The sequence below is a fragment of the Calidris pugnax genome, unplaced genomic scaffold (genome assembly GCF_001431845.1).
Source record: "Calidris pugnax isolate Ruff unplaced genomic scaffold, ASM143184v1 scaffold44, whole genome shotgun sequence".
NCBI lineage: Eukaryota > Metazoa > Chordata > Aves > Charadriiformes > Scolopacidae > Calidris > Calidris pugnax.
The window spans coordinates 42,152,905-42,224,993 of record NW_015094506.1 but is presented as its reverse complement, the minus strand read 5'-3'; the positions used below and the strand labels follow the sequence as shown (position 1 = coordinate 42,224,993).

At 40.2% G+C, this 72,089-nt stretch overlaps 1 protein-coding gene across 1 annotated transcript; it reads right to left on the bottom strand.

The window, feature by feature from the left end:
• Window positions 1-38,807: 38,807 nt before the first annotated feature.
• Window positions 38,808-68,661, bottom strand: CERK (ceramide kinase; the record flags this gene model as incomplete). The annotated part of the gene is made up of 12 exons (XM_014963358.1): window positions 38,808-41,577; window positions 42,521-42,729; window positions 44,994-45,196; window positions 48,997-49,067; window positions 50,243-50,348; window positions 51,145-51,297; window positions 53,011-53,085; window positions 62,118-62,263; window positions 64,954-65,017; window positions 65,553-65,678; window positions 67,214-67,336; window positions 68,523-68,661. Coding segments are annotated over 12 exons (1,515 nt in total), but the record flags the coding sequence as incomplete, so codon positions are not given.
• Between the last annotated feature and the right edge of the window lie 3,428 nt (window positions 68,662-72,089).

Below are 72,089 nucleotides of genomic sequence, written 5' to 3'. Positions count from 1 at the left end.
ATTAGAACAGCTAAAATATTATTGTTATCCATAAAACCAAACAAGCCAGGTCTTTCAGTGTGTAAATCATTTTCAATCATTTTTGCTCTCTCAGTGGGTGACAGGGAGGGCTGAGGCTTTCAGGACCTCGTCTTCCTTCCACATGTCAGACCTGAAAGACCTAGGCAAGTCACATAACATTTCTGTGGCTCTGCCCTCGTTAGACATAGATGCTTATTTCTGAAAACACATTTAACTTGGCTTATGCTGAACTTTGCCTGCAGCCCCCTCATGCATCGCAGGGGCTCAGCACAACCACTGACCACAGCCAGAGAGTCTCCAAGTGGAGATGTCTGAGTTGCCACTGCAGCATTTTCATCAGACCAAGCTGTAACACACCAATTTTATTACTGTCTCTCATGTGCATTGTGCCTGTCTATGAAGGGAAAAAATAAGCGACTGATTTTGTGCTCCAAGCATGCCCATTGGCAGGTCTCACCTGGCCTCTGGACATCTCCTGTCCCTGGGTGCTCCTCCAGCCTCTGAACACACCAGAGCCCTCCAGGACCCTCCAGAGCTGATTGTTCCTGCAAAAAGACTGGTTTTAGTTTACAGTTTTCTCTGGTCTACCCTGATTATCATGTCTATCACCACGGCATCTGAATGCCTTCCAGAAAGACAGAGCACGATAAAGTCGATGTCCATCTTCCATGGGTTTCACTGTCTCTCCCCCTCTCTTTCATCTATACCATTTCACTTTATATTTCCAGCAAGATCACTCCTTTCCTGGAGGCTGTGCTATAGTTTTCTAAAAGCTTTCCCCCCTCACAGATCCTAGGCAACCTCTCTTTCCCCGGTCCCCATCATCTGTACTGCCTTCTATGAAAAGCTGATAAAAATATGCAAGTCAAAATCCAGCAGAAATCTCCTCGAGTAGTTTTGGAGTGAGAAGAACCATCTACACAGTACCCACAGCTGAGTGAGAGTAGAAATTAGCCATCCCGTCATTTAAAAGTTTGAAGGGCAAAACTTCAAGTCAGAAACTTGAAACTGTGAAACGACGAGTGTTTCACAAAAGCGGCTGTTACCAACGGAGAGGTGAGATGAGGGAGGGAGGGAGGGAGGAAGGAGCGAGGGAGAGCGTGTGGGCTGGGAGCTGAGCAGAGCACAGGCACTTCTGCCAAAGAGCTGCCTGAGTGATGTGTTTGCAGTCTCATAATTAACACCTAGCAGGTTTTAAGCTGATAGTAGGCGCTTGTATTGATTAGGACATTTTGCTAATTCTGTGTCTGTGTCAGCTATCTCTCTCAGGAAAAATAGGATAAAACATTTACCAAAAGTGTAAAATGAATGTTCCTGAATGCTCTGAAACTTTGCAGCCACCACTATGTCTGGAGCAGTGTTGAGAGCAATAGCTACAGCCATCACACGCTGTTTGCGGTGACTTGGGGTGTCCTCCCTAGATCATCCGGCTGCCTCCACAGAGGAGCACGAATCTGTAAGGGAAAGGGGATCTTGTGTAGTCTCCGTGGGGCCCATATGAATTTTCTGCAGACCTTTGGGCTTTTTCTGTGGCACTGAATACCTATGTTTGAGCCACTGGATCAAGCCACTAAATTTTATTTGACCCATGACATCCTTGATGGTAAGGAAGGGGTTTTCTTTACATCCTGTCCAACAGCACTTGCAGGACAGAGAGACATTGACATGAAGTTCTCAGGCACCCCAGACAGCTCACCAGTGCCCTAACCTTATTCATCTCCCAACGCTTGACTTGTCTTCCCTCACACTCGTGACTTTGCATCTCTCCATCAATAAGACACCAGTGTTTGGAATACAGTTACAAGCAAAATAGGCCAAGGAAACCAATCCTTAAAAGCTAAAAGCAATTAATTATGGGTTAAAACAAGGATATAAAATTAACTTTTCCATGGAGAAATTGCATTCTGAATTTATGGGCAAGACATTGATGTCAGTGAGACTAAGACACATTCATAACTTGCTAAATTACACATCTTAGTTCACATATTTTCATTAACCAAATGACATTCTGCACGTTTTATTTCACTTGAAGTGGGATTCATTTTTTAAATACTAAAGGAGGTGTAAACTTTCCCCCTTCCCTTCCCTTCCCTTCCCTTCCCTTCCCTTCCCTCTCTTTTCTGCCAATGGAGAGCAGGCCTGCCTGAAAATCAGGTGCTCAGGCTGAACATTCAAAATGGGTTTTCAAAATCTTGAATTACTTTGTAAAAGTTAATACCTATTAGTGTATCTCCGGTGGAACCCTTTAAGAACCAGAGGCCTGATTAAAGAGGGAGTGAGGTTAGTAATGCTTCTGTAGCATGTCAGGAGCAGGTATCATGGTCAGGCCCAATAATATGGCCTTCTGCATTAGAAATGCAGTTATAGCTAATGATGAATTTGAGAAATTGTAATAATTATCTAGCTCAATTTATCTGTTCTAACCTCAGTCAGCGACCAAAGTAGTAATTGCTGTTGTTCCTAGTCGAATGATGGAGGTTGCTCTGCTCTAATTCCAACCAGCATCATAATAACCAAGAGATAATAATGACAGAGAATTATAGACTTTGATCAAATGTTGTCAGACTGGGCTGAGGCATCACACAATTGCACTATATACATAACACATGTTGGAAATGAAGAAAAAAAAAAAAGAAGCAGACATTCTAAACAAAATCAATTATTAATTGGCTGCCTGCATTTGCCCTTAATGTGTGAACCAATTTGAGGCAATTCTGCTTAAGTAACACTGTGGTAGCTTTAATTTAGATGTCATAGCAAAATGTGTACTATGAATGTTTGTCTAACCCTGTCCAGCATATTTCAGTTACATAGAAAGGAATTAAGTTGCCATTTTTCATTCCTTTGTTATTTACTTTGGTAATAATACTTTTTAAATTTTAAAATGACACCAGTGACGTGGGTAAAACTTCTAGGTCCCTTTGCAATTACAACTATGAAGGCCAAGAAATGTATAATGTTTCCTTATAGAGCAGGATTTTTAGCAGAGCATTTATAGCATAATAAAGGTTTCATTTTTTCTTTTTTGGCTGTGTAATTGACTTAGCTCCTTATGGTCTTTGGCAAACATGACATTAATTAAATTTACAGATCATACTAAATTGTAAGGTGTTGCAAAACCCAGGATAGATGGCAAAATAATAAAAAGGGGCCTGCAGAATTTAGAGATATAAGTAGGCAATAAAATGAGATTCAGTCTGAAAAAAAAGTAGGCAGAGAACAATGAAAGCAAAATACAGAAACTGTACAGCAATAAGCTACATGGAAAGCAGCAGTGAAATTAAAGACTGTAAAAAACCCAGGGTGTTGGTTATGAGTTTATAAACTGCAGTTGTCACCTGGCTGTAAATGCCAGCTCCATAAGTAGGTAGTTTGAGAGGAGAACCATATCCATCCTGTGATGTACTGGTACAAATCTAAACTGAGCACCAATACATTGATAATGGGCAGTTGTAATTCAACCAAAGATCCATTCCATTAGTTGTATTAGTCTTTATTGCCACATATATTGCTGCAGTGCCTTAAATATGCTGAATATAAACACTCCTCTTTTTGAAGTAGCTGGCTACATAAAATAGGTACAAGAAATGATAATTGGGAACCAGGAAGGTCACCACAAATGAAGACCACATAAAAAAAATGAGAAGAAATACACAACAGTACAAGACTAGTAGAAAGTTTCATATAAGTGGTATGTGCTGCTGTAAATGAGAATGTATGCAAAGACAAAGGTGCCAGTCTCATAGCCCAGCATGAGAAAACGTAGCAGGTAAACATCTCCAATGACAGTAGGAAGAGTGAACATGAATTCCCCAAGGGGAATACTTGACCAATTTGATAGCCTTCTGTGACACAATGGCAGTTAGATGAGGGGAGAGCAGTGAATATTGTCTACCTGGGCTTCAGTGAACTCCAAGTTGAACATGAGCCAGCAATATGCCCTCACTACTAAGAAGGCTAAAGGTATCCCAGGCTGCATTTGGCAAAGTATCACCAGAAGGTTGAGGGAGGTGATCCTTCTGCGTTATTCAACACTGGTAAGGCCCCAGCTGGAGTCATGTGTCCAGTTCTGGGCTCCCTGGTACATACAGGAGAGAGTTCAATGAAAGGCATGAAGATGATGAAGGGACTGGCGCATCTCTCCTATGTAGAAAGGCTGAGAGAGCTGGGACTGTTCAGCCTGGAGAAGAGAAGGCTCAGGGGGATCTTACCAACATATATAAACACCTGAAGAGAGGGTGCAAAGAGCATGGCGCTAGGCTCTTCTCAGTGGTGCCCAGTGACAGCACCAGAAGCAATGGGCACAAACTCAAACACAGGTTCCCTCTGAACATCAGAAAACACTTTTTCGCTGTGAGGCTGACTGAGCACTGGAACAGGCTGCCCAGCGAGGTTGTGAGTCTCCATCCTTGGAGATACTTGAAAGCTGTTTGGCCATGGGCCTGGGCAACCAATTCTAAGTGGCCCTGCTTGAGTAGGGCCTTGGACCAGATGATCTTAAGAAGTCACTTCCAACCTCAGCCATTCTGTGGTTCTGTGACAGGAGGATGAGAGGATGTGCCCAGCACAGTACTTAATCTGTGACAGGTAATATTTGGTGGTCATACATAAACTGCTGTTGATATAACTTCAATATTCGGTCACAGGAGATGACCCCTTTTTCAGCTGATTTTAAGATATTTCAGTTAAAACTTCCATTAAAAAAGATTAGTTTGTATGTGTGTTTTGAATTTAAAATTTTAAATCACAAAAATCAGCCAGAACAACATGATTTTTCTTATCCAAGATATGATAAACACAAATCAGTGAAAAGGAAGTCCTACATTATTTGAAGCAACCACCCAAGCAATTTTTAAGGATTATTCAAGCAATCTCAGATACATTCTCAATACATATAGAAAAGCAGGATCCATTCAGAATAATATATTTTGCTGCTGTAACATTTTTTTTCATATACAGATAAGTATCACACCCATAAATGCCTGAAAATAGTTTTCTTTAAACCTGTGCATATCCAGTTTCACCAAGCAGTTCAGTCCTCTGCTAAACTTTATCCAAGCTGCATTCCATATCTATTAAAGGAAGATTGCAATATATCCATCTTTGGGGGAAAAAAAATAGTTTTTATTTTCTACACTGCGCTGTAAATTGTCGTCAGTAAATTTATTCTGCTGATTGCAACTGCGGTACTGCTGCGTTTTTCATTCTGTATCCAAAGGACTTCGTGCCTCCAGCCTGGATTTGCTGTATCTGGGGAGATGGTCGGTGGCCAGCCAGAGAACCTACTTCCACAGATGTTGTCTGCCTTCTCAGCCTCAGTAGATTCTGCAGTTCGTGCTGCCGTTTTCCAGCAGTGGGCTTTGCTCTGGAGATCCTTGTTGGCTTTACCTGCTCTTGGCCCAGCTCTGCCTCCTTCCTCCAAACCCATCCGGTGCCGGTGCCGGTGCTGAGCGCTGCTGGACACCAGCGGGCTGGTGTACCCGGTGCCAAGAGCCTCCCTGAGCTGCTCCCCAACTTCTGCTTTACATGCTGAGCAGCCCTCAGGGAGCACCAAAGCCTCAGCAATGTCATCGTTTCTTAAATAGCAGCCATTTATTTCTCACTTTTCTTGCTGCCTGATATTTTAAAAAGCAGGAATGAGGAGAGCTATAGAGTTTTATAGTGTTAACTAAATTGAAAGACAGATTGATTTACCTTTTCTACAATACAATGTTTTAGTCTTTTCAGATCAGAATAAATTTCCCTCTTATAAACTCTTTTAGGATGTCAAGCTTGAGTAGCGTAGGTTCGCCTTCTTCAAAAAATTTAGTTATTGAAATGATCATCTCTTTGCACTGTCTGGCATATATCATTAAATTGTTTATGAATAGTAGAAACGTATAAATAGACCTAATACCCAAAAGTCTTTGGATTCCCTCACAAAATATAACTGCAGAATATACCAGAAAATAAAGGAAGTTTTACAGCAAAATGTGTGTACAGCGGGAAAACACTTCAGTAAAATCTCAGGCACCCTCAGAACAGAAATCTCTAAACACACAAAATCACGCCTGGATTTACACTTATTTAGGAAAAAGATATTCACTGAGTTTCCATTTAATTTAGAGTGGAGATGTAATTTTTATTTGATGGAAAAGGAAAAAAAAACCAACAAAAACTACAAAGAAAGTCAACTTCTTAAAAAATTCTCATCCCTGTTACAGTAGTGGGACCTGTGCAGCATTGAGTGGCTCGGTGCTGTGCCAAGAAGAGGTAACCAGGACCCTGGTGCGAGGCAAGGTCCCACCAGTAGACGCTTCTGAGTGCTGTCACAACTTGGGCAACCAGAAGAGCTGGTGCTGGGCTGGGTGGATGCCAGGATATGTTACACCTCCCCACACCTGTGTGCCCATCAGCCCCTTTTCCAAGTTTAACAGACCTGATAGGGAGTTTTTGTTTATTTGGAGAGATTTCTAAGATAGTCTCATGGAAAGCAGTATTTGCAAGCTACCTGAGAAGAGAAGGGCAGAGCAGTGCCGGGGGTGTTCAAGGCAGCGCTTCTCCCGCTGGAACCAGGCGAAAGGCCTTTAATTGGGGTGAAATATATTCCAAACTCAGGTCTCACCAAAGGACATGCATCTTCTCACGGCAGCACCATCGCTCAGATGTACGTATCAAACCTGACTGCCGAAAGCCCTCCTTGGAGATTTGTCTGACTTAAGCCTCCCAGTGAACCTGCTGGGTTTTGTTCGTTCCCGGTTTCTATAAATGAAAGCACTGCTCTTGCAATCGAAGACGTGCGGGTGTCAGACAGTGTGTCTCATCTCTGCGGGGGGAACAGCCATACAAGAACAATCCTTAAGCATTTGTGGAAATTATGTACATACATCATCCTTGAGCCAGTGGGAGAAAACACCTCAGCTTCCTCCTTCATGCAATCACTCATACTAATGCTTCCCGAGGCTGATGTTCGCTGTAATTATTATTAAGGCATCACCAGCATAAGAACAATTGAAAAGTGGACACGACCCTTCAAATGAAGACAGGTTTGAGATACTGCAGCACATTATGCAACCAATTTTCACAGAATTAAGAAGAAAACCAAAAGTTTAGGATTTTTTTTTTGCTACGAGATTGAACAGTACCACAACGTAAATCTTTGTTTTTCATGAGTAGCCTGGAGCAAAATAACAGATTGGACAAAGTGTGGATCTTCCCTGTGTTTTGGTACATCACTGAGTTTTAATCGCTTCACCCAGGTTGTTAAAGCCAGCTCTCAGAATAAATATTAGATCACCATTATTAGCAGATAACTTTATTTTTCAGAATTAGATTCTACATGGGTGAACGGAGAACAGCAGGAGGAGAAGGCAGTCATTTTTACAGATGTCATTTTTGGAATATACCTGCTGACACTTCAATAGAGGTTTGAGGCAGTGCAGGCTTAATTTAAAGAAACAGCAAGTTAAACTCCCCTTTGAGGCTGGAAGTGGATTTGTTCATTTCATTAAGCAGCAGAGCCTGTTTGACAAGTAAGTGAAGTCTGTCTGCAGTATCAACTAATCAGGATTATCACGTTCCTGGGGAGAAGATCCAGGCTGAGCTGAAAGCTATTTTCCTGGTGTTTGCGTCTGCGTCCACTTAAAGACATATGTTAGGTAATAGGCTGGACCTGTGAGACAACCCCATGGATGACAATAATGAGAAGTACTTCACTGCTTTGCCACGTCAGACCCAGCGTAGGAATTACAGTTTTCTAAATCTCAGTAGTTACCCCGCAGGGCAAAGTATAACCGGAGTCACACTACGCTGCTGTTAAACACACCGGTGGCACACGGCAGGTCAGGGTTTAACAGGGACAAAAGGCATGAGGACAATAGCTCTGCAGCGGGGACAGATGCTGCCCTTGAAGCAGTCTCCAAGGGTAATGGATTAGCCACCGTCAGCCACCTTGCACCCTGCCTGTGCTCCTGTGATTCTCTGTAAGAGAGTCAGAGGGCAGCCTGCCAAGCAAGGAAGATTCTGCTTCTCATGTCATGCTTTCTTGGAGAGGATGGCCAAACCCACAGTGGCTTCTTCGGCCATCCTCTGGCCGCTAGTGGCTAAGTCATGACCTTAAAGCCAGCATGGGCTCGAGGACGTGGAGGAGGATGGTTGGCAAAGCCTTGTGAAGCCTTTTCCTGTGCTGCACGGCACCACCAGCCATGCTGGGTGCCAGAGACACGGACTGCTCCATGCTTTGGGTAGTCCGTGTGTATTTAAGTCTAGCTCTCGCTGCTGTGGGGGACATCACCACCTCTTCTGCAGGGTTTGACAGTGCTTCTAACCCACAGCAGCTGCCTTTCTGCAGCACAGAGAAGTTACTTTCTGAAGACACTAAGCTACCAGTAAAGCACAGCCTGGACTATCCAGGCTTTATTCCAGCCCCCATGACTTCGAGGGGGCTCTTGGCTCCAGCACTTTGCTCTTCCAGCTCAGAGCAGCCCTGCTCATTAGCAGTGACAACATTATCTGTCAAGCATTTTTGCATCTATCTCTCAGAGCAACTGCGATTCCAAAAGGAACTACTGTTTAAATTTGTGTTAGCTTCATGTTAGCTGCTGGGAGGTGAAAGCCTACGGGCAATCTGGTTCTACCCCATCTTTCTTGATCACTTCCGCAAACTCAGTGAAAGAGTAAATTTCCATTAAAATGTATGGTATTGCACCACCCACTGATGCTGATTTCTCCCAGCAACTTGGCCTGCTGTGTAGGTTTGAAATATATGGTGTGTTTGATGAGGGCTGGGTCTTGTTCCTTGCCAGCAGCTCCAGACTCCCATGGACTGCCACAGGAAGCTCACCAGCCCCGGGGTCATTGGCGCTGCGCGCACCGGCGGGGAGCTGCACACCCGCCAAACAGCAATGACATCGGCCCTTCTCTGCACATGTGTCAATGACTGCCGCCAGCACGGCCCCCTGACAGAACCTGGGAAACAGACCTTTATTGCGAAAACTGGCACGAATTGAGACCCCTTGTTCTCTAGCGTGTTCGTTCCTTGGACTCATGGCAGTACTAAACACTGGGACTCAACCACAGAGTATCTTTGAGGGCTGTTAGGAATCCGGTAGCCAGATTTATTCCAAAAAATATGCTGAGATAAAAAGAAAACAGAGTTAGGAATCTTTTTTTTGGTGTCTTTATCTGCAAAAGGTGCATACGAAAGCCACCTCTCAGAAGTGGAGGAAGAGCAGTCAAGTATTCAAATTAAAATGCACAGCCACGCAAGCAGAGCTAATTACAGGAGAGCTCCTGGCCATTCCAGGTTACACAGGGAGCCCCGTAAGTAAAGCATCCACTTGGCTAAACACAACCTGAACCTTTTGAAGAGAAGTAGAAGTGACTTTAATGAAAACTAAGGAGAAAAAAGTAACAGCGGGGGAACGAAGAGTATAGAGTTTTCTTAACTAGGTAGAGTTGAGAAGTTATGATGAATTACAGTCTAATTCATTTCCTTAATTAATGGTCATTATTTTCATAGAATCATAGAATGGTTAGAATTGGAAAGGACCTTAGAGATCATCTAGTTCCAACCCCCCTGCCCTGGGCAGGGACACCTCCCACTAGAGCAGGTTGGTCAAAGCCCCATCCAGCCTGGCCTTAAATAACTCCAGGGATGGGGCATCCACAGCTTCTCTGGACAACCTGTTCCAGTGCTTCACCACCCTCACTGTAAGAAATTTCTTCCTAATATCTAATCTAAATCTCCCCTCTTCCAATTTAAAACCATTACCTCTTGTCCTGTCACTACACTTCCTGACAAAGGGTCCCTCTCCGGCTCTCCTGTAGGCTCCCTTCAGATATTGGAAGGCTGCTATGATGTCTCCCCGGAACCTTCTCTTCTCCAAGCTGAACAACCCCAGCTCTCTCAGCCTGTCTTCACAGGGGAGGTGCTCCATCCTTGTGATCATCTTCGTGGCCCTCCGCTGGACCCGTTCCAACAGGTCCATGTCCTTCCTGTGTTGAGGACTCCAAAGCTGGACACAGTACTCCAGGTGGGATCTCACGAGCGCAGAGTAGAGGGGTAGAATCACCTCCCGGTGGACACACATTTTCTGAGTGTCCATCTTGGTGGATCATGAGGCTTTTCTCCAAAGCTATTTTTTTTGTGGTAAAGATTAAGATGTAAGCAGTGTTGGATAGAATACAAATTGCATATTAGACAGAATCTTCATATCAAAGCAGTTTCTTCGTAGTTCTCACCTATAGATACACCTTTTCCACAACTTGTCGGGTAAAACAATATTCAGGTTTCTTTAATTCCAACCTTGCACAAAATGCAAGGGGTCAAAACTCACAGACTTTTCAGAGGAGGATATTTCCTTCTATTCTGAGTTTTTTTAACACTTTAGATGTTTCATTTTAGTTGTCATTGATGCACTTTTCTAGAGGAGTTGTTCACTGATGACCATGGTGCTGGTGCTCATCCACCCAGCATACGTTTATGAAAACATTGCTGTGAACTGCTAGCTAATAGCTAAGATTCAGTGAAATTTGGGGATCTGGAACTGAAGCACGAAGGTGCTGACAGAAGGTCTCTTCCTCCCAGGAGATGGGGAAAGGACATTCATTCCCACCCCTTGGGCCCTCCCCAGCTCTTGTCACTGCCAGCCACAACTTACCCCAGCAGCAGCACAGACGTGTTGTGTGTGCAGGAGTATCACGTGCTGCACCACAGACATCTTTCTCTGGAGAAAGATGGACAGAGGAAATATGACAGACAGATAGCCATCAAATTGCTTCATGCGCTGCAGGAAGGTTTTTGGATTTGACGCTGCTGTAAGATATAAGACCTGATACAGAAAAAAAACCCCAAAGGTATTAAAATGTACTGTCTGTGAACACCCCCATCAGACTGAATAACTGGAGAGTTTACAGACAGCACAAGGAAGCTGGAATTTTGCCAAAGTAAATTCACTCAAATATGACATGAAGAATTTCCACAGGAGGAAAAAACGCTTCAATATCTTCCATCTGTAGAAATGGCTAAATTTTTATCCCATTCAAATTAGCCAACCCAAGTATCAAGGAACACCAGATCCTGCCAGAATCCACCCATTCCCTGCATCACTTAGGAAAAATAGTGTGTGTTGCATTGCTCTTACTTCCAGCACAACACCAAGAGCTGTCTGCAGCCTCCTGCCTGTGATTGATACTCATTGAGGAGGAGTCTCGTCAATGAGTTTCTTCTGGCATTTAGAAGTATTCAAAGAAACACCAGGAGAAAGGCCTCCAGGCAAATCCCATTCAGAAGTAGCCCATGTCGGGCCATTCAGGTGTTTGTCTTCTCATGTGCAGGTTCTGGCAGCTTGTAAGTAAGTATGATCCATGCGTGACAGTCAAGCGAAGGGAGGAGTCGTAGCTGGGTCTGTTTTGTAACATACCTTGAAGACATGGCCTCTGTGAACCTCCTCTTTGGCTTACAAGTTATGGTCCCATATCAATATTTTGCCTCTCTCCTTTCCAAAAAAGAAAACCTATAAAATAAAATAAAGCATGGCTTATTTTTCTCCATTTGAAAGAATTAAAAAATACAATAATTTCCTTTTCCTCTTTAAACTCGTCCTTACCTTCCACCTTAGAAGCTCTTGGGTATCTTTTGCCCAGATGCTTCCCGCAGCAGTCTGGTGCACCATGGTCTGAATGCAAGCATCAAAACAGAGATGAAAGATTCATCTGCTCTAATTAGACCGTCTCCCGAAATTGCAGTCCCTGTTCTCTTTCTCACAGAAGCAGCAGGGATCACGATGTGATCTGCAGCCTGCTCCCGTAGAGTAACACACGGCTAATTTAAGGGACTGCTGAAGAAAGCTTCAGCCTTCCTCTGTGACCTGCTTCATTCCAATGAAGAAGAGCTTGGGTAAAGGGGGGAAGGTTACTACATTAACACAGACCGGTAGCTCTAAGTGAGCTGGAATTGCAGGCAGTCTTTTAGATTTTCGGGTGTCAATCAGCAGCCAGATGGAAACCAGAGACCAGGAAATGAATATTGAGGAGAGTAAAATTTTGCTGAAAAGGTCAGAGGTGGAAATATCCTCAAGTGAAAGTACAGTAGGAAGAGGCAATAAGGCAATGTCTTTCAAAAGTTGGATTCTATCACACTATTCATAAAAAGATATCATCTACGGTTTTCATATATTTTTTCCTCACATGCTTGTTCATATTTTTTTATCTTACCGTACTGAATGAGGGGAGAAGACGGATATGATACCAGCTGTGCTTAAAGCACGTCAAATATGCTGCTCACCTGAGGTGAAAAAAACAGCTGTCCTTTTTGTGAGAATTTAGGGAGTCCATGTGATCCTGTGATAGGTATATGACAATGATTTTGTATTTGTTTAGCCCTGTGGAGCCCAGGTTCTGCATAACTTTGTTCTGATTATTATTTTATTACACTATTATTGCAATCATCACCATTATTATTAATAACTACACAGAATCATCCCAGGTTATTTTCATCCTGACTGCCATAAACCATCTTGAAGTTCATAGGGTATTGGTGTGACTCATTATTAGCAAAATTAAGTTCTTTTCCAAAATTTGGACCTGAAACTGTATTTCTTTTTTTCCATGCAGAATTTTTCATACAGAATTTTCTACCAAAACATTATGAGTACCATCTATGGAGTCCTTACACATTTTGTTATGCAGAACGAGCTCCTACCACGCAGGGACACCGAATGTTCCAACGGAACCAACAGACAGCATCTTGCCTGTGACACCTGACTGTCATGCTGTCGTGAAAAATATTTGCATGGTACTATGAATACATTTATGCACGGTTTATTTTAGGAGCTAGGATGACAAACCCACGTTCCTCTTTTACACTCTAAAATGAGCAGCTCTGTGCTTTAAGAAAACAAAGAGAGGAACACATCCTAATATCCCATATAGCGCTCCTTCTGTTTTATAAGCAAAATGTGTTTATTTTTCTTCGCAGTTCTATGGACCCCAGGAAAATCTTTTAACCTTCCAGTTCTTTACAGCATTGCACATTAAAGCTGTCAGAAACCAAACTAATTAAACCAAAAAGCTGCTCACTTCTCTTTCTGTATAAGGTTTAAAAAAATAAAATAAAATTACTGGTGAAATTAGGGCACTGAGCAGAATATAAAACTATGTGCAGCCTAGAAACATTATGAATATGAAATCTTTGTTGTACAAATTATAGCTTGCACGCAGGCCTGGGTACCAACCTACCTAGGAAAATGATGACAAATTATGAAAAACTTTAAGAAGAATAAAATGCCTAATATAAGGGCTATAGCGGATGATTCCTGGAGAAAGACTGTAAGAGCTAAATGTTTTAAGATGCCCCACACGGTGTCCAAAACTGCTATAACTGTTTACATGCACTTGAAAGGTACAAACAACGAGGCATTAGGGAGATTGTTTAGAGCACTTCTCGGGGGTATAATTGCATATAAAGGTAGGAAACTGAGCAAATGGAGATTTGAGTTGACTATCCAGCCAAAATTTTAACAAGGACGTCTAATAGACTGTGAAATAGCTTCCCAAGAACAGTGTTAGAAGTCACGTCTCCAAAATGATTTAGAAGCAGACTGGAGACACCACGTGATGACATAACGGACAGTGAATATAGGAGCGGCTCGCAGTGTAATTCCAGTGTTTGGTTTGTGTAATCCCTCTGGTTGTGCCTGATTTGGACCCCCCCTCTCACTGCTGCAGGCACAGGTCCCACCACCAGCCCTGCACAACACCCCGCACTGCTGGCCAGAGAAGATGGCTCTGTCGCTGAAGTACTAGGTAATTGAGTGGAACATATGTAAGGTCAACCTGGGCACCTCACCCAAGGCTGAGTGGTGGCTGCACAGTCCTCATACTGCCAAGTAGAGCCGTGCCTGAGAGGTGTGGAGGATCTGTCCCCACTCCACCTCACCAGTTACTCCATCACTGATAAACATCTGCCAGACGCAAGCTGCTCTGCTGTGGCTTCTGGTTTCTTCTTATGAACTCCCCCACCTCATAACGTGGTTACATATGCACAAAACAAACAAATCTCAGAAAATCAGTATAAGAAGGTCAATTTAAAGTTTTCCATTCATTCTCTGTGTTAATACTTCCTATGCGCCATTCCTGCAAATAGGCTGCTACATAGAAGGTTTTTCAGGGGAAATGTGATGTAATGTATGTGATGAAATATCACGTGGAATACTCATTACAGAAATGAAAGTTTGTCTTTTTGAATGCCCCAAGGATTTGATTATGCTTATTCTTAGATAATATTTTTTCCCTAGAAGTCCTTTGCATTGCAACACACAGAACAGAGGGGAAAAAATTTGGAGATGGCACACTTTCCTCTATCAGTTAAACAGGGCATCTGCTGAAACAGTGGTATTAGCAGCAGTAGTAATAGTACAAACACATCTTTGAAATAAATGGAAATGATGGATCTATGGTTAAAACACAGAGTAGGGACATCAGGAGACAGATTCCTTGTTTCCTCACAGGTTATCCGGTAAGGTTTTGGGCTGTTTCTCTCCAGTTTCTACTTCCCTCCAGTTTTGTGTCTTTCGTCTCTAAAATGGAGGTAGTAATACACATTTGCTATATTAGAGTGACACAAATCTGCAGCAATTTCACAATCCTTTAAAACCCTCTGGCAATAGGGACCTCAGTAGCAGAGGCTGAAGAGAGGAGCCCGCGCTGTTTGTTAGTACCAGTATGATGCTGGACCTGGCAAATCTTGCTGGGAAGTAAATTTTCATCCTTGAAAGCAGCAGGATACTCCTGGCAAGAGGTGTTTAAGTGACAGAAATTTGACCTGGCTGAGTTAGCTGACATACAGCTAAAAAAAAAAGAAAATTAACAACAAAAAAAAGTGTACTAAGTACTCAGTCTTAAAACCTTAGATAACTTTTTTCATACAAGGTAGTTGTCTCCTTTCACACTAATTCTTAAACACATTAAAAACCTGATGTGCCAAATTTGAAGCAAAACAGCCAAATAAATCAGTGGCAGCAGTTGTGAAAAGCAGGTGGTATGACTGGTTTTTGTTATGAACCTGCAACCACAAGGCCCGATGATTTCTGTCTTAAAATAGAAATACAAACCCCCCTTCCAATTCGCTGATAAGAATGAACTTCCTCCCCACCCAGCCAGCTGGAAAATGTGAAGGAATGCTGAGACCTTCTCTACAGACGATCAATACTTGATTCCACTTGATAAATATGCCTAGACATGGGAAATAATTGCCTAAGCTCTACAGTGCCGTTATGTATTTGAAAAACTAGCTATAGGAAATGTAAACCAGTGGGAGAACAAATTAGGGAGTACATTACCATGAAAAGCAGTATGTTCACATAGATAAAGCAAGGGCTGGGCTCTATGACATGTGCAAAAAGTCCAGAGGAAAGACTGCTAGATATTGCATACTCACATTCTACACATTTAGTTATTTAATATCATAACAGGTTAGTAATCTCATTACCTGAAGTTAAAAACCTAGATGTATTCTGTATGCATTTAACACTCAAAGTACAAGCTATTACAAAAAAATAATTTCTCCCATTTCACCCTGACCATCACTGGGAATCTGCATCAGCCAACAGGTAAAAAAAGTCTGTATGTATTATCTTCCTCCCCTCCGCAGTGGAAGCACATACTCACAGGGTAAACAAATAATCAATACAACAACTAAAGTCTCTTAGTGTGATTTGGGGCAGGGATAGTGTTGTCCAGCCTCATTAAGTCCTGACCCAGTGTCATGGTTTCGTACTTCAAACCAGGACACGCCATGAAACACTTTTGGCACTGCTGTGATGACTAGTTAATAGTTACTCAAACCCTGCCTGCCCACTGAGGCTATTAGCAACAATTAACAAAGCGGCTGTAGGAAGAAAGTGGGTGTTTGTAGAAATCCATCTCATTTGGGTTTTTTGCTGAGTGCTCTGGGATGGCTCTGCTGAGGGGGCAGAGAGAGCACTGGCACAGCCCCAGTTCTGCACCCTACAAGGTCAGCATCACAGAGAGAATGAGACCTGGTGATGTTGGACCTAGGGGAGGAGAACCTCCTGCTCAGCTGGTTTTGATCAATCTGCCCATCATTGGCCTCTGCTGAGTTTTGTATTTGCCGCCTCTCCCAGTCCTTTGAGACTCAATCAACAGAGCTCACACACAAACCTCTGAGCGATGATACACAGCAGCGCATTTTGGGATGGAGTGTTAAGTTACAGTGATAAGTTATATTTTAATTTATCATACACCTTTGACCACATTATCTGCTTCTCAAACCCAATTTATTTCAACAGTCTCCAAATAGGAACATCTCTCTACAGCTATATTTCCTCTTTTTCATTTCAGACATGGAGTTTCTCTTCAAATGACACCTGTGTGAGCTATTGGAAAGGTAAAAATCAGTGCTACTACAGTGACAAATTTTCTTTGTCTAGAAATGTCAGAACTTTAATGCCCCATATATACTATATTGGGTATGACTAGAAATGGAGACCTTTATGCCAATGGAAAGTAAAAATTTACAGTCTCCCGGGTCTAGAAGGCTTTGAGATATCTGACCATTAAAGCATGAACTATTTTTAAGCATATAAAACCTTGTTTTGAAACGTTACGGCTACTCTGGGCACAAAATATCTGGACTAATAATCATGAAAGCTCTTGGCTCTTGAAATGGAAAGATATGAAATATATACCTTCTAGACTACCAGAATCTCTCCAAAACTTTTTAAGTAGGTTATTTCAATTTTGCTTTCTCATTTGTAGTTTGTTTCTCTGTAATAAGCTCACGGACTGACTTAGTTCTCACAACAACAGCAACAAAACTGAGGAGGAACCTCCTGATTTTTGCCTGCAGCACATAAATAAGAGAAGATGCTCTGATGTTGCTTCCCCAGACAGCACAAAATTGCTGACCTGCTCTTCTAGACTTCCCGAATTATCATTTCACATAAAGAGGAACAAATAACAGCCCATAACGCTCTCAAATTCAATTTCAATTTTTGCACTGTGAGTATGGTATGGAGCAGGTTTATTAGGAAGAAGGAATGAAGGTAAGGGAATAGTGACTCTCCATCAGCACCAGCATGTGTGTCTCTTTCCCAGTTAGATGATGGTAGATTTGTACTCGCAAAAACTCACACAAAACAAGGCAAACATACTCTGAAGACCTGCGTGCCTCAATGCTTTCCAGAATTCATTAGTAAGCACTAACAGTAGATAGCAGTTGGGACAAGTGGAAAATATTTCACAATGGTGTACGTTAGTTAGAACCACAGATGAATCAACCAACAGGTGAGGCATTGTTGTTTTTTTCCCAATAATATGCCAGTGTCTCACTACTAACCTCCATATAAGTGTACAGCCATTTCCTGTTCTCATGTTCTTACTCCACATCAGGAATATCTTTGAAATATGGGGTGTTTCCTCTTCTTCACAGAGCACCTTTATTGCTCTGCCTTCCCTGTGCCTGGCAGCAGAAATTAGGTCAGTTCCTTCCATACATTGAAAGCAAACTAATATGATATTAAACAAAAAAATCCTACACCAAAGAAAAACAGGAAAATATATCTCTGCATGCTGACAGATTGTTAAATTGTGATTTTTCTGGAACAGAAACATGAAGCCAATCTACCTTGCAGTCGTCAGATCATCCCGTCTGCCTCCACTACTTCATCAAGCATGAGTCTGCGAGACCATTTGGGTGGTGATGGCACAGAAATGACTCTGAAGATCAGAGGAGCACATCAGCCCTAAAGCTCTTGGACAGGGATGCACCCTGATACCTTTGCAGAAGCAACCCCGCACCTGCCTCCGCTGCAGATCCACCACGTCACCTTAGTGACAAGTGTCTACCCCGCGTAACTCCTCACTCTGAAGGTAGTCTTCTGTGACAGAGAGAGGCTGTTTACGATGGCACTTCTGCTGCACACTTTACACGTCTTGCCAGATATTTGTGATGTCCCAAATGACAGGTGCGTGTCTTAATAAGTTCTACCGGGGGCAGGAATTAGTAGACGAGGGAGCCCGCAGCAGTGGAAGCATCTGGTAGGAAGAAAAAACACTGTCTTGTATTCTGTCAAGTGTAATTAGAGTTGCCAGTTGTCATTGCTGCTAGCATTTAGTTAAGTAAGTTTCTCTGATGAGAAGCTCTCTGACGAAAGTCAAAACCACATAAACTTATGAACAACATAATTACAAAACATCTCTTATAGTCTTATAATTGAACAGCCATGTTGGAGTCCAGTACTCTCTGACCACCTTCTTTTGGATACGTCACGGGTGGAGGGTGCAATGCCTAATGTCAAAGTTACTTATTTGAAGATGTTACACAGGACTTCTGGTTTAGTAGAGTGATACAAAATACACTGAAAACATAGCACCAATGTAAGTTACACTTAGTAAAATACAGAAATTTCCATGCACAGTTTAATCACCAATACCAATGTGATTCCCTTTACTAGTCTCTACAGTATGCTCACTGTCACGATGGGGGACATTTCCAATCACCGAGAAGGAATGTGTGGGTTGAAGCCAGCTCAAAGTCATTGCTCTCTTTGAAATACTTTTGCTAATTGTCTACTTTTTATACTCTATGTGACCCTTCTTCCGTTGCTGGGGTCTCAAGCCACGAGCCTTACTAAAGAAGATGTCAGGATTTCAGCAAGTTGCAAACAAGTCACATTAAAAGCCCTCTCAGAATAATTTGTTTTCAACAGTAAGCATGGGGGGAGGTTGGCAATAAGTGTTCTACAGTCTAATTAAGAAGGATAAGCATTTGTTGTTTTTAATTGTATCTGGCAATATATTTAATTTCCCCCTCCCAGAACTCAGCACAGAGGGGTCCTCGCAATCCACAGCCCGGCACCCTCTGAAGGTCTCACGCTGGGAGAGGAGCAGCGCACCATATCCAGCTGCTGCAAACAGCAGCTCAGCTGCTGTCTTAGGCAACTCTTGTAGTCGAATCCTGCCTTTGTTTCTTTTAATTAATTATAACTATTTGTTGCTCTGTTATTATAACAGTGTGTCATTTTATAATTATTGCTTTGTTCCATGACCTGTCACTTGAAAGTATTTAGGAAAAACTAAAACAACAAAAAAAAAAGAATGATGATACATTTTCCTGCTTTCTTGACTAATTGAAATGATGGTTTTTACACAGCACAGCCCACAGCTGGACACCTGTATGTTCAGGGCAGCCTGTGTCTAGTGAGTTGCTTGTCTTCATTTTGAGAACTGGTCTGAACAGCCAGTGGGAGACATAAAGCATAAACAGAAGCCTTTGAGCACAGGGTTTAAGGAAGGGGAACAAATTAAAAAGATGCTTTGAAAGCGATGACTGTGGAGAAAATGTACATTAGCCAGACACAAATTGTAATCAAGTAATAACCTCCCATAATAATAAGAGAAAACAGCAGTCCTCCACCCCCCCATGAAGCTGCAGGGAGTAATACCGACATCTGGTTTCTGAGGTCAAAACACCCACATGAAATGTTTTTTAAGAACAGTAACAAAGTAGTGAAAATTGATGAGCTGAAACGGCATAATATACCCTAAATCAAGAACCAAAATCCTAACCCTTTTGCCTTTAAATGGCCCAGACCCCTCAAGACATTGTAGACTGTATCGGAAATGGAATTATTTGCCCGATTTATAAGAACTCACAGAATCAATAAAAGCCTGTGATATTTGTAATATTTTTGAGAGAATACAATTCTGCTGTGTTCCTCCTAAGGGCAGACTTTGGCCCCAGGCTAGGTACGTGCCAGGCTGATGCTGGTACCTTCCTCCGGTAGGGCTGGGGCAGGCAGCACCTCTGAGCAGCAGCCTTCAGCCTCACGCTGCTCTTCGAGCCACGGGCGAGCTCTCACAGCCGTTTCATCGAGCCACGTTGGCAGTGCAAAAACATCCCAACCAATCTACTCCGTACATGAATTACTTGTTGAAGTAATACAAGAAAATTAATACAATAATAAAGAGAGTCCATTCTGGAATAAAAGACAAAGAGAAAAATGGCCAACATGTATTGAGAGTGTTAGTAATTGTGTACAGACCCAGTGACTGAGTTTCATCTGCCCTAGTTTAGGCTCCCAAAGTAGAGTAAACTTCTCCCTCTGGGTATGAGCCTACATTTAGTTACGATGCAATTGCCCCAGACTGCAGATCTAATTCCCCTGCATTGCTAATAACGGCTCAGATGTCTAGGCACTCGTTTCAGGCAGCTCAGCCCCATTTGGGCTCATTTTCTCGTGCCTGAGAGGTGATGGCGAGACGTGCCGTCCATCACCTGGCACTCTCATCCCCTGCCTTTCGACCCACGGGCCCGCTCCCTTGTACCACAAGTGCCCAGCAGGCAGGGAGGGTGCACAGCACGGATGGAAAAGGGGCTGGCCACAGACCTGAAAGCTGTGCCACAGTCATTCTCTGCGGCTTTCTCTGTTGGAAAGCCTGTTGAAGGATGGGGCTGCCCGGCACGCTGCCTGCCCCAGCCACAAGCCCTACTCCAGCACCTGTCTCCAGAGAGATGAGCAGTTCCCACTCTACACCTTCCAGCTTCAGTTACTGCGACCCCATCCTTTGCTCGTGTTGTAATTGCCGTGTCTGCGGGCTACCACTGGAAAGAGTGGGAATGTGAGCACACTGCAGGCTTTAACTCTCCTGAAGTAATTCAGCTTCAAGAGAAGGAGGAAAATATGGAGGATATTTGGAGGTTATGGAGGAAATAGCGAGCTTCCCATACTGAGCTCTCCACTCCTCACAGGTACTGCCCACAGGAGAGCCCAGGGCAGCAGAAGTCCTCCTTGGCAGCATCCCCAGATGCATCACAGTCACACAGGAGATTCATACCCCAAGCCAGTTAGTTGCATGTCTACCAAGCCTTCTCCCACCCATCCCATGTCATGAAATATTCTGCCATTACACTGGATCTTCTTCCCCTTTTGGCAGAAACTCGCATGCACTTGGCTTCCCAGGCACACAAACAAGACACCCGCTCAGCCTGTGGAACCTCCAGGTCACAATTCATGGGAGATGGTCAGCTTGTCTTGCCCCGTGCTCAGAGATGCACCCACACACAAGCCAGCCTGCCTGTGTCCCCAGCAAGCGGCGGGTGTCCTGTCAGAGAGCTGGTAGGAGGTGAGGAGCCAAGGACAGGGAGGGTACGTGTGGAAGGAGCTAAGAGAGAAGAAAAAGAAGTCATAGCTGTCGCTCAGACTGACTCAGTGACAGCAGGCTGGGACTGACCACCATAGAAGGACAGGAGGCATCAGCAGGGATTTGGCATAAGTGCGTGTGTGCTGGTCACACCAACTGGCCATTGCTGTCATGGTGTTTAAAGGTGGAGATAGCACCATGGGGCTGGCTCATCAGTCCTCTCCATCCCTCAACCTTAGGTTAATGGGATGAGAAGGAACTCGCAGTCTAATTTTGGCCTCATATGAGAAGGTATCCTGACAAATTAATTGCTTGATATACTTGCAGAGCACGTTCACAAATTTCCTCGGAGACCACACACTAACTGGTACTAGTCATCAGTCTGGGCATGCACGGAAAAGAGCCAGCGGCCAGAATACTTACAGGAGGTTTCACAGACATCTCAGGAGAGGTGGTGACAGTAGTTCTGCTGACAGACTGTCTAAAGGCCATTACAAAGACACTGCATAATGCACAAGCCCTGCTTGGCCTGAGGTTTTTGATGCAGACCTTGTCCATGAGACCTAAAAGCTGGATCACAGATAAAAGTCAGAGGATTTAGCAACCAGAGAGTCTCCTGCCAGACCCAAGCCTGCTCCTTTAGATCCCCTGAGCAGTAAGTAGTGTTAAATGCACCAAGCCAGGTATGGCCGCTTGCATTAAGGAACGTCTTCTGCCTCTTGCTGTGTGTCCCCCCCACGTACAGCCCCATCCTTCTGCTCCCCACCCTTCCCTGGCCAACCCCATGTAGAGCATACACCATCACTCTGCCCCACAGCCTTATTTCTCTCCCTGATGCAATGAATCCCTGTCAGCACATGCAACCAGCTTTTTTACACCGATCTAATTGATTTTATTTGCTCAAAACGTTTGTTGTTATTTTTTTTCTCCAATACTTCTAAACCAAGTGATCTGAACAGACCAGGGCAATGAAAACAGAGATTTTCACTGAGCGCAGGACTCAAACAAAGCAGCCACTGTGGCAAGAGCTGTGGACTCCAGTGATGTGGACTCCACCTGGATGAGCCATCTGGTGGAGCAACCAGGCTCTGTAGCATTGGGGGGCTTACACTGAAGTGTGATACTGCTAAAGGATGGGAAGACATGACAACAAATCGATTTGCAACAGAATGCAAGCCATGAATGTTGACTAGTTGGTGACCATGTGTTTTTTCTGAAAGCCTGTAAGAACCTAAGAATAACCCAGATTGCAAGTATCATTATTTTCTGCTTTGTCACTGTTTACCATTCTGGCTTTGGGAGTTGTTGGGTTTGGGTTTTTTCAGATGTTGTCATGAGAAGATGGCAATAGCATGGTCTTATGCACTTAATACCATTTCGTGGACAGTATGTTTCATGTATGTTATTTACTTCTAGCACAAAGGATACATTAATATTCAGTGTGGCAAGAACTGAGTGTCACAATGCCTCTGGTAATTATTAATTATAGATTGTTCTGGATACACACGTTTTGTTCTTATGAGTTGCACTTTTAAGACTCTCCCTCAGTGGACTGTTCGTCAATATGACCCTGATTCATGTCAGTAATCAACTATCAGTTCAGGTGCGTGCTCTGCTGTTGACAGGGCATCGTGCCTTCAGCTCTGAGGACCTGCTCTCCTCACTCCATCATTAGGGATGAGGCCTATTCAGGCACATACACATGCTACCTATACAGTGCTCATGGCCACACACAACATGGCCACCAAAGACCTCATTGCTTACCTCCTTGCTCTGGACAGTACAGCACTAAAGCTCATGCTCTGTGCCAGCTACTGGGAGGGGAGCTGGTGCCATTACTTTTTACTTAGAAGGCGTGGGAGTTCTCCAAGATATTGCCTGAATCTTGCCAGTGAGGTGGTCCCCTATCAACCTACCCAAGTGCAGGGGAAGTTGGCTGGTAGAAATTTGACAGAGGTAGGAAATGTTGCTTTTCAGAGGGACAGGCTGCTGTCAGTCAGTAGTATCTTGGGCCTGTGCAAGGCAGAAGCTCTTCAGTTCCTGCTGAATTTTTTGTTTCTCCATCTGCTTCCCTCCTGTGGGCTCTGTGACTCCCCACAGCATTTGCCAGGCCACACATGGAGTATTGCATCCCCAGTCCCCACAATTCTGGTCCCCTCAATTCAAGAAAGATGTGGGCAGGCTGGAGAGAATCCCAGGGAGGGTGATGAAGATGATCAAAGGTCTGGAGAACTTGCCCTTTGAAGAACGACTGAAGGAGTTAGCATTTTTCTCCCCAGAGTAGAGAAGATTCAGGGTGGACATGATCCACGTTCCAGTACTTAAAGGGTGGATACAAAAGGCTCCTCTTCACAAGAAGCCACATGGAGAAGACAAGGGGCAACAGGTACAAGTTGCACCAGAAAAGGTTTCATCCCAACATAAGAAAAACATTTTTACAGTGAGAACAACCATTCTCTGGAACAACATCCCTAGGGACATGATAGAGTCCCTGTCATTGGAAGTTTTCAAGATGTGATTGGACAGGATGCTAGATAACATCATCTAGTCTCCCTTTTCCACAGAAGGTTGGGTCAGATAAACTTTTGAGGTCTCTTCCAACCTGTGATGTTCTGTGACCCCGTGTTTATTGCCCTGTACAAGAACAGCTTTTTCAGACAATGTTCTGCTGTCATAATGATGGCACGATAACCATATACATTCATCTCCTGCTTCAATTTATAACCATGTCCTGGTTACATAGGTATTTTCTCACCAGTGTTGAATGGTCAAGTGTTATGCAGCTACATATTTCAGAGATTATGGGATTGGTGAGAGCTGCAGAGAAACTAGCCTAAGAGTTGACACCAAACCGAGTGGTGCAGTTTACATGCCTGAGAGATGGGGTGCCATCCATAAAGACCTGGAGGAACTCGAGGTGGGCCCTTGTGAACCTCATGAGATTCAACAAGGCCAAGTGCAGGATCCTGCATCTGGGTTAGGGTAACCCCCAGTATCAACACAGGCTGGGGGATGAAAACACTCTGCCCCACAGCCTTATTTCTCTCCCTGATGCAATGAATCCCTGTCAGCACATGCAACCAGCTTTTTTACACCGATCTAATTGATTTTATTTGCTCAAAACGTTTGTTGTTATTTTTTTTCTCCAATACTTCTAAACCAAGTGATCTGAACAGACCAGGGCAATGAAAACAGAGATTTTCACTGAGCGCAGGACTCAAACAAAGCAGCCACTGTGGCAAGAGCTGTGGACTCCAGTGATGTGGACTCCACCTGGATGAGCCATCTGGTGGAGCAACCAGGCTCTGTAGCATTGGGGGGCTTACACTGAAGTGTGATACTGCTAAAGGATGGGAAGACATGACAACAAATCGATTTGCAACAGAATGCAAGCCATGAATGTTGACTAGTTGGTGACCATGTGTTTTTTCTGAAAGCCTGTAAGAACCTAAGAATAACCCAGATTGCAAGTATCATTATTTTCTGCTTTGTCACTGTTTACCATTCTGGCTTTGGGAGTTGTTGGGTTTGGGTTTTTTCAGATGTTGTCATGAGAAGATGGCAATAGCATGGTCTTATGCACTTAATACCATTTCGTGGACAGTATGTTTCATGTATGTTATTTACTTCTAGCACAAAGGATACATTAATATTCAGTGTGGCAAGAACTGAGTGTCACAATGCCTCTGGTAATTATTAATTATAGATTGTTCTGGATACACACGTTTTGTTCTTATGAGTTGCACTTTTAAGACTCTCCCTCAGTGGACTGTTCGTCAATATGACCCTGATTCATGTCAGTAATCAACTATCAGTTCAGGTGCGTGCTCTGCTGTTGACAGGGCATCGTGCCTTCAGCTCTGAGGACCTGCTCTCCTCACTCCATCATTAGGGATGAGGCCTATTCAGGCACATACACATGCTACCTATACAGTGCTCATGGCCACACACAACATGGCCACCAAAGACCTCATTGCTTACCTCCTTGCTCTGGACAGTACAGCACTAAAGCTCATGCTCTGTGCCAGCTACTGGGAGGGGAGCTGGTGCCATTACTTTTTACTTAGAAGGCGTGGGAGTTCTCCAAGATATTGCCTGAATCTTGCCAGTGAGGTGGTCCCCTATCAACCTACCCAAGTGCAGGGGAAGTTGGCTGGTAGAAATTTGACAGAGGTAGGAAATGTTGCTTTTCAGAGGGACAGGCTGCTGTCAGTCAGTAGTATCTTGGGCCTGTGCAAGGCAGAAGCTCTTCAGTTCCTGCTGAATTTTTTGTTTCTCCATCTGCTTCCCTCCTGTGGGCTCTGTGACTCCCCACAGCATTTGCCAGGCCACACATGGAGTATTGCATCCCCAGTCCCCACAATTCTGGTCCCCTCAATTCAAGAAAGATGTGGGCAGGCTGGAGAGAATCCCAGGGAGGGTGATGAAGATGATCAAAGGTCTGGAGAACTTGCCCTTTGAAGAACGACTGAAGGAGTTAGCATTTTTCTCCCCAGAGTAGAGAAGATTCAGGGTGGACATGATCCACGTTCCAGTACTTAAAGGGTGGATACAAAAGGCTCCTCTTCACAAGAAGCCACATGGAGAAGACAAGGGGCAACAGGTACAAGTTGCACCAGAAAAGGTTTCATCCCAACATAAGAAAAACATTTTTACAGTGAGAACAACCATTCTCTGGAACAACATCCCTAGGGACATGATAGAGTCCCTGTCATTGGAAGTTTTCAAGATGTGATTGGACAGGATGCTAGATAACATCATCTAGTCTCCCTTTTCCACAGAAGGTTGGGTCAGATAAACTTTTGAGGTCTCTTCCAACCTGTGATGTTCTGTGACCCCGTGTTTATTGCCCTGTACAAGAACAGCTTTTTCAGACAATGTTCTGCTGTCATAATGATGGCACGATAACCATATACATTCATCTCCTGCTTCAATTTATAACCATGTCCTGGTTACATAGGTATTTTCTCACCAGTGTTGAATGGTCAAGTGTTATGCAGCTACATATTTCAGAGATTATGGGATTGGTGAGAGCTGCAGAGAAACTAGCCTAAGAGTTGACACCAAACCGAGTGGTGCAGTTTACATGCCTGAGAGATGGGGTGCCATCCATAAAGACCTGGAGGAACTCGAGGTGGGCCCTTGTGAACCTCATGAGATTCAACAAGGCCAAGTGCAGGATCCTGCATCTGGGTTAGGGTAACCCCCAGTATCAACACAGGCTGGGGGATGAAAAGATTGAGAGCAGCCCTGTGGAGAAGGATTTGGGGGTACTGGTGGATGAAAAGCTTAACATGAGCTGGAAATGTGCACTCACAACCCAGAAAGCCAACTGCATCCTGGGCTGCATCAAAAGAAGTGTGGCCAGCAGGTCAAGGGAAGTGATTCTACCCCTTTACTCTGCTCTGGTTAGACCCCACCTGGAGTAGTGTGTCCAGCCTTGGGGCCCTCAGGACAGGAAAGACATGGAGTTGTTGGAGCAGGTCCAGAGAAGGGCCATGAAAATGATCAGAGGGATGGAGCACCTCTGCTACGAGGACAGGCTGAGAGAGTCGGGGTTCTTCAGCCTGGAGAAGAGAAGGCTTTGGGGATAAATTATTGTGGCCTTTCAGGACTTAAAGGGGGTTTATATGAAAGACAGGGATGAACTTTTTAGCAGGGCCTGATGTGATAGGACTATGGGTAGCAGTTCTAAACTAAAAGAGGATAGATTCAGACTTGATATAAAGGAGAAATCTTTTACCATGAGGGTGGTGAAACACTGGCACAGGTTTCCCAGAGAGGCAGTAGATGCTCCATCCCTGGAAACATTCGAGGTCAATTTGGAGAGGGATCTGAGCAACCCAATCTAGTTGAAGATGTCCCTGCTCATTGCAGAGGGGTTGGACTAGATGACCTTTAAAGGTCCTTTCCAACCCAAGCTATTCTATGAGTCTATGAGTCCTTAAGAGAAGCAGTTTTTCAAACCCATGAAACCACACAGGCTTTTAAACATCAGGCACTTGATACATTTGAAAGTAATTGCTCTGGTGCTGAAAAACAAAATTGTTCTCTAGGGATGATAGTGTTCTTTAGTTAAAATCACAGGAAAATAAATAACTTACTTTTCTAGAAGAAAGCCCAAAATGTCATTTAGAGCTGAGCAATCATTCTTAAAAGGCAGCACTTGTCTGACACAGCTACAGAAACAGCACTCTTCTCAGGAAGGAGCTTCTGTGGTTATTATTGTAATTCGTGCAGGTCCAGCTGCCTTGCCAGCAGAATGCAGAGAAGCTTTAATCACAGCTTTAAAATAATGTGGCAGATATTTATGATAAGAACAGTGGTGTCAGCTGTGTCAGATGCTGTAAAAAAACCTCTAAACAATCTTCTGTCAGATGGGTTAAAAAAACCCCGTTTCCTCTGAAAGTGCTGAAGTAATTTAAGAAAAAAATTATAAAGAGCAAAATTAAATTTAATCAAACTATTTTGATGATAAATTGCAGCTGGGGAAGTCTCCTGGGGTTGCACAGAACAGGTTTATATTGTCAGATGTGTCAAAAAGAAGATCAGATGTAGACATTGTAATAGCAGGGGAGATCCTTTCCCTCAGTCCTCTGCTGTCATAGCATCCCAGAAGTACCCAGTGATGTCCCCTGCCTGCTTTCTGTCCCGCTCAGACTTGCATTGATGTGAACACTCGATTCTGCAGAAAATAGTCAGAGACCGTAAGAAGTCATCTAATGATTTACTCTTCTGAACCTGGTCCTGAAATGACAGCTCTGGGTGTAATTATGGGTTGTTGGCCAGCACTGGATGTCCTGCTGCGGGGCTGTCCAACAGGGACAACATGTGGCTGTGCTTCGCTGTTGTATCGCTCCTTGTCTCCTTGCCTTGGTGCTGGTGGGCTGGGATCCCCTCACCCTCCTGATGTTGGCAGGAACAGCCGATGTCCGAGGGGCAGGATTACCAAGAGCACACCCCCACAGGGAAATACAGCCTCTTCTTCTGCCTTTGCTACACAAAATGTTAAGACTAATGTGCATCAGGTGAAGGTGGCGCGAACCAGTTTGGCTTATATGACATGTACAGTCATAGTCCAAGCTGAAGTCATAGCACATTAAAAGGGACAGGTGGGGAGATGATCAGACAGCCCTGCACATTAATCTTACATTTTTTAAATAATAATGTCATGTCCTTTTTTGTTTCTGTGGGGGAAATTTATATGGGGAATTAATATGGAAAAATTAATATGGGAAGCAGAAGAATGAAATAGGCTGATCACTTAGTGCCATGCATTAAATGTTATCACTCAAGAGTGTTGTACACAGAAGACAGCAAATATTGTAGATATGTCAGGGATGATTCAATGTAACTGAAATAACTCGTGAACATAAGCTCCCCTTCACCACTGACAGAATAGCTAGACGTGTTTGATTTAGTTCATGCTGCTGCGCTGTGTCGCTCTGCTTTGTAAGTCCGCACTTTTTCTGTTAACTCCTCAATTCAACCTTACAATTGGGAATTCAGATAACACAGCCCTTCACTTCTGATCTTTGTTGAATACCAATGCCATAATTTTATGCTTCCTTGCTTTCTCCACTCCGTGACCTTTTGTGTTTCTTGAGGGACGTCTCATTTCCTCTAGCTTTCAAACACCTTAACACTTATTTCTTCATATTGGTGATACAATTAAGTACACAACCTTAATTGAGTTACAAGCAAATACATAGAATAATAACAGGGTGTTTATCTTTGTCAACCCCAGACAGGTAATTAAATAGTCTCCTTCACACTCTTCTAGGCAAACAGAACCCTTTAAACTGATATGCCGCCTTTACATAATGTCAATAGACCGTCTTCTCCTCTTCTCTGTTTAGATGGGCTTGTGTATGCAATAGAAAATGCAAATTTGCTTTACTCGAGACCGATCTGGAAATGAACCTAACACTGCTATTAGTCTAGTTCCTCTGGTTTAGAGTATATTGAAGTAGAATAAAAAGTTACTCTGCTGGAGCTGACAGAACGCAACTCCACAGGTCACATCATGGATGCAAAGCCTCTTCAGAATTTTGGTGAAATACTTTGTGATATGTGCTTGGGTTAAGCACGTATATCGGCTAAGCGGAGCAGCAGGTCTTCACCTATGGTAAACTGATACAACTTTATTTTAAAAACTAAAGAGCTGATTTCCATCAGCTGAGGGTGGAGCTGACCTGCCACCCATGTCTTGTCCCTTTGCCCTTCAGAAGAGGAGGAAACCCTCTGACATTCAGCATGGTACTTTGTTGAGGAGCGGTTGAATTTCAAAACCTTGATGTAAGGGTGTTGAAGAGGAATGGTGACATGCCAAATGCAGTCTGAATTTTGCAATCAACATGCCACCGGCTGAGCCTTCAGCATAACCTGGGATACACAAACACGCAAAGGCCTGGCATCGATTTGTGCTTTTTTCTGCTCTGAGTCATTCTCCTACTGCTCCCCGCAGGGTGGAGGGATTGGTACCTCTCCTGCTACCTTTTAGATAGCGTTGTGTTCTCTCTCATCATTTTCCACTACAGGCCCCAGGGATCTTAGTACTCCAGAATTTAAAAGATGTCCACACGCAGCACAGGCTTACACAGCCCTTTTGGCCATAGGAACAGCCATTTTCCTTTTTACAGCTTATGGTTTCTGATGCAATCCAGTTACAAACATTAGGATGCAAACAATCAAGTGTTGTGTGGATTATAGATCCCATTGTAAACAAGCCAGCTCATAGCAATAAGTGCTAGGAACATTTGCACCGAAATCACTCTATCCTATTTTCTGCAAAATTGCTTTTACACATATATCATTGCTCTGCTATACAGGAGAAAATATGTAGAGCATAAATATTGACATTTATATTGTCCATACTTGTACATGTTAAAGAAATCATTATTCTTTTAAAGGCTTTCAATAAAGATGGCTGTTGGAAGGTTAAGAGAGGGAACAAACATCTTAGCAGCGCCACACAGTACTTCTGTTTCCTTGGAGATTCCTTTTAATGTAGAAATAAGTAAGAAAAGCTCACTGTTCACAGCGACAGGCTTTTTTTAACCCAGTCTTTTAGACAGAAAAGAAGTACGAATGTGGCAGTGCATTACCCCAACGGTGATGTTACGTAGCCACATGTCAGTGATACTTGGCTTTTAAATGTTTCCTTGGAGAATATGCACTTATTTGTAATTGAATTCTATGTCATGAATAATAATTTCCTATTGCTATTGTCATTCATTTATTATACATAAATATTTCCCCTTGATAAAAGGTGTGTTGGAGAATTTTCAAACACTCAGGCAGAAAAACACGCACAAAGCCACAATGCAAAGCTGATCATTACTGCTTGGGTATACTGTGATGTAAAATACTTGGGTGCCCAAGGACACGTCCAGATGCCAAACATCTCTTCTCAGAGATATGTAAGTAAATCCCTTGTTTCAGATGTAAGTCTGCATCCCAAAATCAAACAGAAAAGTTCCAGAAGAGAAATAATGTAGAGAAGAAGAGCTTGATGGCCCGTCTGCTGGAGCAGAAGGCAGCCAGCCTGAGGGAGCACCAAAGGCGGAGCAAAGGAGATCAAAGGAACAGAGAGAGATGTCATCAGGCCAGTACTACAGGCACCATAGCTGAACTCCAGAAGGAGCCAGAAAAGTAAAGCAGTGGGAATAGTAAGAGCTCAGGGTAGCAACGAGGAAGGGAGGAAGAGAAAAGCTGGCAGCGCTGAGGGCACGTGCCAGGGTGTGCTGGCTGAGCAAGGGGAAATGCTGGAGCAGAAGAGGAGCACTCTCTGGATGCTCCAGAGCACAGGGCTCTGGAGAGTCCTGGAAAACAGGGCTGAGCCCAGGAACCAGCAGGGAGAGAAAAAGAAGGACCAGATGTAGTCAGGTTCGCCCCAGCCTCCCAAAAGCCTTGTGAGACTGACCAAAAACAATAAATGATATGGTCTGTCCTTGCAGGCTATCAGCTTATCAGATATGGAAGCTTATTTTCTTTATTTATTAAATTCTTCCACTCTCACTTAGGGCAGAGCAGAACTGGAACTACCTGAGACCTGGTGGAAACAAATATTTAATCCACCTTTACTAGTGTGCCCAACACACTTACAGCACCGGAAAATTCTCCTGAGCTGAGACAGTTGGTAGGTGAACAAGAATCTAAGGGTTCCAGATGCCAAAATTTACAATTATACTTTCCCCCTATTTGACCTATGTTTCTGTCCTTTTTTTAATGAGGACATTGTTCAAATTATTCAGTCATTTGGGACACAAAACAACTGTGCAGTATCTATCCCTGTTTGATCACATCGAATCCTGTCAAGAAAATTACAAGTAGAAATTACCAATGTGAAGTAACACGTAATTTGAACTGAAGCATGTTACTGCAGATTTCATCAGTAGGGAACCATAGAAAAAGGATTTGCCAGACTACCTTAAAAATGAATGCTGTATTCAGAAATGTAGAAGTATTTTCAAGAGAAAAAAAATTTCAGTAGAGGGAGCTGCAGGACCAAGTCAGACTTAAAACACTGAATAGCAGTTACTGCAGTAAGGTAGATAAAAAATTATTTACATTAACATGCAGAATTATTAAACAGTGTACCAGAGAGTTTATTATCATAAAATGATTTAAACTTTAGAACTCTTGACTGCAGCTTAGAATGTGGAGAAAACAAGTAACATGTACATAACTCCATGTAAAGGCATTATTTGACGTTTTACTGAAAAATAATTTTCTCTTTTCCTGGATTATAGGCACTGATTTGTGACACAAAGACTTCAAAACAAAAACAAAGCTATATTTCTTTCCTTATTGGAAGTTAGTGGCAATATTTCCAATATGGTAACTGTGGACTGCAGGTGGAGAGATTCAATCAACGTGCACATCAGAGAGCAATAGGCAGAGTTATCTGTGCTGTCTCCATCCTGTCGTATTTGTATGCAAAATAATCTGCTTCTACCCAAAGGCAAATCTTCTGTGTGTGCAATTTTCTCTAGATGTGTCATTTCCAAGCTTTATCCTTTATACTTAACATGCACTGAGCCTTTTTTCTCTTGACGCTGCTTTTCCAGTGTAGGCCAGTTAGCAGAATCTGAAACACTGTGCAGTTTACAGATGTTTAGCATCCCTCAGTGTCTGTGAGCCTTCTCTGTATGGACAGCACTGTGTCAGCAGTGTCAGCCAAGACTGACACCTTGACAGGTGCCTGAACAAAGGAAAATGAGGTTACAACAAAATATCTGATGTTATTTACAGGTCTCAGACTACATCCAAGAATGTACCTGAGATTTTGATTTAGAGTTGAGCAACTCCGCCGGTGGATCTGCACGAAGAGAGCTTGAAAATACACTTTTGTCATAATTATTTCATCATGTGCCATTACTCCAAAATACTCACAATTGCAAATATGCTGTAACACTTGTGCAGCACCAATAGAGCTGCTCTTCAGTCATTCCTGATGGCAGTGGACCTCTCCATGCCAAATTCATGTCACGGGGCATGTGACAGAAACCCAAAGGACAAGACTCCTCTATCTTAACTCTTAACTCCTCTATCTTAACTCTTCTGCATCACATAGACCCCACTGCCCTGATGTGATCACCTCTCAGCATTGACATTCTTCCTGCTCCTCAGTAGGTTGTAACAGGCTGGTACTCATGAGAGGAGAGAAGGACAGAAGAGCAAACAGGAGGTGAAGGCCACGACTCATGAGATCAGGGTTGCTATGTTTTAGAGACCTGCGATGTGCATCAGGATCTTTCAAACTTCCTGGCTTAGCATAACTAACTACAAGTGGTTAATTTTTAGACCTTTGACCAATAGATACCACAAAATCTAAAGTGACAGTGCCTCAATGAAGTGAGTGGACGTTGCCTTCAATAAACTCATAGAATCATAGACCGATAGGATCATTGAGTCCAACTCCCCACTCTTCAAATGACAACCTGACGCTAAACCACATGACTAAGAGCTTGACCAGATGGTCCTTGAACTCTGACAGGTTTGATATAGTGACCACTTCCCTGGAGAGCCTGTTCCAGTGACCGATTACCCTCTCAGTGAAGAACCTTTTTCTAATGTCCAGCCTGAACTTCCCCTGACACAGCTTCATTCCATTTTCTCATGTCCCATTGCTGGCCACCAGAGAGAGGAGACCAGCACCTTCCCCTCCACTGCCTCCAGCGAGGAAGTTGCAGACTGGGATGAGGTCACCCATCAGCCTTCTCTTCTCCAGCTGAACAAACCAAGTGACCTCAGCTGCTCTTTGTAAGTCTTGCCCTTGAGACCTTTCACCATGTTGGTCACCCTTCTGTGGACACAATCCGATAATTTGATGTCCTTCTTACACCTAGGTACCCAAACCTACGCACAGTACTTGACTTGGGGCTGCACCAGTGCTGTGTAGAGTGGGACAATCAATGGCTATGCTCAGTCCCTGCAACTCTGTTGCACAGCAGTTCACAGTCACCAAGTCCATTATAGGCATCACTAACATGATCTCTGCCATCTCTATTTTGTAGAACCTGTCTTGTCTGCTCCCTGTTGGTACTGTCTAAGACACCAGTCCATGTGAGTAGAAAGGGCACTGCAGGGGTCATCATGACCTGATGTGCGCTTCCCAGTCTTTATGGAGACAGCAAAGACACATTCTCACACAAGTGGCCTTAGGAGAACTGTTAAAACCACAACTATAGTTCCTTTCACCACCACCTTGCACTAAGGGCACAGGGAAGCATTTGCCACTCCACAGGAAGCTCTGGCTGTCACCACTGCAGGTGTATGCTGTGTCCTGGGACTGAAGGGAATTCAAACACAACTACTGGTGCTTTTGAAAGGGTATGGCATTCATTTCCTTAGCCCCCACCCATGCCAAGCGGAGGAAGGATTCCTGGTACCTCAGCAGCCTTTGTTGGAAGATAGAAATCAGAAATCCTAGTAGAAATGAGCACAAGTAGCAGTAGTCTCCCATGTGCAGTGGTCTCTCTGCATGTGTAATGTAAGATGCATCGTGTCAGGTTCTTTCAGTAAGGGATGGGGTGAATCAACAAAATCAACAACCCTTTCCTCACCTCCTTTTTCTTCTCTTTTATCTCCAATGAAAAAAAATAATGAACACAGTCTACTTTGCTAATAAATTCCTGCTGTGCTTTTTCACAGCAGTGTTAGAGGGCAGATTTATCCCAGACCAGTGAAATTTCCTCCAACAAATGAAGGCAGGGCAGACAGCAATGGCCTTCAGTCTCCAAACTCAAGCAATTTACACAGGTGCAGCGCGGCGTTTTCTTGGCTGGGCTGCTGACCCTGTACAGCCCCAGCCCTGCTGATAGTCCTGCTCACCTCATCCCTCTTCTGCACCAGTCCATCCACAGGAAACGTTACTCCCTGCTCTTCCCACCGCAGCAGCCTGAGGGTGGGCTCCTCTGAGCACGGGTGGCAGCAGCACCCACCTTCCTCCACCGTGTCTGCAAAGCCTCATGCAGGAAAAAAATACAAATTCTTTTGTTATCTCAAAGCTTTGCCTACGCACGGAGGAGAACAAACACCGCAATCTGCTGCTCTGGTGAGAGAATACGCCTATGTTTACTCTTTCTGGATCCTGCTACCAATGTATTGAGGATTTTCTGAAAACCTTCACTAGGAAATTGCAAGTACAGCAACACCAGGGTGTTCAGGTTTTGTTTCCCCTAGAAAATTCTAGCATCACGAGGTGAAATGGAAATAGGAGGCTCCAACCACCAGAGAGCTACTTATTGGGTTGATTCTTCTTGGGCCAGGGGCAGAGCAGCGCCTACCAGCAGTGTAACCCTCAGAGTAGTTATTTATCTGATAGGTGTTGCTGAGGGGAGGTATCTCCTCTAAATGCATCCATCAGGGCTTTAGACAGCATCCTGTGAAAACACCATGTCTGGGAACTAACAGTATCGGATTTGATTGAAGACTTTATGCAGATACACATTCTTTTTCGGAACAGCCCTGTCAATACCAGCTCTTTCTATTAAGTCCCTTCTTTGGTGGTAAACAGAAATCAGCTTCAAGCAGTCTTTCTTGATATCGATATTGTGATTTTTTTTTTTACTTCTCAGTCTGAATATTAATACTGTTTAGGCAAAGAACAGAAACCCAAGAGGGAACACAAAAGCATGGGCAGGGAATTTCCCTGAAGGGGGTGAGCCGTCCTCTGTGCCTGCCGAGGGCAGAGCGAGCAACGCCCAAACACAGCAGGGGACATTCAGTTCAGTGAGTAACCAAAGTTTTCAAACTATGAAAATCCTGAAGCAATCCATTCTGATGGTTAAACTGCTTTGCAGAATATGCATCACTCAGAAGAAGAGGTTACACAAACACCTGCCAGGTATTTCAGTACCCCACCATCTTCTGTGGTCTGTGGGGCAGAGCCCTGGCTGGCGTGAGCTGCTGTGCCTGCACCCTGCCCTCAGCAGCGCTGAAGTACTAACCCAGCATTTCTTCTTGCTGCCCAATCTCCCCTTTCCCAAAGCACAGCTGCTAAATATTAACATGAAATATAAATATTTGGCAGATTAAATTGAGCAGTCATTCCAGAATGCTGCATGTTGCTACAGGAAGCTGCTTTTACAATTCTCCTGTAACACCTTAAACGTCTTTTAGGATGCTGCTATTTTGGTAAGGTTTGTGAGTCGAGATACACAGCATGACCCAACATTTTTTTTAGAAATATGTCTTCACATCAGTGATAAAGCTTTTATTCTGTCTACCAGCTGTAAATAGCCAAACTTCTAACAATCTGCTCCAACCTTTAGTGCTAGCTTCACTCTGCAGTTAAAGTACACATGCCTAGGCAATGCTTTCCAGCAAAATAACTAAAACAAAATAAAACCTGTGGCTTGTTTTCCTATTTTTTCTTTTTCTTCTTTTTAAAATCTCTTTTGCATTTTTTCTCTTTCATTCTTTCCAGAATTTGGTCTCCATGGATTTTTTAATTTGCATCACTTCTGTTATTATTTCAGTATTTTTCCTTTATGAATAATTATTTTTCCCCTTCTATGTTTCTCCTCTTCTATGCTATTGAAGTCTTCTTTATTATTTCAGTATTTTTCCTTTATGAATAGTTATTTTTCCCCTTCTATATTTCTCCTCTTCTACGCTATTGAAGTCTTCTTTACATGCAAAAAAAAAAAAAAAAAAAAACCCAAAAAACCCAACCTATTAGTTTTACTTATTGCTGGAGGATTCCCATGAAATAAGGCGCAAAACTGCTCTGTAGGTGAAACAGCTGCCATCGAGCAAGTGCCCCTTTCGGATGTGAGAGTCTTCAAGGAGCAAACACCTTTTGAAGACAACCTCTTGGCAATTTTTGGTAGGAAAATAGTAGGAATCATTTCTCAACAGTAGGAAATGGAATTTAAAAAAAGCGTTAATCCCCTCATTGCAGAGGATTTGAAAGGCATGACTGATTGCAGAACGAATGCCCCACCCCTTTCTAATTACTGGGACTAGTCACACATTAATTAAGAACATCCATAAGCCTTTGCAAGATGTATGTCGTGTGCATTTCAGCGGGTAGGACAGAAGTCTGGGGAGACCAACGCTTCATTATGGACAGAATTCATTTACTGCAACTCAAAACACCAACTAGAATCTATTAAATGTACTTAACAATCCCGTTAAAAATTTGAAATAAGAGCAATGTGACTAATGAGAATTAAAATGATGAATTTCTGTTACTCATTTACTTCACCGGGATTAAGGCAGGGGTTCTAGTGAAATAATACTTGAATTGCAAGACAGGGGCGTTCAGAGAAATTTCTGATTCTACGTACTGTCTTTCTGTTAGTGAATAACCATTGATTTCATATAAGAATGCTCCAGGCGCCCACCCAGCCACTCTGTCCCTCCTCCTCCTCAGTGGGACAGGGAGAAAATACAATGAGAACCTCACGGGTCAAGATAAGGACATGGAGATGTAGACCACTCCGCATTTGCAGTCAGGAGCAAAACAGGCTCAAGCTGGGGAGGATTAATTTATCGCCAATTAATAACAGGGTAGGACAGAGAGAAGTAAAACTAAACCCACCTCCTCCTCTCCTTCCCCTGCCACCCTCTCCCCTCCTTTTCTTCCCAGGTCCACTGCTGACTCTTCCACCTCCTCCCTCCACTTTGAGCTGCACAGGAGGATGGGAAACGGGGGTCGTGGTGGGCTCATAATGCTTTGTCTCTCCTACTCACTCTTTCATGAACTTCTCCCACTTACATCTATCGTGGGCCACAGTTCCTGCCGGAAAACCTGCTCCTGCATGCTCTCCTCTCCATGGCTGCAGCTCCTGCCAGGAAACTTGCTCCAGTTTGGACTCTCCACCAGTTGCAGCTTCCTTTAGGGCGCATCCACTGCTCTGACTTGGGATCCTCCATGGGCTGCAGGTGGGTATCTGCCCCACTGTGGATTTCCACGGGCTGTAGGGGGAACAGCCTGCCTCACCATGGTCCTCTCTACAGGCTTCTCTGCTCTGGTGCTTGGAGCACCTCCTCTCCCTCCTTCTTTGCTGACCTTGGGGTCTGCAGGGCTATTTTTCTCTTCCCTCCCTTCCCACCCCACTACTCACAGCTGCTCTGCAGCATTTTTTACCCTTTTAAAAATACATTATCACAGAAATGCTACCAGCATCACTGCTGGGCTCACTGCTCCGTAGGTGAAATAGCTACCAACAGGAGCAGGTGCCCCTTTCAGACATGTAAGAGTCTTGGAGGAGCAATCACCTTTTGAAGACAACCTCTTGTTGGCACTTGTGGTAAGGATATAGAAGGAAAAATTTCTAAACAGTGGGAAATGGAATAAAAAAACCTATTGCTAATCCTCTCATTGCAGAGGATTTGAAAGGCATGACTAATTACAGAACGAATGCCTCACCCTCTTCTAATTACTAGGACTAGTCACACATTAATTAAGAACACGCATAAGCCCTTGCAAGATGTATGTTGTGTGGATGTCAGAGGGTATGACCGAAGTTTGAGCAGACTGTAATTCAGATTACATTGCTCCGAGATATATTTTAATGATTACAATGTTTTTTAAAAGAAATTACACAATGCAATAAGATGTCTAAAATTGAACTGAAGCCATCAAAAAAAAAAATCTAAAATTTTAAAATACTTGTCAATTTGACTAAAATATATATTTACTCAATTTTCTTGAGCTTTTATTTTTTCTTCTCCCCATTGGAGGAACAATGTCTATAGTAATTGTTCAACGCTACTGTGGCTGTAGGCAGCTTCGTCTTTACAGTTTTCCTCAATTCCCCTTGCAAATACGGCTCTGTCCACCCTGGGGGCAGCCTCTGGTGTCTTCTCACAGAATCAATAACTCTAAATACTTAACATTATAACTAGGCTCTTCTCCCCCTGCTCAATCTTTAGTTTATCTTGGTAGATTTGCTTAGTTTTAGCAGAAGTCCAGCTTCACTAGTTGTTTTTCTTCACTCTCAGTGTTTGTACACACTCCCAATTGCTACAAAGTCATGGTAAACTCAAATGGAAGCTTAGGAATTACTTCTCCACCTGATTGAATTTGCCCATGTTGGTTACATTGAGTGTAACCTTCGTTTGGTAGAAATCTGGCAACAGGTATTTTTTCAAATCAAGTTATGAAAAGAAGAAAACCCACTGCATTGCTGTACGACGTAATTTTATTTTTTCAATGAAATGCCCTAGCATCATAAAACAGAACACATTTTCTAATCTTGAAGCCAGCAAGATTGGGAAAAAAGAAAAATCGAACTTGGTTTTCCTATACATAATTTCCATACTGAGACTACATTCAGAGAAAAAAACCCTAGAATTAAAATGTAAGCAGACATTACTTATGCAGCTCTCTTCTTAAAAATAAACTGGAGATGTCATACAACTCACATATGGTGCTTTGCTAGTACAAGATTCTGCAGATAGAATTATTCAAATGCATCTATGCAGCTTTTCTATTACCTAAGACCTTTCCATTTTATTATGTTGAAACACCTTTGTTATTTACTTCACACTTCATTACCATACTACACTACGGAAGGATCTTTCCTCCTTTTCCAGTGGCTTGTTTCTCAGAAAGGGACCCTTTGATGTGGCTTTCTTTGGAAACACCAAGCACGGAGTTTCAGAGAGTAAAAATATTCAAAGCCTTTCAATATACATTCACAATTAGATTAAGCCTCCATTTTTCAAGTAAGGGCCTTGACTTGCTACTAAACTGATGGAAAGAGCTGGTTAGTATTTACTCCTGTTCTCATTTCTGAGAATGTGATGTGGACAGCTGTAATGCCTCATAAAAGCCCTCATGTGTTGGTGAGCTGAGTGTGCACCGTCACATCCTGCACGAGAATTACAGTAACTTCAAGTCTGGGTTCTCACAATATTCATGGACAGACCAAAATAACTGTAGAACTTTTTAAACAAACGACACTTTCAAAAAATATTTGCATGTCTAGAACTGCATAATCTCATTTTGAATGAGGTTCTTAGGTCAAAAGTATTATTTTAGTTATTAAACATGGCTTTAAAAATACAGTATACATAACACTTATGTTACAAATGTCTGAAAAACATTGGATCAATCAACATTTCAACTCATTGCATTTAAAAAGAAAGTAAACAGCAGTACTTTTGGAAAAGTATTCAAGTATTTCCCTGAAATGCTATATAACGAGAAACAGATCCTGAACTTGGTATGACTGTAGTTTAAGCAAATATAATTTGCAAGTGCTTTTTGTCATATAGAGCGGCATGAACAACACTTTGTAGCAAAGAAATAGCACACCATTTTGATATTACACAAAACTGGAATGTAAATAATTGCAATGGAAAAAAAAAAACAAATCAGCCATTTATAACAATTTTCAAGTGCTTCAGTAATAAACTGACCAATCACCAGGGCTTACCCAGAGCAGATACATTAGAGACACAAAACTAATACAAGCTGAATGACAGAAGTGGCGATAAATATACATGAACAGAGAATAATTAGCTGTCAGACACAAAAAAACCCTCAGATGCAATGAGTTTTAAAAAGAACTACACATTTAAGAAGAGATAGAAGAGAGTGGGGGCTAACTTCTGATCCTCAAACAGGAACAGATCTGTATGAGAAAAACAAAATTTAGCCCCAAGCCTGCACACAGAACATGTGTGTGCCACGGTACACAAATCCAGACATAACTTAAGTAATCACAGCTATACACGATAGTCTATTGGTTTTTGCTATAAAAGCAAATCAGCACAGTGAATTCATGATTTATCAGATGCCAGTTTCTTCCCTTGGCTTCACAAAACAAATTTTGTTTCATATCTAGTGAAACAAACATTATTTTTAAAAATTTTAAGCAGTAAATCGTATTTTTAAACTTAACATTCCAACAATTTATTTTGCAAAGACATTTTAACACATGTAGTAGAATTTCCACAGAATTGTGTACTGAAGAGGGAAGCTTTTCATATATTAATATTAGATATTTTAAAAAATTTAAAACTTGCTGGTGTTTCAGAAGATATTTGTATTTTCCTTTGCCTGTGCCTTCCTGGTATTGTAAGTTTCCCTGCAAGGTGCTTACAAGACATTTCAGTTGCAGTGTGTGGTATTTGGTATCATCCAAACAGTCATAAAACCCTTCATAATCCCAAAAAGCATCATGCAAGGAAGCCTTTATAAATAGAATATATAGGATAAGGTATGACCTGTATTACAGATGTGCTTTTATTTCTCAAAGTATTTCTAAACTCTTATTGTTATTACTTAAAGCCAGGAATGTGTGTTTGAATTGCATTGATAAGTTGCAAGGTATAGTCAGAATTACATAATGACAGATTTTACTAAAAAAACAGATGCGAATGACAATACTGTTGTCCAGCATTTAAGCCACATGCAACTACATAACACTCCCAGCAGAAATGTCTTCTCAGACACTGAAAATGTCATTTACATATCTGCCATATTCGTGATCAATGACAATGGAAAGTTCAATGTTTTATAACATTTAGATATTATTGCAACACAACTGCTAAATTAGCTCTCTAGAGAAGCACAGAGAATTTTATCAGTCATCGTGAATAGATATACATACGCCAATCCTCTCTTTTCTAACATAACTTAGATTACACTGCTCCAAGATATATTTTAATGATTACAATGCTTTTTAAAAAAAATGACACAATGCAATAAGATGCCTAAAATTGAACTGAAGCCATCAAAAAAAAAAATCTAAAATTTTAAAATACTTGTCAATTTGACTAAAATGCATATTTACTCAATTTCCTTGAGCTTTTATTTTTTCTTCTCCCCATTGGAGGAACAATGTCTATAGTAATTGTTCAACGCTACTGTGGCTGTAGGCAGCTTCGTCTTTACAGTTTTCCTCAATTCCCCTTGCAAATAGTTTCATTAACTGGCAGTGAACCCTGAAAAATATGGAAATCAATTTATAAGAAATAAATGAGTACTACATATTTAATTCTAATAATCCATGAATTTCAAGCAGTTATACAAAGTTCCTTTCTCCAGACTACGGACAGTGCATTCTCATTCTTGATGCCATCCTCCGCTGCAAAGAAGGCTGGATGCTTCTGTGTATCCATCACTCTTATTACTCCTCTTTCTCACACAAAAAGTTTCACAGGGCATTTAGAAGAGCTGATCGAATACAATATAAAAAATTTATAAAAATCACTTTGGACTGCTAAGTGATTATGTTTTAATGGAACACACTTGCATGTAAAAGTTTTGTATTGGTTTTGGTTCCCTTTGTTCTAAAAACATCAAACAAAAGCAATCCACAAAAAAAAACCTCAAGCAAAAAAGAAAAACACCCTTCAAAATTTCACAGAACTCTATTCCCTTATAATTTGATTATTTGCACAACTGAAAACTTCTTTCTCCATACGCCATGGCTGGAGGTAAGACTGTGTGCTGTGTGTCAGAAACCACAAAGCGTGGGAGACACTCAGTATTTCTGTAAGACAAGGATGCTTCCTGAAGCTTTAACAGGAGAAGCTAGTGCTCAGAGTGATGAGGTACTCCACTCATTTAAAAAGTACTCTACCAACACCACCTTCACCTTCAGCACTTCAAGCACATAATATCAGTCCTTAAGAAGTATGTAGGACTTCAAAGGTAGGGCATCCACCTATCTCAGAGTGATCATTTACAATACACAGTATTGTAAATGGTTGGAACAGTCTCTGGAAAGGACTCGAAAAAGTAACAAAAAACCCCAATTTTATTATCAGTAGACACAAATTTGCTGTGCAGAGGCACTTTTTTGGGATGTCCTTATGAACATCTTTAAAATAATGAAAAGGCTTAATATTTTCTGGTACACGGAGAGAAAAAAAGGATGCTTACCTCACTTCAATTGCTGAACTGTCCAGAGTTTCTCCATCACAATTCCAGGTGCTATTAGCAATATTACAGCAACAGACTGGATGATCTCTGCAGAACTGGCCAAAACGTTTCTTTCCTATGTCTGTGACACTGCTTTCGTTGTCTTCCGAAAGCTTTGAAGTAAATTGAAAACTCTTCACCCGATAAACATCTACAAACGAGAAGTCAAACTACAAAGAGAAAGATCAAACAAAAGAGGCAATTACAATTAGTTAAATACGTTTGATGTATAAAACAACTCAGCATGCAACATTTTGTATTCAAGAAAGTTTGTCCACTCTAATTTACTAGAGAAGTTTACCTGAGGCACAGAGTGATTTTTGTTTTTAAAATACTGCACAAGTCAGAAACAATGAAGCAAAAATGGAACCTTACTTTTCAACAGCTCTCCTCAAGGAGCTGTGACACTGCCACTTCACAGATAATCAGGTAATAGGTTCCGAGATCATGAGTAAATAGGGTATAAAAACTACTACAAAAACCCTGTAAAAACTATTATAACATGGAATCAAAGTTTAAAAGGTTTGGATTGGATCTCTGTACTATGCTCAGCCAGATCAGGAGGGTATAGGACCTGTTCAACTACAGTCCTTAAGACACATGGGTTTTGCTGAAAGGCTTCTGCACTTGCAATAATGCTCTGAAGGTGAGGATCCCATCCATGGCAGTATGATCACACCACAGAGCTGGGTATATATGAAAATAAGAATAGAGGGCAATGTAATTACATTCCAACAAAATAACAAATTCATTTTAACTAGTTAATTCAGCTACAAAAAGTAGGACAATTAAGAAAACACTCTTATTTGATTTACACTACAATATTATACAAATGCTTTTAAACAGGGTTTGTAAACTAAAGGAATAATCAAATTAGAGGGTGCTATCCTGAAAGCAACTTAACTGATGTGGATTTAAACATTTCGTAAGCTGTAATAAATACAGATACATCATTTAGCAAAGACAATGTCTGTGTGCATCTATGTGAAGAGAATGGTAAGGAAGCAAAAGTGAACAAAGAAACAGTTTATCCATAAACCAGTCTGTATCAATGTACAGTTAACCCTTTTCTTTCTTTTTCTTTACACATTTTCTTAAGTTTCCAAACAGGTCTTCTCACTATTTATGGTAGACACTACCATAAATAGTGAAAACATATGTACAACCCTGCATTTAATCTACACTGCAAAACCAACATATCCCAGAGAGAAACAGCGGGGAAGCACCAGGGGGAGGAGGAGGACCACAGTGGCAATCACAAGGAGCATCAGAGTTGAAGGGACCTCCTAGGTGTTGTGTTCCTTTGGCTTTTAAATGTAAACAAACTCTGCACTTGGAAGCGGTGGCTGATGGATACAAGGAGGACCATTAACTGGTGTGCCAGTCCCAACAGCCCCGCGCAAAAACTGGCATCTCTGGCAGCATAAGCCACCCGTGAATGCTCTCCTGTCTCCAGGCAAAGCAGAATGAAGCCTCTTGACAAATGTCGAGGGTAATTTGAAAGGGAGCCAGAGAAGGCTTCAAATAATCAAAAACATCAAGGCAACGGTGAGAGTGAGTGGGAAGGAGTGAAGGGAAGAAGAGCAGACTGAGAAGAGTAGGAAGGAGGGATACAGACACAAACACAATGTCCCAGGGAACAGTAATGAGGAAATACAGGAAAGAGAATCTCTACTAATTCTTCTACAGAGGAGGAAGAATAGCATCATAAACAGGTAAGATTTATTGTTGCATTTCTAACTAGATATGACATTAGTCCATTGTTCAGATAATTTCCAGACCATGTTACTAATATCAGGTTGTGACAAATATTAAATGTGTGTATTCACAGCCACAGGTCTGGTTTCAACAGATACTGCAACCCAAAGCAGTGATTAATCTTCCCTTGTAGTTTATCCTGACAGCTACAACATATGCAAGGAATAATTTTGAAGCTGAATATCCTGGTCACATGTATTTATTAAAATTCTGCTAAAAGCCTGCAGTTTACAATCAGACTCCAGTTCTGGTAGCTTTCTTCTAAAGCATATATTTATACAGTTTACGAAAAGTGATTTATTATTATTCACTACATCTTCTACCTTAGCTACATTCTACTGCTGTGAGCAGTTTTTCATGATGAATACACGGGGATACAGTAGTGATAAAATCACTTTAAATATTGTCCAAACAGCAATTATATGGAAAATGTCATGGCACAGAATTCAATTAGGAGAAGTGGAATTTTGTCAGAATGCTATGGACAAAGGCTTGACTCAGCTAAAATGATTTTTTTTTCCTTTTTAGCGGTACTAAAGATTATGTCATCCAAAATACATAAACTTTTTTTTTGTTTTAAACCTGCTTTGTAGATGTTCTTTCTGTCACGTAAGAATATCAGTATTTACATGTCCAGACTGACTCTGGAGAATTCACTGCCAAAGGTAATACACACCTGATCATCGTGGTTTGTGTGTCTGACCAGGTACCGTAGAAAATCAAATCTGGAGCATTTACGAACTAGAATGAGGTCAGCTGAGCCATCTGCCAAATGAGCTGCTGGTGAAAGACCTTTTGGACTTCGCGGGCAGGCACAGCTCATGTTCACTGCATTGATGGCTAGAAATTTCCCTTTAATAACCTTCCATTCTTCGTCTTCTGAAACACATCAATAAAGACATGGTTATTTATTATTTCATCTACTCACAAGAATACCAAAAAGCAATCATTCTTGGCAACTTGGAAGTTTTTAGTGGGCATATTCGTGCTCTGTCAACACATATCTAAAATTAACTCCATATAAAAAAAAATATTTCTATTTTTCATATGCTAACATAGAAAGTTGCTTTCTCCCTTCACAGACTGATTATCTACTAAAACTGCTCACCAATTCTGAGATATGCACGTCAAATTCAGGATCAATGCGGATAAACGCACAAAGCCTTAGGCAGGGACAAGACAGAGGCAAGTTACAAGTCTTGTAGCATGAAAGCTCGTTCATTTTGAATTGACCTCTTCCAAGCTTTATACATCAGAAAAAGAAGAAAAGAAAGAAGAAAAAAAATGTTTGGAAAGTACTCTGTAGTTGTTCTTTGCTCTTTGAACTCTTCTCACTTCCTTGAATTTTTATTCATTGGAGCTTCTTACTAACCACTCTTTAGTAATAGAACCAAGAAAAACAGAATGCCAGGAAAAATAAAGTAGGATTATAATGTGACAAAAGACTTAAAGGCCACTTAAAACTTTATCCTTTTTCCATCTAAACCATCCTCTCTATCTCCTGATAAACAAATCAGTAATAATGAGAAAAAATGCAGGTCTTAAATTCAACATTTTTGCATCATTTGCCAGGGTGGTTTTAGTATTGCCTGCTTTACTGCTGATCTTTTAATGTTGCTTTCAAACAGAAAGAAATAATTTAAATAAGATTCAAAACATGTATCTTAAGAGAGATGAGAAAGACTTAAATGTCAAACTACAGAATGAATGTGTTCAGGCTGCAGGCAAATAATGGGGCCCTGCTCTGAGATTATGGGAACTGAACAGGACATATGAACTATTGGAACTGGAAACATCTGTGTCCAGAACTACACAAGCACTTATTTACAAGAAAACCAGGCATTTTCCGATACACAAACAAAATGAAAACACCACCGTTTACTGGTAAATGCTTTTGTTGTTTATCTGAGAAGCATTAATAATTTAGACTACAGTGTGTCAAGATATGTGTTAACTCCAGAAGTATGCTCACTGTAATAAATAGGTCTTAAGTTACTTAAGGGACAATGCTTATATGAGTTACTGTCATAGATTGTTTTCACCTGGTGGAAAAGTACCGTTCAGTATACATTTCAGCATGTCACTCAAAAGAAGCTTCACTGTCCAAGTAAGAACAAAGTCAGGGTATTTATCACATTTTAAATGACCAACTGTTTTTATAACCATTCTGCAGGGTGCTTCACTCTAACAGCACAAATTATTTGCCCAGAACATCTTTCATACAATAGAGCAATCGTAAGCAGGGAGAGCATAAACAGCACTCACTTCAACTGTCTAATGTGTATATACAGGGCAAGTTGCTGAAATCAGCATAAAGTACCAACCCTCAAAGTTTACTTTGCTCAATACAAAGAAATATGTTCGGTGACAGTCAATGCAAACATCCTTCTAAACTTGTCTGAACTGTATCCAAACCAAGCAGGCACAATGAAGGAGTCAGCCAATACACTCTGCCCAGTAAAAAGCTTATCTGAGGTGGCGATTTAAAACCCTTTTTACTGCAAATCAAGAGTACCTGATTGCTATTGTTTGCTTACCAGTACCGCACAAAGAAGAGATTGGACTGCAAAAAAAGCCAGCTACCAGAGGTAAAATGGATTTAAGTAAACAATATCCTACATAATCAGCTGCTTAATGTCTTGTGGGATGCTGGCTAAAGCAGTCTTGATTGCTCACTAACCTATAACTTTCTTCTGCCTTTGCTCCTTTGCTGGATGAAAGCCAACAAAATCGCAGATTTAAAAAAAAACCAACAACAACAACAAAAATCCAACCCAAACTCCCCCAAAACACACACACCAAAAAAAACCCACCAAAAAAATACCAAACAACCCCCCCGATAAACAAAAGAAAAAAGCTTGGCAATTTCTAACTAGAGTTATTTCTCAAAAAGACAGATTTAGCTATCAGACTTAGCTCCTAAGAAAATAGTATGTAAAAGCAATTTCTTTAGCTGAATCTGGGCATAAATTAAAACAACTCAAGAAATACTCCAATCTGGCCATCTGTTGACTATATCAAAGATCTGAAAGCAGTAGGTGGGATGAAAGCACTACAGAGAAGCATGTGTAACAGGAATTCAAGCTGGCGTAGAAATCTATATACAGTCTTTATGTTACCGATGAATTTCTATAGTATGAGGATACTCTTTTTGCTAACAAATGGCTAGAACCTGGCACAGATACTGTGCAAAATAACTGTAATTGTAAGATAATCTAGGTCATAAGGACCAATGTTTGTGTCAAGAAAATTACAGTTTTATGCACTGGGCTGTACAAGAAAAAAAAATAGAATAGAAAAAGCAGAAGCAAGCACCAGTGGAAGGCTGCCTGCAGTTTGAGAAGGGTTTATCCAAGGGGATGAACTGGGACCAGAGGTGAAACTTGGCTGACTGAATCTGCGCATCTTACTCCAGCAAGACCACAAGTCTATCAATATTGGTGCTTCCCATTAGGGCATAGTAGTCAGACATAAAGAGATACAGCTAGGAGCATGACTGCACAGAATCCAGTATATTAACAGTGGTTCTAACAAAAGGAAGGAAAGGTTAAGCCCATGTAAAAAAATCCATGAAAATGTGCACAGGAGTTGGAATGGGGGGCCGAAAGAGTGTAAGGATAGCACAACTAGAGAAATCTTATTTATCATTTATACTGAGTATAGGTGGGGTACTGTACAGAACTACTTAAGCCCATGTTGTGGTTTAACCCAAGCTGGCAACTAGGACCACGCAGCCATTCACTCTCTTCCTTCCCCTCTCACCCGCCATGGGGCAGCGAGAAGAGAAAGGGGAAAAAAAGGAAAAAAAACTCATGGGTTGAGATAAAGACAGTTTAATAGAACAAAGAAGATGGCAAAAGAATATACAAAGAAAGTGATGCAATATGATTGCTCTCACCACCCGATGACTGATTGCCCAGCCTGTCCTGAGCAGTGACTGTGGATTCCTGCCCCTGGCCAACCCCCGTTTATATACTGAGTATGACATCTATGGTATGGAATAGTCCTTTGTCCAGCTTGTCCTGTCTATGCTCCCTCTCAGCTCCCATGGGAAGCTGAAAAAGCCCTTGACTTAATAGAAACATTCCTTAGCAACAACTTAAAAATATATATTATCAACATTACTCTTATACTAAAAACAAACTACAGCAGCTACTAGGAAGAAAATTAACTCTATCCCAGCTGAAACTAGTCCACTAGATTGGTTATTGGTTGTCCAAGCTCACTGACTCATATTTATTTAACAAACAGCTTTACACAGGGTGGCTTTTTGGCTGACAAGCACAATTTTTTACTCCTGATCTCGTCTAAAAGTTATCTTAATGAACTGCTTCCTTTCATAGTACCTCACAGTTTATCAGTTAAACCCTTCTCACAAAAGGAACAGAGTCCTAGCTCAAAAAATATACCTTTCTTAAAGAAAAGAAACATAACATATTAAAGTATACAGGTAATTAGTATAATTTTATCAGAATTTTTTTACATTTGAGTGGAGGAGACACCGTACAGATTTTTTTCAATATTTACATGTATTTTCCTTAAAATTAAAGAAACAATGGATTATCTAGTAACTCACGCGTTACAAAAAAGACCAAAACACACACACACTTGATCTGATATATTCTGGAAGATAGTATTTTGCATAATACTACAATATCTTACTTTTTATGACAAATTACCTTCATGGTTTAATCCACATGTCTTGTGCTGTTCTGCCAGCTGTTGCTCACTTTCCTTGCAAATGTAACATCTGAAAGCAAAAATACCATTCAGTTCCTGACAACAAAACCATTACTCAGTTTAACTTTTTTGTTTCACCCAATCATTACAGGACCTTCCGCCACCACAAGATGCTGCATGGCATTGACAACCCTGACGTGGCATGAATCATGACAGCCCTGCAGGCAGCACAGTTACTTAAGTACAGTGCTGAAGATTACTGGATGTCAAAAATAACAGCATCCCAGAGCTGTAAGATCTCATTGGCTGGAGGGAGCCTCTAACATGGTCCAAACATCTTCTCAAATCCCCCACGAGGCATCAGCCACTCTTTTCTCCCTGACTGAGACCCAGATGACAACTTTCTCCCTCTGGAGCTTCCTCTGCATCAAGGCACCTTGATCAGGGTAGTTGCTCCAGTTGGAACTGGAAACCGTCACCTGTGGCATGTCACAGAACTATTACTGCAGCCCAGTCTCAACAAGTTCCAGGTAGTTTCTAGCCAAAGTTTCTGGCTCCTCTGTATCCTGTGTGCTGTTTGCTGCTGTGACAGCTACTCTGATGTCTCTGATAGCTACATTTATATATGAAGAATAATAAATACTAGTGCATAACTTCAAGCAGGTGAAAGCAAAAAGAAAGGAAGGAACACATGGAGATTAAGGCAGGCCCCCTGACTGGAGAAACAAGCAAAGAATATCACACAGATTTTATACAGCATAGTAGTAGTCTATAAAAAAGGGGCTAAATAGGCTGAATCCTGAGAGGATCTATCTTCAGGACAAGCAATGCCAGCTGTTGTCATGGCACTAAAACAATCCCTAAAACTGCTAGATCCAATTACAGTATGAACATTTATATAATTATTTCCATTTGTAGAAGCTAAGAGGCATCCAGAATTTTCATTTATTAGCAGTAACACAGCACAGTACCCTCAACATCTCATAATGGGTACTGTGCTGTTACACTTTGCTTCAATTAATATTGGGGGAGAGGACGACCAGCTAACAAAATTTACTTAGATTTTTGTTTACTGACCTGATAAAATGAGGTGTTCTCTTTAACAAGTCAATAAACTCTTTTACAAGCTGGTCTCTTTCAGAGTAAGTGTTTTGGTATTAAAAACAACATTTCTGTGACCTCTATTTACATAAAGGCCTTTTAAAATAGTTCATGTCAAATATCCAGAGATAAACATTAGCCTACCCTGATCTGCATCTATCTTTATCTCGTGGAGATCCCAGTGCATGTTTTGCTGGTTGAAAAGAAATTGTTCCTTCATAGTAATGATGAGAAAGAAAAGTCTTGAAGCCTACATAAAAAAGGCATTAAGTCATTATAAATCCACATTGCAAACACCTCTGCATACATCCCTTGATTGTTCCTCTTTCCTTCTCTAAGGACTGCAAAACAATAGTTGCTCTCCTCAAGCTCACAGCTCTTTGTGTTAAGATGTTTTAGACTGTAAAGGACAAGGAAATACCACCCCCCTAACTTTTTAACATTTGCCCATAGTGCCATTATTGACATCTTTAAAGCCAAATAAAAATTTTAGCTGTACATCAGTGCTGAATCCTAAAATTGGCCTACACTACTTAAATTTTTCTTTTGCAGCTTCTTTCCCTAACACAAGACAAATTGAAGAAGACAAAAAAGAATACTTTGCAAAAATACTTCTCCATTTTATTCAAATATTAGCTGATTAGGCAAACCCACTCATTTCGCTCTATAATCAGTGCTGGAAGAAGGACAAAATTAACAATTTATTCCACCAGCTGAATGTCCAAGATAGAGGAGTGACTATCTCTCTCTGACTGAAAAGAAAGTCGAAATGATTAGCACAGAAAAGATACTACTTTTTAGGCAGCTATCACTAGGTAACATATATTCAAGACAACTTTAATAAGCACACTGTTAATGCTATCCCCCAAGTTATGGAGCTTTACATAATGTGATCCAACCTACTTGGTACTACAAGGAGTTTAAAATCAGGTTTGGTCTGTTTCTGATCTTTAAAAGCTTCTGAGAAGCTTGGTTTGGAGAAAGCACATCAACTGCTTCAATATGTTTACATGCTGACAAAAGAATGCAATAATTACACAAGTTACCTGAGTAGTCATATCTCATCGGACCCATCCACCGCTTCTTTTCACTATCTTTTAATATATCTCCATAAAAACCGTAACCCAGCAATGACACATAGTACTTTACAAATGTGTTGTTATGATGTACAGAAGAGACATCCAGAGGCTGACAGTCACCTATGAAGATTAGAAGTGCAAGGTTCTATTAAGGCTGATTTTGTTTGCAGCTGCCAAGTTAGTAACTTCAACATTACCGATTTTTTAAAACTACAAAATACGTTATATTTATGTCATAACATATATATGTCATGTATCCATATATTTCTCATACACACAGAAAGGGAAAAATACTTTTTAATAGTAAATTCATTTAATATTTAAAAAGGATTAAGCACTACGTGAGAAGAAAGGTTGCTATGCTAAAAAAATGTAATGTAGAATTTACAGTGATTTACCATCTAGCAACAGGAGGGGATGTTATAGAAGAGATCAATGCAGCATCTGTACATCTACTGGATACTACTTAATACTACATAATTCTATCCAGAAAAGGGGCTTAGGATGTTTTTCATCAAACCTTCCACTTAAAGTAGGTTCATCTATGAGGTCAGATCAGGCTACTCAGGGCTTATCCAGCCAAGTCTTGAAAATCCCTAAGAACAGAGAGTACACCACCTCACTGATGCCCTCATAGTGTAAGATTGAGAGTGGTGGTGGGTTTTGAGAGGTGGTTTTGTTTCTTTGATTGTTTTTCAGTGTTTTGTTTGGTTTGTTTTTTTCCTTTTTTCTTCTCTTTCACTTTATGCCCATTGTCTCTCATCCTTCCACCACAGACTACTGTGAAGAACCCTTTACGTGTGAAACTCTTAAAAATTTAAGAGTGTGTATGTGTGTATATATGCACATTTAATAACTCAGCTAAAATCTATGATACAGTAAATCCATCTCTCTCTCTAACCCCGGTCCAATGGCCTGAACTCTACATATGCTGAACAGATTTTACCATAGGTCAGTCACAGAGAAACGCACGTAAACCTTTGCAACACCAGCTGCTACAACTGCAACCGTTATGCACTCAGTAACAAGTGATAATGAAATAACCATTATTTGGAAATGCTATCCTTTATGCTTACACAACCTCGTTATAACTGAAGACCACCTTGCACAATTTTTCAAATTCAGTATTAAGAAACTGGTGACTACGATTCTTCAGTATGTAATGGCTTGGATGGACATCACAAATCACAACGCACTGAATATGCCAAGCTGCTGCCTTCAGCTTGTTCAGGGACTCCTTTACTAGAGGACTTTGAGAAGTGGCAATGTCAGCATCCCTACTGCTGACAACGTATCAAAAAGCATTTATTGAAGAGTAATCTTCTTTCCTAGCTTCTCCTCAAATACATGACTTACAGATAGTAAAAATGGGGAATTACCCACTAATTCCAGTCAAGCAGAAGCCACACTTCTAACTTGGCATGGAAGCATTCAATTGCACAGGACAATTGGGCAACTATTACAAAATACTACTATTGAAGTGTACGCGCACTTGTCATCGCTTCTTTAAGAATTACATATATAGCCCAACAACTTACACTGCTCATTGTAGTTTACTGCTATTTTCAAAAGCATGCCAGAATGCATGATAACATGACCACCAGATATGATGTTATGATCCCCTGAAAACAGTGAATTATAGTACAGAGCAAATAATTTTTAACATCCTGTATTTCAAATAAAAACTTAAAGCCCAGACAAAAACTTTGTATTTCAACTCAGCCTTTGTGTTCAAATTATATTTCACAGACATACAGAAAGAACTAAATGAAACTATTATTTTTTGCTATTTTAATCACTTTCATAACAAAACTGCAAACTGTGACCACCCACCTACAATAATATGAAGAGCTGATGTTACTGGATCAGCAATGCCAACAGTTGAGTAGCATATGCAATCTGTTGATCCTGAAAAATAAAAAAACTAGAGATTAATTCATATCTTTTCAAAAGAAGTATTATCGGCATGGTCCTCCAAACAAAAGCATTATGTTCCTTTGGCTTGTGCCTTTCTACTTTATGGAACAAAGTAAATACAAGGATACAAATACCATGACTTAAATTGTAACATTTTTTGCCCTCAATGAGTAGAATTTCGTTCTTTCCATACAAAGTACAAAGATTTCACTATATAAGCAATAAATACATAGCAGTTAGTGAAGGGAAATAACTTAATTCACATGAAAAATATCAGGATTACATTTCAGGATTACATTTTTATCAGCTTTTATATCAATTAGGGATGGACGGGAAGGCAGGCATACTCTGACTCTCTTTTGCTTAGAATTTCTTACTCATTGAAATCCCATGAAAAGGGACTGATGTCCTGTTTTCTGGGGGGGAGTGACCTAAACTCCAGGTTGTCAATATCCCTCCTCCTCCAGATGCATCTTGAACCAGAAACTCGTGCTTAGTTTGATTATTTGAAAATTAGTAGACATTTGCTTTCAGGAATTAGTTCATAGATAAGGGAGCAAAGTGGACAGAGATGTGCCTTTACAGTCTTGAACAAAATACCTACAAGAAGTAAGGGGGGGAGTTTTAGGTTTCACCTATATTCTCTTTGCTACTAACTCCCTTCAGGCTACTGCTCCGTTGGTATGTTCCCTCGGTATTTTAGGGGCTGTTTAGAGACCAGCAATTCTCCCTGATCCCTATAAAAAACATCTAAGAGCCTAATGTAGGGTTCTGATTTCTACTCTGCAGTGCAGGGACGTGGAAGTCGGGGCCAGATGTACCAAAGCATTTTTGTTGTGGCACTGAACTCCAAATTTACCTTTCAGTTTCTCCCATCCCTTCCCTGAGAATGAATTCCTTTAAAGTCAAGGCTAGAAATCTGAAAACAAAAAATTACTTGGTCCACATATATGTTCTCAGATTTGCTACTAACACACTACATGTAGATCAGCTCAGACAGAGAGTACTTCATTGTTGAGGCCTAATCAAATTGAAACAGGAATGAGCAATCGTTCATTTAAAATGTACTTTTGGTTGAAATATGTCAGGGCACAGACAGTTAGCAACAGGAGCAAAGGAAATCCTTTTCCCCTTCAACTCACTTCTCAGGAAACGGACACCACTTTCCCTGCCCGTGAAGGGCATGAGAGAAGCTTCTGTCAAATAAACGTGAGGCAGAAGCCCATCACAGTGAATGAGAAGCAACTCCAGCAGCCGATTAAAGAGAATATAAATATAATAGAACTGCAGAACCAGAGAAACAGTGTGATCAAAGAGAACTCTCTCTACAAGGCTGAGGTTCAAGATGGTGCAAGCACACCAGTACAAGTACATGCCCTTACACAGGAAACAGGACCCCAGTTTCTCTCAGTATCGTAACAGACAAGGTACACAGCTGACCTTTTGGTCATGCCACATTTGGAGTTTTATAGCAGAAAATATTAAGTAGAGTTCAGACACTGAAGCTATGCTTTACTGCCCATTTTTTCAGTTTCATTTTGCCTCCTCCACTCAAGAATTTCAGTTAGGCAAAAAAGAAAATTCTGACCCCTTCTGAAAAGAAAAACAAACAAAGAAAAAAATAGCCACTAAAAGATCTGACCTGAACTTTTACTGCTGAATGTACAAGCCTAACAATTCATCCAACATTTCTTATTTTTTCAAGACCTGGTTGCATTCTGCTGCTAGAACTACCTTGGTAGTCATTTTTCTTGATGTAAACACAGCATCCGAGTAGTCTTACACTGTAGGTGGGAGGAGAAGAGGGGAATTCACGCAAACTACATTATAACACTGGAGGCTTATCTCCCTGTACTCTCCTGTAGTCAATTAAAAGCTCATTTATCTGCTAGGTAATTCTACAGAACTTATTTTCATTTCTATTTGTTAACTAGCGAGGGAGGACTAAAATTAGATCTGAAGTCTGAAATTAATTCTGAGATTCTAAAATGGGAGGCTGGGGAACACACCAACAGCGTTTACCAACTGCCAAATCATCCATCGCTCTTCCTCAGACATGTCAGCGGAGCACCAACTACAAACAGTAAAATATCATTGTTTTTTTCTCTCTCAGAGCCAGTAGTTGGGAGCAGCAAAACCAGTATTGTTCCTTACATTCACAAAAACGTTCATGAGGACTAAGGATCTGAATCTCTTTGAATACTTCATAACTAAATGGGAATTCTAGAGCATCAGATGAGCCTTGAATAGATTCAGAATCTACTACTGCTGAAACAGCACTCTGAGTAGCACATGCAAACTCCCCCAAAATCTGGCTTATTTCATCAGTGTAAATGTGATAGAGAAAGTAGGGTTAGAATGTAAATAGTTTGACTAATATCCCTCTATTAATAGCTTAGGACTGCCAGAGCACTCAGTTTGGGCAAGCAGGTTTCACAGAGCATGGCTCTTGACTAGTGTTAGGTGGCGGATGTTGTTCGCTGTGGTTAAAGCAACAGAGAAATTATACACATAGTCTGCCAGATTTTCTTTAGGGATTTTTAAGGACAACACCCTAACAGAGTGAAGGAAAATACAAGAGGTTTTTATGGGTTGCACAGAACCACATGGAAATGTAAAGAAAGTAGTTGGATTGAGTAGTTAACTGAGTCCTAACTCATTAAAAGAGACTGATCTTCAGTGTGGAAACTAATTTTTGTATTGGAGTGCTAGAAGAGAAGACAACTGGCATGCAAGGGAACAATTAAGTTTCAGGTTAACACACCTAGAATTGTGCATGTAACACTGCAGACTATGTCAAAACTTCCATTGTGGTCAAGATCTTGTCAGGAATGCTGACGGCAGCTTGAGCTTGATTCAAGGTACTCACACACAGACCCCACCTGAAGGGCCTTAGGAAAGGAGACACCTGCACAAGATGGGCAGATGCAACACAAGATCTACAGGCTCTACTGATCATACTGACCAGATGCCCCCTGGCTATGAGTTTCCATGCCCATCTCACCTGCAGACAGCTAAGTGTAAGCATGAAAATTTGAGTATCAATTTCAAATTGAAACCTACCCTGAAGGGGGTAACTCCATTAGCTAAAATGACACCCCACCAGTGTTCAAGTGCTGCAGGTGACTCCGCTTGGCTTCCAACTGCTAGTCTAGTACAGCAGTCGCCTTGCGCAGGGCTAGGACATGTCAACACTGGTGGCACCATACCACCATATGTAGACAACTGAATCCCAAACTAAATGTCTGAAATCTCCCAGCTAAAGAAAGCTCTCATCCTATATATTTTGATTTTAAGAGCCTACTAAGAGTATTTAGTGTGTAGAGAGCCTATCAACTATTCTTCGTTAAAATAAGTTTAATTGCTTTGAATCTTTATCATACATTATGTACCCTAGAGCCTTGTTACATTACCCATTTTCCCTAAAGTCTGTTATTAGGAGGTATCACACAGTCACATACTTGTCATATGGGCAAATTCTTCTACGTTTTTTCCTTCCCCAAATTGAAACACTGTAATTTTTTAAGTAAATATATTTAATGATTTAAAAATTATCAAGGAAATTCTACCTTTTAATTAATCACAAGGAGAAATGACCAAGATATGTATTTAAAATATTAAAGAGTATGTGCTCCCCATAAAACATTTTTGCTAAAGCAAGATTAAAGTAACCAAAGTGATGGACTGCACTACATAGAACTCGGTACAGCTAAATCACCAGATTTCCCCTTTGCATGCAAATATTGCTGAATATTTGCGAGCAGACAAATGAGGCAGACAGGTGCCCAGAACCACCAAAGGAACAAGCAAAACTGGGTGATTTACTGATTATATGGAAGAATTCATGACATTAATTCCACCACTTTTTTTATTATACTACTCTTTTTTTTTTTTTTGTTCCACAGAATCAATCATCTGAAAAATGATTAGACTGCTAACTTACAGCTAAGTTTTCTTAAACCAAAACACGTGCATGCTGTGGGCTGTAAGTATTATTTTTTGTGCTTTTATTGGTGGAAAACTAAAAAAAAATCCAAAGAACTGGAAGTACTAAATTAAGCAGATGACAGAAGCAACGGTCAGATAGATGTTGATCCTACAGAAAAGAGTGAATTTAATAAGGAAATAGAAATAATGCTAGTGCTCATGAGCATTGCTCCATGTGAGATACCCTTGACAGAAGTAAGTGCTCCCCCATCACCCACAGAATCCTCAGAGACAAATTAGCTTGGCAGCAGGAGTCCGTGCTGCAGAGGCAGAATAACAACTTCAGTAGGGGTCCTGTATCTTTATAGCATTTTTGTGAAGTCAGAATCCAGGTAGTCACCCCACAGACAAAATATCAGGCGAGTCATGTATGGACAGAGTAACTGCATACTCCTGGCAAAGGAGCATTTAGTATTTTGAAAAGTCTAGATGGAGACTTTTATGGGAGGTGATTTTCAAATGACGAGGACATGACAGTCAAAAGTAAGGGGAGAAGCTACTGCTACAGACGAATGGCATGGGCATACAGTCATATTCCTTCTCAAAGTTTTATATTTCTTCCTTTCTGCATCCAGAACCCAAGAAATCAAGTTTAACATCTGCAGAACTACAGACTGGCTTAAAAAGGAACAAACAGTTCAGAAGGGCTTTGTTCTGGGGGTTTTTTTTGGCAGATAATCACTTCAGCAGAAGTTCAGTAGCACAGTACAACAAAAATGGATTAATACAATAATAGCAAATTTAAGAGATTAAATTAACATCACAGGGAAAAGTAATCTTGACTTAGTTGTCTTCATAGCAGTCCTACCATATTAAATGCAGTATTAAGCTCCAAGACTGTCATTTCCAGAAGTAGAATGGATTTAAAATGCTGAAGGAGGAACACAAAACATTGCACATCAGATTTCAAACTGGACATACTGAACCTTGAAATGAGATGCTAACTAAACTGCAAAGATCATTAAATATTACAAATGTTGTAACAGAGAAGGCTGTGGACGCACCACTTGGAGTAATTTAAAAAAAGGATGAGACAGCTTTTTATGCTACACTTTAACACATTTTCCAAGAGAAATTTTACAGCCTAGATGACAGTCGTATGAGAGTCCAGTCACGCTCATGATTTTACTTGCATCTGGTTTTTAAGTTTGTGAATTAATCCTCCACCATTTGCATCCTTACCACGTTGCGTAAGAAGCCTGTGCTGCCTTTAGCATTCTTAATTTCTACAGCTACACACTGACACGCTGATTACAATCATACTGCATGCTTCAGTCCTAGACATTACAGAGTTCATACCTTGACCTCAACAAAAGCGAGAGGGATCTGGATACACTATAAGCCTAAGTCACTATAGCGATTAACACTTTGTATCTACACTTTATTCCATCTTTCCTAGTGCTTGGAAGACTTTTTTTCCCCGCTATCCCCAGGGTAGACTGGCAGACTTGGTTTTTGGAAGAATGAATGCATAATATTATGCCATAGCACAGAGTGAAGTAGGATTTTTATTTTTTTTCCTACCTGCTGAGATCTTAAGAGTATTTAATCTAATCTGTTCTCTTTTACTGAAGGGTCCTCTGACAGCAGTTGATAGCTTTGTCCTCCTGTTCTATGCCGGGTTTAGTAAGAAGAATGAATTGCTTTGGCTTACTCTAGAGGATATAATTTTAATACTAAAACACGTGGATGAAACCTCAATGCCACATGTCAAAAAAGACATGAGTCTGTTTTAACATTCTATGTAGGCATGCTATCGCTCTGAATGCAGTGAGAAACCACGGCCGAATGTGCTTTTAAGGCTAGATGGCACTAGGAGGAAGTAATAACTAAAGAGAAGTTTTAGAAGGTACGCTGACTTGTAGCTACCACAGTGCAAAACTTTATCAAGTTGCTACAACCTCTAAGTACTCTTCGCAGCAAATCTGTTTACAGCAGCATTCAGTCAGTTTACATGGGCAGATCTGAAGAATGGCTGCAACGACGAGACACTCACAAGTTAAAACTGCCACTTGAGCAGAAACCTTTATTCATGTCAAAAAAACCACAGGTTATTTCATAAAAATGTAACGTGAAGCATAAGAATAAATATTTTTTAAACAGAAGACACACTAAGGAAAGGGATTGTCTGGAAACAGGCAGATCTGTACAAAAAAGGGGCCAAGAAGGGACTTGTTCCAGAAAGTTAGAATCATGATTTACAAGTAGCATCCAACACCAAAAAAAAAAATATTAAAGAAATCCTGTACCATGGAATTCTGCCTATGAAATAAAGCTAATTACTGAAAAACAGTCATAGAGATAAGAATAGCATTTTAGCATTAGCATTTTAGCATTAAATCTTTCATTTTTAGTTCCAAACCTTTTTACAATTAAATTGACAGTTTCTGAGCAAAGATTAAGTGCAGAATTGAGTGTTAGTTTGAATACAGACACTGTTTAATCACAATCACAAACCACAACGTGCCGTGTTTCTGTTAACACAGCTTGACACTAGGTACTAAATGATAAAAAAAGGCAAAAACACTGATTCACTGTCACCTTAAGCCCAGGCTCCTGTCCTTACTGAGTAAAGTGTCTCCATGTTTCAGAAGACAAACTGAGCTTTAGAACTTAATCTCTGAACTATGGGTAGTGTTTGTTTTCAATATCTGGGTTCTTAGAATTTTAAGAAAAAGGTTGATTATAAAGAACTTAAAAAAGCATTATGGATGAAGTTTTTCTAGATGCATGATTTGTATTTCATTACTCCTTTTGACTTGCTACATTTTAGGACTGCCAATTTAGTTTAAACAAAAAGTCTTTTTAAGGATCTCATTTATTTTGGAACAGATTTCTTGCACTAGTCTGAGAACGAGGGGAACTGTTGGGGTCAATACATGGTCAGAGCTCCACTGTATCGAGCAAAGATGAACAGACCAGCTTCACCACTAGCTGGGGACGAAAACAATCAAAAACAGAAAGGTCTAAGATTTGTTCAGTGATTTGACTTCCTTTTTTCAGTAAATAAGCACTTTCCCGTATTTTCAGTAATGGATCATTTTAAATATCGTACAATAAACAAACAGATCAAGATAGTTATTATCCTCTCTACTTCCAAAAACCTAATTAATAGAACTTCAAGGCGAGATTCCTTCAAGACCATTATAAATACTTTTTGAGGGATCTGAATAATGACTTGGAGAAAATATTTGAATCATAGAACTGATTACAAGGCTGTACTTCACATTAGCTCAAGGAGTAGAGCATGCAGTATACATTCAAATAGCACACAGCCACAATGGACAAAACACAACAAACAAAACACTGAAGTATATGAGAGAAGAAATTGACTTGATACATGTTAGCAGTATTAAAATATCAATGGAGATGACACTTTTTGGTTGCAATTGGAAAAAATGCATTAAGAAATTGTTGAAAAAGCCAGGTCAATCCTTCAATTTTAACATGCTGAGAGTTAATTTCTTAAGGACAAAGAAATACATTTTAAAAAAACAGAACCTCAATATTAAAAGCTATCTTCTTATGGTGACTAAAATCACCAGTAAGCAAAAACCTTCTGAAACCAACCATGTAAGCAAAAATTTTTAGTCCAAGAAATTTGCTCAAATAAGGGAAATGAAGGGCGGAGCACTTAAAATTCTATTCTTTTTATTATACAAACTGATTTTAATACAAAGCTTTAACAAATAAAAAACAGAATATACTTAACTATTGTAATTCTGTTACACAGAACCCTTAATATGCTATCTAACAAGGAGAATAAAAAACCATAAGGGTACACTGACATTGCAACTTTTAGATAACCAACCCTTATTGCACTGCAAGCAGAAAGGGTTAAACTTCTTTCAAGCAAGAATTCAGACCAGTTAGGTTTGGATACATTCTTCACAAAGATATAACCAGTATAAAATTAGTCACCTAGAGCCTGAGGGTACAAATATACTATTTCACACAGTGTATTTTTATAACCTGTGCTAAATTTTCTCATAAAGTCTGTGTTGCAGTTCTAGTCAGAAGATCATAATGTTTACTTCATATCACAGTTCTTTAATTCAAATCTCAAGCACCTGACAAAAAAAAAAAAAAGAGAACAGCATGTAAAAGACACTGAACTGTTCATTGTCTTTCCACAGAGTCCTCAAAATTGCAGATGCTATTAAAGAGTTGCAATACTGAATCCAGCCCTGGAAGAGAGTCATCTTGTAATTCCACTTTTAAAGGGATCTTGTGGATCAACTAGGCAGGGTGAGGTAACACCTGGGACACTAGATTTAACAGCAAGGTTGATCCAAAGACTGTCTACAGTCAATAAAAAAAAAGTAAGCTTATCACCAAAGACCTGAACTCCAAGAATGAGCTCTCTCAAATGCCTCTCAATGACAGCAGTCAGGATTGCCTGAAAGAGGCTGGCACTAAGAACTGTGAAGGCAGAGAACCTCTAAAAAGGCACAGAAACTGCAACCTGCTCTGGAACCTCTGCTCCTCAGCTGTAGTTGCTTTCTGTGATGAAAACTGGAGGGGGAGGAAAAAAAAACCACAAAACAAACCCATACAAACCACCAAACAAAAAAATTGAGTATTGGTCCAGAGTTTTCCAGACCAGTGGGAGGTTAGAAGCTTCTCATTACAATTCTAACTAAATTTGTAGAGCATTTGAAACTGGAAAGTTATGTATCAGGTAAGCCTCTGTTCAGTAAATCTTACTCATTAATGTGTTCAGATAGGCAAAGGTATTACTGTCAGCATCTTATCTTGTATTAACACACAATAAGCCACACCAAAAAAACCCAACTGGTAAATAAATTCTAAAGTTGCACATAAAGGTTTGATTTCCTTGGCAAAATTACCTTCCCAAACAAAACTGCATGTGACGAATAATTATACCAGGACACAAACAACTTTAGCTAGGTGTCTTTATGGAATATCATTGCTTATATCTTACACTTAGGCCTAAATTCAAGGAGTTAGTTATGTGTAAGAAGAAATTTCAAAAATAAATGAATAAAGTAAACTGAAAGTTAACCCTTTCTTACCAGCAGGAATTATGCCAATCCTTATATTGCACTGGACTAACGGTGCTTTGGGATTATTTTGGTCTATGCCAGAGTCCTTCTGCATTCTTCCAATGAGACCATGCATCACTTCACTGAACATGCCGTCCCCACCAACACAAACAACACTGCCAGGAAACACAAATTAGAATGCACACTAACAGTCAATAAACAACACAGCAAGTGTTCTACTTACAGCATGCACTGGGCACATCAAAAACAGTTGTTATATTGTCCTCCTCCATTTTTACAGAACATAGTAGCCCACAGTCAAATTGGCAATTAACAAAAAGCAGAAAAAAAATAATCAAGCTACACAACTGCAAATGCACCTAGACATGTCTGTAATGTTAGGAAAAAAAAAAAGCAACGCTGGAATGCAACCTAAAAAAAAAAAGAATCTTTATCCTCTATTACTGTGTGCAGACAGACAAATATCAGTGGAAATTCACTATACAAGAAAAACACTGAACAGGACTGTACATACAGCTTTCTAAGTAAACAAAAAGGAAATAGGGTACCTGTTCTAAAAAGGGAAAAGAAAGTTAATATTTGTGGCTTCAGGCAGAAGTATATTCTACACTATTAATTTAATAGGTATATACATTATAAGGAAGTCAAAAAACAGAAGTGCATGCTTGCATGCTCTTTTGAACATGCTGAGAGCCCATCAAACAGACAGAAGTCAGGTATATTTACATAACCATTCATAATGAAACACAGAGTTCTAAATGTTACCAGATGCAAAACTTTGGTTTGCAAACTTAATTCAGGTCAGAGCTGGTGCTGCAGCTACACAGATCCTCAATATGTTAAAGCTCAGCAGAGAGTCCAGAGCCAAGCAAATACTAGGAAGTAAAAGACTATTTTACAGCAGCATACATTTCATGCACAATAATCAAATGCACACCTTGAACTTTAAATGCATAAACATTCTTTAACAGAAAAACTAACTCAAGTACACTTTAAAGGAGCACATGACAAATCCAAAGTTATGCATGTAGTCCCCAGCATACCTGTTTAGAAATGTTTACTGTTATCTGTAGCAATCATTTCCAATGCATAAACTAATACTTACTCTTCCACATAGTCAACAACAGATATTGCAGAAAGAGCATGTATTTCATAGGACAAGCTAGTTTATTTAAGTATTGATGATTTAAATTTACTTATTATTCTATTTTCAGCAAAGGAAAGCTTGAAAAATCACAGTTATTTTTTCATTTACAGAGGTCAGTATTAAAAATACACACTGTCCAACTTTAAGTCAAGACCCAAGAGACTGGAAGGGAGAAAAGGATGTTTATTTTTTGTTTTTATAATTAATTTCTCTTTTCATTGCTTAACTACATTATTTCTTAACTTTAGCCTCTCATCTTTCTCCGCAGACTCTAAGAGAGGTTAAGAGGACAAAAACTCTTACGTCAGCTCAAGGTCAATGCTGTCTCAGTAGTGCTCTATTTATAACAAATACTATATCCAGGCTCTGAGATGACAGTGATACGAGTGTCTATACCTGTCAAGGGTAAATACTAGCAGATAAAGAAGTTCACATATACAATATCAGCAAATGAACTGCAAACATCAGATGACCAAAGTTCAAGTCACAAGTGAAAGTCCCTAGTGAAGAACTACTGCACGAGAGCTCTTCTTGGAGTGATTCTTACATTTTGAGTTTATTTTTCCAGTGGACTAGCATTTCACCTTTTAGACAGATGACAACAGTAAACTACATATGCTAAAGGATTTCAGGAGAAGCAAGTCCACAAGACAAATGAGTTTTAAAAGATCTATGGTCCCTTCTAATTTCAACCATTTTGTGAAATAATTCAAGAACTAAGGAAAAAAACAATCTGAAAATTTTACAAAGGCTGTGAAACAGGCACATGGATAAGGAAGCACAGCGATTCATACATGTCAAACTTATTCTAAACACAGTAATTACCTGCAGAATATTACAGCATGCTCTAGTTGTTCAGCACAATGATGTACAAAAACCTGCTAAATTGTAACTGAATGAGTATTTTAAGTAACTGTCTTCAAAGAACAGCCATTCACTGAGCTACTAAATTAGTACACTCACCATAAGAAATTTTTGTAAGGTGAAATGGGAAGAACAAACAGGAAACTAGCACAAGAGGTTTAAATAAACTGTCTCAAGTAAATACACTTGGAAGGCAGTCAAGTGGTTATCACTAAGAATCCTGTATCTAGTTCCAAAATTACAGGCACAGCTTCGCCAAAGAGGGAATCTAGAGACTAAATGAAGATTCTCATCACTGAATGAAGGGAAAGCCGCTTATCAGAAGCAATCTAAAAGGACAGGTAAACGACAATCAGGTGTCGGAATTCAAAGAAACTTCCTGGATGTGAGAAGAAACTTGAAGGAACAACGCATTTATGTGGTTCAACTATTATTAAAATCTTCCATATAACCACATGTTCTGGACTCACGCATACGTCAATACCACAAAAGATTTCAGGGTAGGTTTCAAGCTATCACAGAATGCTCAACCTTTGGATGAGCAGAATTAATATTACATTCATCTTTTGAACACAAGCCTTATGCAAAAATTGCTATATTACACTTGAATGCATTGTGTGTTGGACAAGTTTACAGAAACAGTTTAGTTTTCCTTTGGTACTTCTAAATATGGTTCTCTTGTAGAAGGGCATACGTCCCAGAACTTTCAGCTGTTGCAAGAAACATATCAGCAATGAAGGCTACTATTTTAAATTAGAGGCAAGAACAGACTGATTACAGAATGTATCAGTTAGAGAAGAAAAAAAAAAAAAAAAGGCAAATGAAGTTACTTACCCATCATATTTATTAATATTAACTTCAAATAAATTGTCCTTAGCATGGTTAGCATGTTCAGTTACTATGAAGAAAAACACATTAAAAATTACTGTTATAAAAATATTACTGTAAAATGGTATAAAATATATGATTATAAAGATGTTATTATTAATTCATTAATAACCATGATTCTATTACCAATGTGACCATAAAACAGCTTGCCCATAAAATGTGTTTCAAAAGGTTTTATGCCAAGGAAAGAATTGGAAGAGACATGCACTTCAGTGTACATGGAAAAATACTTCACTAAAAAATAGTGCAAACGAGCAACTGGTTTTAACAGTAAAACTGAAAGGGGAAAGAAAGACAGTATCTTAAAAATGAAGAGCTCAAATAGCTCAGAAGTACCTGAAGTTTTGGTTTAGTATGCAGAAAATTGATACGTCATCATTTATCTGGGTACCTATGCTTTAATTAGAAAACATTCCCTCTCTACCACTTCATTTCATTTCCTTATTATAAAAAGGTAAGTAACATAAAGAACTAACTACTTTTTAGTAGTTTTTAGTGTTTTAAACAGTTCAGATTGTGTTTATTAATAAATATTCAATACTCACTAACAACATCCGTGGAGATAGAAGCCAGACTGAACAGTGGAGCAACCTTCTGTTCATAAATCCTCTTCCCTTGTCGTTTTCCTCCATATGGATTAATATATACAAGCAAGTGCTTTGGTCTACACTCTGTAGTAAGGAAAACATGTTATAGTACACTGCTTTTGTACACAAAACAAAAATTCAACAAGCTATACAAAACCAAACCTGTTAATATCAAAGTGAACATAGCACACACCACCCTCAGTGTAGAGAATTTCTTCCTAATATCTAATCTAAATCTACCCTCTTTCAGTTTAAAACCATTACCCCTCGTCCTATCACTACAGTCCCTGATGAAGTGTCCCTCCCCATCTCTCCTGTAGGCCCCCTTTAGGTACTGGAAGGCTGCTATAAGGTCTCCTTGGAGCCTTCTCTCCTCCAAGCTGAACAAACCCAGCTCTCTCAGCCTGACTTCACAGGAGAGGTGCTCCAGCCTTCTGACCATTTTCATGGCCCTTCTCTGGACTCACTCTCTGGACTCATCTATCACCTTTGTTATACTGAGGATACCGACAGCATTGAACAAATTTGTAATATGGTATCACGTGAAATTCAGAATCATTTAATCTGACTCCACATCTCACATTCTTATACATATTATTCTTGCAATACCTTCCCATTTAACGTGGTCAGTATCAGTTGTAAAAGAGCAAAGACAAATCAAGGGCAGCATGAGGAAAGGCACTTGTGAGTGAAGCATACACAGAAACACTTTTACATTAATTTATTTAAACAACATTCTTGCTTTGGTAACATAGTTAGAACACATTTCCTTTCTGTGATAAAGACAAAATAAGAATACCCACAAAACCACATCCTGCACAGCACATGCTTGCCGTATAGTGTAACTCCAGAAAACACCTTTGCTATTACTATCTCAAGTTTGTTCAAACAGTTATGGATTTATATTGGTGGCGGCAATTAAAGCAATTATTACACCTCTGTACTAACTAACAGCTTGCTGCATCTAGAGAGCCTATATTGGTGGCGGCAATTAAAGCAATTATTACACCTCTGTACTAACTAACAGCTTGCTGCACCTAGAGAGCCTTTCTTTTTTGTATAGAACACAAAGAACTGTTATAGCATTCACACTTCCTCAGATGGCATTCTAAATTATTATTTTAAATGGAAAGAATAAACAGTTATTAGATCGGCACATTTGCATAATAAACCCACCCAAGCTAGACTGCTTAACTGGTTTAAAGCTGCCACACACCCAAAGCATGATTCACCCTCTGAGAACCTTTTCTCAAATAGTCTTTTCTGAAGAGTCTGAAATTCTGTTACCTTTTCTGAAATAGCCTGTTGTCAATCGACTGAACACCTGCACTCCCGCAGAGGTGGCTGCCCAGGCCACATCTCTCACAGGTGTACTGAATGGGGGCACAAACCCCAGTGTTTGAAACGGATTAGAGTAAAACACTCAGTACAATTTGGCTAATACACAAGATACAAAAGTAGTGACAGGAAGAACGCAACAGTTCAGCTCTCAGTTCCCTCAACTTTTGAGCATAAGCTGCTCTTAAGAGTTCAAAAAAGTAGCTATACCAAAATAATACTAAATTATGTACAATCCTGTAAAATGACACTGCAAATGTTAGTAGTTTAGTCAAACTTACTCTGCATTTCAAGTAATTCTTTCAGCGCCTGTATCCACTGATTACACAAGTGCTCATCAACACACCAAAATGTCACATCACTGCACCGCCAGCGGTGATTTCGAGCTTTCTTCACATAATACACTATTTAAATGTTAAAAAAAAAAGAAAAGAAAGAAAAGAGGCACAATGAGAGAGTTCTGTGAAATGACAAATGCATTAAATGCTTTGCAGAGAGATCTCCAAAATATCTGCCTTTGGAGAAAAGTGGTAATTAACCTCCACTACATATTTCTGCAAATGACAGAAGTATTCACTGTGAACAGGACACTTGTAAAAAGTCAAAGTGAAAACATAAGTGAAAACACTTGCTCTAGGTCATTACTTCATAGCAGATACCCAAACATCAACTTCTTTTTAAAGCAAATACAATCTATTTTCCATAAACTGATTATAGACATGCTTATACAAAGGTTCACTGAGCTTACATATTATTTTATCCATACTTAAGTCTGCAGTGTCTTCATAATATAAAATGTCATAACCTTAGGAGGATAGGCCAAAACCTCACATCAGCTCCCATGTAACCAACAGTGTGAATTTAACTTCAAAAAGCTAAAATTTGAGAAGAATTTAGAATTTTCTTGTGCATTAAGAACTAGACTGGTGAAACAAGAAGCACCCGTACCTTTCCATCTACATTATTACCAATCATTGTTACCGAAGGGCTAAACGTGAGACAAGTACTCTACAATATCACATTTTGGCATGGGAACAATCACATTTGCTCCAGCTTTGCAGCACAAAAGTCACCACACTTTCTCCAAAACAAACAATTTTATTTCTGGCACTTTTTTAAAGAATGTTGTCAATAATACAAAGAACCTTTACATGCACGCATTCTGATGGTTGGGGACAATTTAAAAAAAACCCCGAACATTTAGGATTCATTTTTTCAGCCTCTTCCTTGATTTTCTCATCAAGTAGCATAAAACAATTGGCCTACTGCAAAGTCATTCTGCGGCAGAAACATAAGACATTAGTTAGGACTTCATTAAATAACTAAACACAGCATATGTTCTTAATGGAAAGGTTTTTGTTTTCCAAAATAAGAAACTTTACACTTAAACTGACACATTTTTGGTGGGAGGTTTTTTTTTTTTGGTTGGTTTTGTGGAGTTTTTTAGGGCAGAAGGTATTCGGGGGCTTCTTGTTTGTTTTTAAACATCACTTCTGTTTAAAAAAAATCTGAAGATTCCTTTTGAGTCTGCCTTAATATACCCCCAACAAAGTAATAAGTACAAGCATCTTGAGACTGTATTTGCCTTACCCGTGAAAGCATGGGGCTTTGCCATTTTGTGCCATTTGCCAGTATTACGCTGTTTCTTGTTAAATTCAGTTTCTTCTACAGCAATGATCTCAGAGGTTGGTACAAAACAGTTTTCTGTATAAACAGAAGATCTTACATGTTAACATGTTTAAACAGCACTAGAATTACTATTTCAACACATATGACATAGACATACAACTGGAGTGGCTGCTCAATAAGCACAACAAAGAGCATAAGAAGAAACTTACAGAATATTTTCTATTTCCTTTTGCCCTTAGTAAAAGTGCACAATCTATAACCACCCTATGAACTACTCCAAATGATATTTTAAATGTCTATGATTTCTCGGAATAAAATAGGTATTCTGAGTATAAAAACATTTTTGCATGAAGCCAAAATCCAGAAACATTGCCTTTCAGAGTAATGAAATTGCCCCTTCACTGACGCCTAGTCCAGATATTTGACAGTGAATAGCACAAGCTATTTCAAAGAATGTGCAACTAAATCTAGTGCAGAGAGACTACAGAGGCCATTTGTTATTCTCAAGTAAGTAGCTGGCTTATGAAAGAAGGGCATTCATATGAATTCTTAAGACTTTAAATCTCACTAAGCTTTTAAACTTCAGGATCTCCTAAGAAGCAAATTCTAGACGTTATGCGTATGTACTGTTAAATATTTCCCTTGTATCAAATTTAAAACTATTGGTTTTCAGAATTAAAGGCCTCTTGCCCATACACTGTGAAAGAATTTCCTCCACCCTCACTCTTTTTTCTCTTACAGTCCCTCAACATCTTTTCAGTCTTAACTCCTGTCAAATTGAGGATTTTCTCTCATTTTCATCACTGATTTCAAAATTTCCCTACTTTTACTTTATCTCAACAAAAAATGGAACTGAAAATGCATACTTTATATACAAGCAAGCACTGTGTATACATACACACATAAAACATTTGATTACATTATATTATTCTTGTTATATTAACTTCTGTTACATATAGAGATATACAGAGAGATTAAACACAAATTACAAACACTAATACTGTTGTTGGGTTTTATTCTACTTTTCATCTTCTCGCTATTTTGCAGAACTGTGGTGGTGGTGAGGAATTCAAGATAAGCAGAAAATTTTCCTGAGCCCTTCGCAGTGGTGGCTACAATTCCTTTGCCACCAGTTTAATTCCACCCCCCATCCTATTTCTTTGTTTCAGTCAACAGAGTTGCTACCTGTTTTCATGTCTATTGACACATTGTGGACTACATACAAAACACTTTTTTTTCTTTACAGGTGTTTTAATATTTGACTTGATTTATATTCCTTTAGAGATTTTATCTTCCCAGAGGTTTTTAGCTTGATTCCAAAATAACGTAGCCTCCAAACTTTACACTGAGGTCTTTCAATAATCTGGATGTATTTGGATGTCTTAACTACTGGCAAAACAAATTTTGCCTTATAATAACTGCATTTAGTACATTTAAGGCATGATGGGGACATGCAGCAGTCACAGGATGTCTTTATAAAGCTCCAACAGCAGAGATAAACTTGCTAAAACACTTGTGTATAGATACCATACATATACACATGTAACATTATTGAGTATTTAATATTAGATAGTAAAAGTTATTGGTCTTTCTAAAATTCAGAGAAAAGATCTGCTATGGAATCTCAACATGATTATTCACCTATCTATTTATCCAAGGAGAAAAAAAACAAAGAACAGAGATGGAACAATAAAGTAAGGGAAGGGAGAATGTTCTTTAACCTTCCTTTCCCAGTTCTCATTTTTCTACTGGCTGTGCCACCTACCTGTATGTCAGAACATGAAAGAAAGCTTGTTGCATTTTTAAAGATTGCACTTGATTGCCAACTCATTTTGTTGTTGCTCACATACATATGATACAAAACTGGCAAACTACATTCAGGTCAAAATTTAAGTGACAGTGCTTGAATGAACATTTTTGGAAATAGTTCTACATACAGGATACTTATTAGCATGTACGCTTGGAGAGGCAACAGAAATTGTTTTTATTAGCCATTTTCTATATAATAGATAAAGCTGTCCAACTATACAGATAGCAAATAGATTAAAATACACTTTCAAATCTGTATCACTGAAAACATTTCTTTGGAGTACATATTTTAGAACATATTACACAGCTTATATTAACAAACCTAGACCTTGAAACCACTTCTGCTAAGCTTTCCTAATTCTTCAGATGTGTTTTCCCTCTGACGGTCACATGACTGGAAATTCTGCTTTTCTAGCAAATCTCTTCACAGACATGGCAGAAATGCAAAGAGTAGATGTTTCAGTTACATATGTGTATTTTTTTTTACTTTAAGCCACAAGATTTACATATTAAAAAAAAAAAAAAACCAACCAAAACAACCAAATTCCAGGGGTCGGGGGGAGGACAAAACAAAAGCAAGGAACAGAGTGATCCTACCTTCCCTCTGTAAATTGTCAGGTTTGGTAAAATTCTAAGAAGTTTCTGTTTTTTGGATACCAGCCGATTATGGTCCTCAGTCCTACTTGGCACTGTACAACCATCACATAACTCTACTGCCCTGATAAGTATCCTACAATTTTGAGGCAGTCAAAACCACATGGTACCTAACACAGTAATTAGAGAGCCAGAAAGATGCAAAGCTGTCTCAAATACAAACATGTTATTCAGAACACTCCTTATAGCTTAGAAAAACAAGTCTGAATGCTGTGGTATTTATGTTTGAATAGAGCTCAAAAATTTCTATCAGTCCAAATATGACTCAATCACTATTCAACTTAGTATTATTCAACAATATATTGTTTTATCATAAAGCAAATGAACTACTCAGTCCTACTCTCCCCACTTTTCCCCAAAAGGGAGAAGTTTCCACTGGGAAGAAATCAGAGACCTTCAGTACGAGCAGCACAACCCTGTACCTATAAACACAATGCCCTCACCTGCCATTTAATCACCAAAACCCACCCCATAAAAATAAGTACAAGGTCTATCCCGCCCTCTTTTGAGAGGTCAACAAGGTTCACATATGTACTAATTATAGACCTTTTCCACACCTTTACCTTCTTATCAAGTAGCATGAGCCATTTCTTTCACTGATTTAGCACAAAGGTCTTCACTCATAAAGGCCTTCACCTTTAAGAGTTTCTCCAAAAACATGGAAAAATCTTATTGCCACATTAACAAAAAGAAAGTTGGTACTTAAAACAGCACAACTAGATCAACATTAATGAAAAAAGTTGAACTGTGGATTCAGACTGCACCAAACAAACAATTTAACTTGGCTCAGTACACTATACTCAAGCAACTAGAAAACAAGAGTTTCTAGACCAAATTCCATGTAAATACTGTGACTTTTTCAACATACACATCTAGATTCAAGAAACTGAGTTTTGAGTTCAGAAATACTGACGTATGTACCAATTTTCTTAAGCTTGGTCTCAAAGATCTTTACAAATTTATGTTTTCATGTCTCACTTGATTCAGCGTCTAGCATACACGACACACTAAAGACAATGAATTGTCCATCCAGAGCAGCTGGATGAAGGAGAATGGCAAAAAAAA